At 44.1% G+C, this 71,015-nt stretch overlaps 5 protein-coding genes and 1 long non-coding RNA gene across 8 annotated transcripts; 3 read left to right on the top strand and 3 right to left on the bottom strand.

The window, feature by feature from the left end:
• Positions 1 to 41,130: 41,130 nt before the first annotated feature.
• Positions 41,131 to 42,613, bottom strand: LOC147978951 (uncharacterized). Its single transcript, XM_087514960.1, has 2 exons — positions 42,590 to 42,613; positions 41,131 to 42,495 (listed from the first exon to the last, which is right to left on the bottom strand). Exons 1-2 carry the CDS (start codon positions 42,611 to 42,613, stop codon positions 41,131 to 41,133), a joined length of 1,389 nt encoding a protein of 462 aa, XP_087371086.1.
• A 2,971-nt stretch (positions 42,614 to 45,584) lies between these two features.
• Positions 45,585 to 49,159, top strand: LOC125543298 (uncharacterized). The gene is made up of 2 exons (XM_048706603.2): positions 45,585 to 46,091; positions 48,553 to 49,159. Exons 1-2 carry the CDS (start codon positions 45,706 to 45,708, stop codon positions 49,010 to 49,012), a joined length of 846 nt encoding a protein of 281 aa, XP_048562560.1. The 5' UTR covers positions 45,585 to 45,705; the 3' UTR covers positions 49,013 to 49,159.
• A 1,509-nt stretch (positions 49,160 to 50,668) lies between these two features.
• Positions 50,669 to 58,466, bottom strand: LOC125543297 (uncharacterized). 3 transcript variants are annotated; one of them, XR_015618410.1, is made up of 8 exons: positions 58,097 to 58,466; positions 57,023 to 57,270; positions 56,861 to 56,932; positions 56,637 to 56,743; positions 55,793 to 55,850; positions 53,685 to 53,714; positions 50,944 to 53,594; positions 50,669 to 50,807 (listed from the first exon to the last, which is right to left on the bottom strand). It is a non-coding gene; the product is annotated as an uncharacterized LOC125543297 (long non-coding RNA). The 3 variants fall into 3 exon arrangements; XR_007298368.2 differs by having other exon boundaries at positions 55,793 to 56,743; XR_015618409.1 differs by having other exon boundaries at positions 50,944 to 53,714.
• On the top strand, positions 53,707 to 58,073 carry LOC125543293 (aluminum-activated malate transporter 9). Its single transcript, XM_048706600.2, has 6 exons — positions 53,707 to 54,259; positions 54,415 to 54,555; positions 54,679 to 54,948; positions 55,038 to 55,177; positions 55,273 to 55,419; positions 56,675 to 58,073. The coding sequence occupies exons 1-6, from the start codon at positions 53,965 to 53,967 to the stop codon at positions 57,272 to 57,274; spliced, it is 1,593 nt and encodes a 530-aa protein (XP_048562557.1). The 5' UTR covers positions 53,707 to 53,964; the 3' UTR covers positions 57,275 to 58,073.
• LOC125543296 (GDT1-like protein 1, chloroplastic) lies at positions 58,452 to 62,981 on the top strand. The gene is made up of 12 exons (XM_048706602.2): positions 58,452 to 58,650; positions 58,747 to 59,025; positions 59,142 to 59,195; positions 59,632 to 59,693; positions 59,901 to 59,969; positions 60,105 to 60,156; positions 60,356 to 60,430; positions 60,926 to 61,055; positions 61,138 to 61,208; positions 61,632 to 61,679; positions 62,299 to 62,415; positions 62,568 to 62,981. Exons 1-11 carry the CDS (start codon positions 58,525 to 58,527, stop codon positions 62,371 to 62,373), a joined length of 1,041 nt encoding a protein of 346 aa, XP_048562559.1. The 5' UTR covers positions 58,452 to 58,524; the 3' UTR covers positions 62,374 to 62,415; positions 62,568 to 62,981.
• Positions 62,583 to 64,826, bottom strand: LOC125543295 (uncharacterized). The gene is made up of 6 exons (XM_048706601.2): positions 64,462 to 64,826; positions 64,210 to 64,376; positions 64,010 to 64,115; positions 63,629 to 63,916; positions 63,415 to 63,538; positions 62,583 to 63,309 (listed from the first exon to the last, which is right to left on the bottom strand). The coding sequence occupies exons 1-6, from the start codon at positions 64,729 to 64,731 to the stop codon at positions 63,191 to 63,193; spliced, it is 1,074 nt and encodes a 357-aa protein (XP_048562558.1). The 5' UTR covers positions 64,732 to 64,826; the 3' UTR covers positions 62,583 to 63,190.
• Positions 64,827 to 71,015: the final 6,189 nt, after the last annotated feature.

Genomic DNA, 71,015 nt, shown 5'->3' with positions numbered 1-71,015 from the left:
CGATTACCGAGAAGGTAATGTCGCCACTGCTTCAGTGCATGAATGACAGCAGCAAGCTCGAGGTCGTGAACCGGGTAGTTTTCTTCGTGAGGGCGCAATTGACGAGAGGCATAAGCAATCACTCTGCGCTCTTGCATTAGGACACAGCCTAATCCTTGACGAGAAGCGTCGCAGTAAATGACGAAGTCCTTCTTAGTATCAGGTGGAGCAAGTACGGGGGCAGAAGTCAACTTGTCTTTGAGCGCCTGGAAACTTTCCTGACACTTGTCTGTCCAGTCGAACTTGACACCCTTATGCAACAAATTAGTCAGAGGCCTGGCAATCTTGGAGAAGTTCTCGACGAATCGACGGCAATAGCTGGCGAGGCCGAGAAAACTTCGGACTTGCTTCACATTCTTCGGAGGAGTCCAATCGAGAATAGCCTGAACTCGTTCAGGGTTGACGGCAATACCATCTTTGGAGATGACATGCCCAAGATAGGTTACTTCGGGAAGCCAGAATTCACACTTGGAATACTTAGCATACAGCTGATGTTCTCGAAGCTTCTCTAGCACAAGACGCAGATGTCCAGCATGTTCTTCCTCGTTCTTGGAAAATACAAGGATATCGTCCAAATAAACCACGACAAACTTGTCGAGGTAATCCATGAATATATAATTCATCAGACAAGAGAAGGTGGCGGGAGCATTCGTTAAGCCGAATGACATGACGGTGTACTCATATGACCCATACCGAGTCACGAAGGCGGTTTTTGGGATGTCCTCTTCACGAACACGGATCTGGTGGTAACCCAACCTCAAGTCAAGTTTGGAGAACACTGATGAACCAGCCAGTTGATCGTAAAGATCATTGATCCGAGGAAGAGGGTATTTATTCTGAATGGTAGCTTGGTTTATAGGACGGTAGTCTTGGACCAATCGGTTTGTCCCATCCTTCTTCCTAACAAAGAGAGAAGGTGCTCCCCAAGGAGAGCAACTTGGGCGAATGAAACCTTTGACAAGAGATTTGTCGATTTCCTCCTTAAGCTCAAGGAGTTCATGCGGCGGCATCTTGTAGGGTCGTTTAGCTATAGGGGTAGTGTCGGGTTTCAAGTCGATGATGAATTCGACAGCTCTAGCAGGGGGAATCCCTGGAAGTTCTTCTGGGAATACATCTTGGAATTCACGAACGACGAGAACGTTTTCAATGCCCTCGAGTGGTGCAGCGTTCAACGCATTCAAGGCATAAAGTCGTGCCTCGGCGTTCTGAACTAGACGAGCTTGATAAGCTATTATTTCATCAGAAGGGTGTAGCAAATGGACGACCTTAGTGGCGCAAACTATAGAAGCAGTATGCGCTTTTAACCAATTCATTCCCAGAATGAGATCAATGCTACAGGACTTCAGTACGATGGGAGAGACAAGGAATTCCAGTCCTTCGATTTCTACAGGGACGTCGTTGCAAATCATGGAGGTTCGACATTGGCCCGCAGGGGTGTGTACTAATAGTGAAGCATCCATGTTCTCACATTTAATGTCGTGCAAGCATGCAAAACCTTCTGACATGAATGAATGCGATGCACCTGTATCAAATAAAACGGATGCTGGTACTGAATTTACGAGGAGGGTACCCATCACAGTAGCAGGCTGGTCTTGAGCTTTGCTCAGATCAACGTGGTTGGCATGAACACGACCATAAGACTTGGCATTGTTGCTGCGGAGCTGGTTGCTTCCACGGCCAGTTGCTGGAAGGGCCAGTTGATTCGGGTTCTGGTTGCATTCCCTAGCACGATGCCCTGGTTGCCCACACCTGAAGCACAATCCATTATTAGGAGCGGGAACAGGAGCTTGTGGTGGTGGAGCTGGGAGTCTTGGCCGCCTAGTCGGAGGAGTAGGCAGACGAGGTGCAGCGTAGGTCTGCCTTGGGGTAGGTGCATCCGGCTGGTACAAGCTATTGGGAATCCATATCTTGCGCTTCTGCGAGGACGGGCCCGAAGATGAGCCCGTGTCACGGTTGCGCCTGTGAGAGCTCTGGTATTCCTGCAGACCAGTTTCGACATTGATGGCTTTGTTCACCAGAGTGGCGAAATCAGCAAAATCATGCACTAGAAGTGCGAGTTTGATGTCATCTTGAAGGCCATCCCGGAACTTCTCCTGTCTGCGTGCATCAGTTGCAATGTCCTCTTCAGCATAGCGGGACAAGTCCAGAAACTCCCGCTGATAAGCTTCCACAGTCTTGTTGCCTTGGGTGAGGTTGCGGAACTCACGCTTCTTCCGGTCCATAACTCCCTGAGGAATGAAGCGAGCACGGAAGGCAGCTTGGAAGTCTGGCCAGGTGATGATTGTTCCAGCTGGCAGTGTACGCCTGTGGCTGTCCCACCATTGAGCTGCGGGTCCCTTCAGGAAGAAGGAAGCAAAGGTGACATAGCTGGCAGGGGCTACATCAGCAGACTCCATCTCATAGGTGATGTCACGGAGCCAGTCATCAGCATCCAGAGGCTGAGTTGAGCTGCGGTACACAGTTGGGTTCAGGCGCATGAAATCCTGCAGAGTTACTGGGGTTGGCTGCTGGTTCATATTGGGGCGAGGAAACTGAGCCATCATATTCTCCATGAACTGGCGATTCATCTCAAGCTGTTGGATCATACCAGCCATGTACTCAGGCGGTGGTGGGGCGTTGCCACCACGACCACGACCACCTGGTCTAACCATCCTGCTAATATTTAACAGGGGTAGTTCAGCATTGAGGAATTGTAAAAACAAGAATCATTCATGATGAAACATGCACAACGAAAGCAGCACGATAGATACCACATAGTAGTCGGCATATCTTACAAAAGAGATCATGCATAGAGTTCGTTACACAGTGTTCAGTACATAGACTAAGACATCATAGGCGGCACGCAGGCTCGCGGCGAATGCATCTAACACTAATAAGCAAGTCTACGTCAGTCCCATGCGGTACTGCGGAGGTAGGTGTAGCCCGACAGCTGGCAGTGACGCGAAGGGAAGACCTCCACGCGAGTAGCCTGGGGTCCGCGGATACTCTGGTGCGGAACCCGACGCGCAGGTGGCAGGAGAGGGCCCAATGCAGGAGAGTAGCCTCCCACATCTGGCCAGCCGACGCCCTGGGGCATCACGGTCCTGGCTGGGTAGATAGCAGAACGCGACAGCTCCCCAGATCCGACGAAGGGGTGCAACATCGTCAGAGCACGGTAGAGGTGCTGACGGGTGGTGTACAACTCGTGGCGAAGAGCTCGGTTAGCTCGATCCAGCCCATCAGCATGCAGAACCAGGTTCTGATGGTAGAATGGCTCTCGGGTGACAGTGGAGTAGGCAGCAGTGTAGTAACCCTCCGCACCAACATCGGATGCGATAGCAATGTGCCTGAAGGGGGAGGTGTCCAACTCCTGATACTCTCCACGAAGACGTGTCAGAGCAGCATAAGCAGCATCGTGGACCGCCATATCGATAGTCACTCCAACACCATGAGCAGTGTGCAGCACGGTAGTGGAGTCATACTCCCGAGAGTAGAGGTGGACGATGGCACGGTACTGCTCCTGGTTGAAGTCCCGATACTCCTCATAGACGGTGTACTCAGGGTGCCAGCGATAACCCAGATAGGTCATCATCTCAACCAACACAGCAGGTGACCCTGAGGCACCAATGGCCGTCGTGTGGCGCACGACCTGCCTCGTGGGTTCCATCTGAAAACACAGATGTTTTCACAGGAGTCAAATGACAATGTGGATAATGTTCAAATACAATTCTAAAGAATAACTAGGGCTTATCCAACTTTGGGGTGAATGTCGTAACGGGATCCTAGTGTCAGAGTTAGTAAATTCGTTTAACCCGAGTAGAAGAGAGTTCAGAGTCCCAGAGTAAAGGTCGAGGAGTAAAAGATACTAGTACCACCCGATGGCGACGTGGGCCCGTAAGGCACACAGCCAAGTTAGTAAAAGTTTATACAATGTCTAGACTCGACTTCGGCCAAGGAGTGTGGAAGGGGGATTCCTACAGGCAGTCGGCTCTGATACCAACTTGTGACGCCCCCGATTTGACCGTACACTAATCATGCACGCAAATGTGTACGATCAAGATCAAGGACTCACGGGAAGATATCACAACACAACTCTACAATTAAAATAAGTCATACAAGCATCATATTACAAGCCAGGGGCCTCGAGGGCTCGAATACAAGAGCTCGATCATAGACGAGTCAGCGGAAGCAACAATATCTGAGTACAGACATAAGTTAAACAAGTTTGCCTTAAGAAGGCTAGCACAAACTGGGATACAGATCGAAAGAGGCGCAGGCCTCCTGCCTGGGATCCTCCTAACTACTCCTGGTCGTCGTCAGCGGGCATCACGTAGTAGTAGGCACCTCCGGTGTAGTAGGAGTCGTCGTCGACGGTGGCGTCTGGCTCCTGGGCTCCAACATCTGGTTGCGACAACCAGGAAGAAAGGAAAGGGGGAAAAAGGGGGAGAAAGCAACCGTGAGTACTCATCCAAAGTACTCGCAAGCAAGGAGCTACACTACATATGTATGCATTGGTATCAACTGGAATAAGGCTATTATATGTGGGCTGGACTGCAGAAAGCCGGAATAAGAGGGGGATAGCTAGTCCTTTCGAAGACTACGCTTCTGGCAGCCTCCGTCTTGCAGCATGTAGAAGAGAGTAGACTGAAGTCCTCCAAGCAGCATCGTATAGCATAATCCTAACCGATGATCCTCCCCTCGTCGCCCTGTGAGAGAGCGACCACCGGTTGTATCTGGCACTTGGAAGGGTGTGTTTTATTAAGTATCCGGTTCTAGTTGTCATAAGGTCAAGGTACAACTCCAGGTCGTCCTGTTACCGAAGATCACGGCTATTCGAATAGATTAACTTCCCTGCAGGGGTGCACCACATACCCCAACACGCTCGATCCCATTTGGCCGGACACACTTTCCTGGGTCATGCCCGGCCTCGAAAGATCAACACGTCGCAGCCCCACCTAGACCAACAGAGAGGTCAGCACGCCGGTCTAAACCTAAGCGCCCAGGGGTCTGGGCCCATCGCCCTTAGCACACCTGCACGTTGCGTGGGCGGCCGGAAGCAGACCTAGCCTAGTGGCGTTCCAGTCCAATCCAGCGCGCGCCGCTCCGTCGCTGACGTCAAGAAGGCTTCGGCTGATACCACGACGCCGGGATACCCATAACTACTCCCGCGTAGATGGTTAGTGCGTATAGACCAAATGGCCAGACTCAGATCAAATACCCAGATCTCGTTAAGCGTGTTAAGTATCCGCGAACGCCGACCAGGGCCAGGCCCACCTCTCTCCTAGGTGGTCGGAACCTGCCCTGTCGCTCCGCCTCAAAGATCCACACAGAGGGCCGTTGGGACAAAGGTCCTTTCAGCCCCCAATCCGTGAATCACTCGCGGGTGCTCCACAAGCCGACCCGTCTTTAGTCACCACATGTATCATGTATAAAGCATATAGTATATACCCGTGATCAACTCCCGAGTGATCACGGCCCGATAGTATAGCATGGCAGACGGACAAGGATGTAGGGCCACTGATGAAAATACTAGCATCCTATACTAAGCATTAGGATTGCAGGTAAAGGTAACAACAGTAGTAGCAAGGACAGGCTATGCATCAATATAGGATTAACGGGAAGCAGTAACATGCTACACTACTCTAATGCAAGCAGTATAGAGAAGAGTAGGCGATATCTGGTGATCAAAGGGGGGGGCTTGCCTGGTTGCTCTGGCAAGAGAGAGGGGTCGTCAACTCCGTAGTCGTACGGGGTAGCAGCGGCGTCGGTCTCGGTGTCTAGAGAGAGAAGAGGGGGAAGAAACAATAAATATAATGCAAGCATATGCATAGTGATGCATGACAAGACAAGTTACGGCGTTAGAGGTGCCCTAACGCGGTAGTAGGTGATACCGGTGAAGGGGGATAACATCCGGGAAAGTATCCCCGGTGTTTCGCGTTTTCGGACAGAGGAGCCGGAGGGGGAAAGTTGTGAGTTCGATAGGTTAGAGGGGTGTGGCGGACGAACGGGTTGCGTATCCGGATTCGTCTCGTCGTTCTGAGCAACTTTCATGTTAAAAATATTTTAATTCGAGTTACGGATTAAAAGATATGATTTTCTAAAGATTTTATTAATTTCTGGAATTTAATTAATTAATTATTTAATTCAAAAAAATGAATTTATGACATCAGCATGATGTCATGCTGACATCAGCAGTCAACAGAGTTGACTGGGTCAAACTGACATGTGGGTCCAGTGGGACCCACCTGTCATACACTGTTTAGGTTAATTAGGTTAATTAGTGATTAGGTTAATCTAATTATAAATAATTAACTTAATTAATTCCTTAATTAATTAATTAATTAATTAATTATTTTTATTATTATCATATATTTTTATTTTTATTTTTAATTCTTTTCCTTTTTTTTATTAAAACGTTCTGTGGGGTGGGCCCCCTTTGTCATAGGCCCCTGGGGGGCCGTAACAGGCGTGGTTAGCGGGCGCCCGTGCACCCGAAAGGGGCAAGTGGGGGCGCCGGCGGAGGCCGTAGCCCAGTGCGGCGGGGTGAGGCCGTGGCCTCGGCGAGGCTCGCCGGCCAGCCGCGGCAGGCGGAGGCGTGCGCAGGGAGCGGTGGCGCTGCGGGCCGTCGCAGGGCCGCGCGGTTGGAGCGGCAAGGCGAGGAGCGGCGCAGGAGGGAGCGGAGCAGGGCAAGGCGGCTGGGACACCGGAGCGCTCCGTGAGCGGGCGCGGCCAGCCGGCGGGCAAGGGCGCGGGCGAGGCCACGCACGAGCGGGCGAGCGCGGGGCTGCAGCGGGGTTGTGCCGGGGTGCACGGCTTCCGCAGCGGAGCAGCAGCAGCCGGGCTGCACGGCGGAGGGAGAGCGGCGGCAGGGGGCGGCCAAGGCGAATCCGGCGGGGCGCGCGTGTACGAGGACAGGGGGAGAGGAGGCCGGGGGCCTCACCCCGGATCCGTAGGGACTGGGGCAGCGGGGGTCGAGGTGGTGGCCGGGGACGACGTCGACGGGGAGGAGACGAGGCCGAGGCGGCGGCGTGCGTCGACGGCGTTGGCGACGAGGAGACGAGGACGACGGGGCGGCACCGTGGCGCTGGGGAGGCGGTTAGGCGACGGAGATCCGGGGCGGTGGCGATGGTGAACGGCGGCGGGGCGACGGGGATCGACGGCGGCGTCGGGCCGATGGGATCGGGGGGGGGGGGGTTCGCCCCGATCCAGATCGGGGGAGGGAGCGAGGGGGGGCGAGTGGGGGAGAGTGGGGATCGGGTGAGGGTTAGGGTTCGGGGGGGGGGGTGGACCGGGGTTAAGTGGTGGGGGGTGTGGGCCGGCCTGGTGGGGGGGCCGGCTGGGCCGGTTGGGTTGGCCCAGTTGGGCCACGGCCCAGGGAGAGGGGGGGGGCTTTCTCTCTCTTTTTTTGTATTGTTTTCTGTTTTCTTTTTATTTATTTTCTTTTCTGTTTTTATTTATTTATAAACACTTAGGCATTTTATAAAATGGTGAACCTTACACCATAATTATCTTTGTAATATTTGGCAACCACCGAACATTTTTGTTTTAATTTTTGAAAACTTTTATTGTTTTCTTTTATTTGAATTTTGAACTTGTTTCGGTTCTGAACTATCGAGAGTTTACCACAGTAACCGTGGTGACGTGGCATCATTAGCGGGGAATCACTGTAGCTTAATTATCCGGGCGTTACATTTACTAAAAAATTTAGTCCCACTTTGCTTCGTGAAGAGAGTTTGTACCACCTTAAATATGTTAGTTCTCAAACTTTCACAACCACTTGGTCTTCATTGAACTCTATGTGTAAAATTTGTGGCCGCAATATGAGTCTTCAGCAGTTCCTAAACTGGTGAGGACTCATATTGACAAATCAGATTGTACACAGAAAGATCATTGATGATCAATGTATTTTTTTATGTCTATTTTTACATACTGACACATAGCAGTAGCGCGCTCTTTGTGAAAGGCGCTACTGCTAGGTTGTTTAGCAGTAGCGCCTTTTGCTATAGCGCACTACTACTAAGCCATTCCATCTCCCCCACTCTCCGACCTATCCGATCCACTCACACCCACACTCACTCGATCTCCCCCCCCCCAACCCCCCACGCCGGTCCTCCCCCGTCGCCCCTCCTCCGATCTGCGCCGCCGCCACCTCCTCCTCCTCCTCGTTGGACTCGGTACCAGCCTCCTCCTCCGTCCTCCCTCTAGTTGCTGCGGGTCGGCCCCTCCTCGCTCCGCCTTCCTTCTCCATCCTCCCTCCACTCGCTGCCGGCTGGCCCCTCCTCGCTCCGTCTTCCTCCTCCGTCCTACTCTCTTCTCCCTCCTCGAGTCGCCCCTCCTTCTCCCTCCTCCCTCCTCCATCCACAACCCCTCCTCCCTGCTACATTTTGATTTACTAGGCTAGTTGATTTAGAACATTTTAATTTAGTTGATTTAGTATGTAGTTGATTTACTTGATTTAGAACATCTTGATTTAGTTGATTTAGTAGGCTAGTTGATTTAGTTGATTTAGTAGGCTAGTTGATTTAGTTGATTTAGAACATTTTGATTTAGTTGATTTAGTATGCTAGTTGATTTAGTATGCACCATTTTATTGTTATTTTTCTGTACATGGATAGGTAGATGCTTTTTTTGTAATAAGTTATTTTTTGGCAAAATGTAGGTGCCAATTTAGTTAAATTTGCCACTTGGTTTTTAATCAATTATCTTAGGCAATAGGGGCCAGATGAGATGAAATGTCTTGGTAGTTGGTACCCTTATCTTTCCTGTGAAGTGAATCATTAATTGATAACCCACAAGTATAGGGGATCACAACAGTTTTCGAGGGTAGAGTATTTAACCCAAATTTATTGATTCGACACAAGGGGAGCCAAAGAATTCTCAAGTATTAGCAGCTGGGTTGTCAATTCAACCACACCTGGAAACTTAGTATCTATAGCAAAGTGTTTAGTAGCACAGTAATATGATAGTGGTGGTAACGGCAACAAAAGTAAAGACAGCAAAAGTAATGTTTTTGGTATTTTGTAGTGATTGTAACAGTAACAGTGGGAAAGTAAATAAGCGTAAACCAGTATATGGAAAACTCGTAGGCACTGGATCAGTGATGGATAATTATGCCAGATGCGGTTCATCATGTAACAGTCATAACATAGGGTGACACAGAACTAGCTCCAATTCATCAATGTAATGTAGGCATGTATTCCGTATATAGTCATACGTGCTTATGGAAAAGAACTTGCATGACATCTTTTGTCCTACCCTCCCGTGGCAGCGGGGTCCTATTGGAAACTAAGGGATATTAAGGCCTCCTTTTAATAGAGAACCGGAACAAAGCATTAGCACATAGTGAATACATGAACTCCTCAAACTATGGTCATCACCGGGAGTGGTCCCGATTATTGTTACTTCGGGGTTGCCGGATCATAACACATAGTAGGTGACTATAGACTTGCAAGATAGGATCAAGAACTCACATATATTCATGAAAACATAATAGGTTCAGATCTGAAATCATGGCACTCGGGCCCTAGTGACAAGCATTAAGCATAGCAAAGTCATAGCAACATCAATCTCAGAACATAATGGATACTAGGGATCAAACCCTAACAAAACTAACTCGATTACATGATAAATCTCATCCAACCCATCACCGTCCAGCAAGCCTATGATGCAATTACTCACGCACGACGGTGAGCATCATGAAATTGGTGATGGAGGATAGTTGATGATGATGACGGCGACGAATCCCCCTCTCCGGAGCCCCGAACGGACTCCAGATCAGCCCTCTCGAGAGGTTTTAGGGCTTGGCGGCGGCTCCGTATCGTAAAACGCGATGATTTCTTCTCCCTGGTTGTTTCCTCTCCGTAAGCAAATATATAGAGTTGGAGTTGGCGTCGGAGGGTCAACAGGGGGCCCACGAGGTAGGGGGCGCGCCCTAGGGGGGGGGCGCCCCCCACCCTCATGGAAAGGGTGTGGGCCCCCTGGTCTTCATATTTGGCGAGGATTTTTTATTATTTTTTCTAAGGTATTTCGTGGAGTTTCAGGACTTTCCGAGAATATTTGCTTTCTGCACATAAAACAACACCAAGGTAATTCTGCTGAAAACAGCGTCAGTCCAGGTTAGTTCCATTCAAATCATACAAGTTAGAGTCCAAAATAAGGGCAAAAGTGTTTGGAAAAGTAGATACGATGGAGACATATCAACTCCCCCAAGCTTAAACCCTTGCTTGTCCTCAAGAAATTCAGTTGACAAACTGAAAGGAAGAAAGAAAAACTTTTACAAACTCTGTTTGCTCTTGTTGTTGTAACTATGTCAAGCCAGCATTCAAGTTTTCAGCATAGATCATAACTAACCACATTTGCAATAATCCTCAGGTCTCACAATTACTCGTATCAATAGCATAATCAACTAGCAAGTCATGATAATAAATCTCGGATGACAACACTTTCTCAAAAGAATCATAATATGATATAACAAGATGGTATCTCGCTAGCCCTTTCTGAGACCACAAAACATAAATGCAGAGCACCTTTAAAGATCAAGACTGACTAGGCATTGTAATTCATGGTAAAATAGATCCAATCATAGTCATACCCAACATAGATTAATAGTGATGAATGCAAATGACAATTGTGCTCTCCAGCTAGTGCTCTTTAATAAGAGGGTGATGACTCAACATAAAAATAAATGGATAGGCCCTTCGCAGAGGGAAGCAGGGATTTGTAGAGGTGCCAGAGCTTGGTTTTGAAATAGAGATAAATTGTATTTTGAGCGGTATACTTTCATTGTCAACGTAACAACTAAGATATGGCGATATCTTCCATGCTAAACACATTATAGGCAGTTCCCAAATAGAATGGTAAAGTTTATACTCCCCCTCCACCAACAAGCATCAATCCATGGCTTGCTCGAAACAACGAGTGCCTCCAACATACATCAGGTCCCAGGGGGAGTTTTGTTTGCAATTAATTTTGATTTAGTTTGCATAAAGCATGGGACTGGGCATCCCGTTGACCAGCCATTTTCTCGTGAGTGAGGAGCGGAGTCCACTCCTCTTGAGAATAACCCGCCTAACACGGAAGATAAGGACAGCCTTTGTTGATACATGAGCTATTCGAGCATACAAAATAGAATGTTTATTTGAAGGTTTAGAGTTTGGCACATACAAATTTACTTGGAACGGCAGGTAAATACCGCATATAGGAAGGTATAGTGGACTCATCTGGAATAACTTTGGGGTTTAAGGGATTGGATGCACAAGCAGTATTCCTGCTTAGTACATGTGAAGGCTAGCAAAAGACTGGGAAGCGACCAACTAGAGTGCGACAACAGCCATGTACATGCATTAAAATTAGTAAACATTGGATGCAAGAATGAGTAGGATATAATCCACCATGAACATAAATATCGTGAAGGCTATGTTGATTTTGTTTCAACTACATGCGTGAACATGTGCCAAGTCAAGTCACTTAAATCATTCAAAAGAGGATACCACCCCATCATACCACATCATAATCATCTCAATAGCATGTTCGCATACAAGGTAAATCATTATAACTCATAGCTAATCAAGCATGGCACAAGCAACTATGATCTCTAATTGTCATTGCAAACATGTTTATTCATAATAAGCTGAATCAAGAACGACGGGCTCATCATATTTACAAAAACAAAAGAGGTCGAGTTCATACCAGCTTTTCTCATCTCAGTCAGTCCATCATATATCATCGTAATTGCCTTTCACTTGCACGACCGAACGGTGTGAATAATAATAAAAGTGCACGTGCATTGGACTAAGCTGGAATCTGCGAGCATTCAAGAAACAAGAGAAGACAAGGCAATATGGGCTATGGGTTAAATCAACATTAAAGCATATAAGAGCCACTACAAAAATTTAATTATGGTCTTCTCCTACTGACCCCCAAAGAAAATAAAATAAAATAAAACTATTTACACGGGAAAGCTCCCAACAAGCAAAAGAAGAACGGGAAATATTTTTTTGGGTTTTCCTTTTAATTACTACTACAGCAGGAAAGTAAATTACTACTAATTTTTTTGGTTTTTCTTAAGGTTTACTAAACACACAAGAAGAAAGCAGGAAAAGGAAAATAAACTAGCATGGATATTACAGTGAAAAAGTATGAGCACCGACATCTAGCAATGAGTGTGTGTGCACATAAATGTAATGTCGGTGAGAAATACGTACTCCCCCAAGCTTAGGCTTTTGGCCTAAGTTGGTCTATGGCCACGGCTGGCCTGGTGGATATCCATAATAATAGTTGTTGGGGTCGTACTGTGATGAAGAAGGATAGTTGGGATCATATTGTTGTGCAGCGGTTATCGCCCGCTGAGCTGCAGCGTGGAGTCTGATGGGGAACGTAGTAATTTCAAAAATTTCCTACGTACACGCAAGATCATGGTGATGCATAGCAACGAGAGGGGAGAGTGTGATCTACGTACCCTTGTAGATCGACAACGGAAGGGTTAGCACAACGTGGTTGATGTAATCGTACGTCTTCACGGCCCGACCGATCAAGCACCGAAACTACGGCACCTCCGAGTTCTAGCACACGTTCAGCTCGATGACGATCCCCGGACACCGATCCAGCAAAGTGTCGGGGAAGAGTTCCGTCAGCATGACGGCATGGTGACGATCTTGATGTACTACCGTCGCAGGGCTTCGCCTAAGCACCGCTACAATATTATCGAGGATTATGGTGGAAGAGGCACCGCACACGGCTAAGAATATGATCACGTGGATCAACTTGTGTGTCTAGGGGTTCCCCTTGCCTCCGTATATAAAGGATCAAAGGGGGGGTGCGGCCGGCCAGGAGAGGGCGCGCCAGGAGGAGTCCTACTCCCTCCGGGAGTAGGATTCCCCCCCCCCCTTTCCTAGTTGGAATAGGATTCGGGAGGGGGAAAAAGGAGAGAGAGAAGGAAGGGGGGGCGCCGGCCCCTCTCCTTGTCCTATTCGGACTAGGGGGGAGGGGCGCGCGGCCCAGCCCTGGCCACCTCTCCTCTCTTCCACTAAAGCCCACTAAGGCCCATATACCTCCCGGGGGGTTCCGGTAACCTCCCGGTACTCCGGTAAAATCCCGATTTCACCCGGAACACTTTCGATATCCAAATATAGGCTTCCAATATATCAATATTTATGTCTCGACCATTTCGAGACTCCTCGTCATGTCCGTGATCACATCTGGGACTCCAAACAAACTTTGGTACATCAAAATGCATAAACTCATAATATAACTGTCATCGAAACCTTAAGCGTGCGGACCCTAGGGTTCGAGAACAATGTAGACATGACCGAGACACGTCTCCGGTCAATAACCAATAGCGGAACCTGGATGCTCATATTGGCTCCTACATATTCTACGAAGATCTTTTATCGGTCAGACCGCATAACAACATACGTTGTTCCCTTTGTCATCGGTATGTTACTTGCCCGAGATTCGATCGTTGGTATCTCAATACCTAGTTCAATCTCATTACCGGCAAGTCTCTTTACTCATTCCGTAATACATCATCTCACAACTAACTCATTAGTTGCAATGCTTGCAAGGCTTATGTGATGTGCATTACCGAGAGGGCCCAGAGATACCTCTCCGACAATCGGAGTGACAAATCCTAATCTCAAAATACGCCAACCCAACATGTACCTTTAGAGACACCTGTAGAGCACCTTTATAATCACCCAGTTACGTTGTGACATTTGGTAGCACACAAAGTGTTCCTCTGGCAAACGGGAGTTGCATAATCTCATAGTCATAGGAACATGTATAAGTCATGAAGAAAGCAATAGCAACATACTAAACGATCGGGTGCTAAGCTAATGGAATGGGTCATGTCAATCACATCATTCTCCTAATGATGTGATCCCGTTAATCAAATAACAACTCTTTTGTTTATGGTTAGGAAACATAACCATCTTCGATTAACGAGCTAGTCAAGTAGAGGCATACTAGTGACACTCTGTTTGTCTATGTATTCACACATGTATTATGTTTCCGGTTAATACAATTCTAGCATGAATAATAAACATTTATCATGATATGAGGAAATAAATAATAACTTTATTATTTCCTCTAGGGCATATTTCCTTCAGTCTCCCACTTGCACTAGAGTCAATAATCTAGTTCACATCGCCATGTGATTCAACACTAAGAGTTCACATCACCATGTGATTAACACCCATAGTTCACATCGTCATGTGACCTATACCCAAAGGGTTTACTAGAGTCAATAATCTAGTTCACATCATTTATGTGATTAACACCCAAAGAGTACTAAGGTGTGATCATGTTTTGCTTGTGAGATAATTTTAGTCAACGGGTCTGTCACATACAGATCCGTAAGTATTTTGCGAATTCTATGTCTACAATGCTCTGCACGGAGCTACTCTAGCTAATTTCTCCCACTTTCAATATGTATCTAGATCGAGACTTAGAGTCATCCAGATCTGTGTCAAAACTTGCATCGACATAACTTTTTACGACGAACCTTTTGTCACCTCCATAATCGAGAAATATTTCCTTATTCCACTAAGGATAATTTTGACCAATGTCCAGTGATCTACTCTTAGATCACTATTGTACTCCCTTGCTTAACACAGTGTAGGGTATACAATAGATCTGGTACACATCATGGCATACTTTATAGAACCTATGGCTGAGGCATAGGGAATGACTCTCATTCTCTTTCTATCTTCTGCCGTGGTCGGGCTTTGAGTCTTACTCAATTTCATACCTTGTAACACAGCCAAGAACTCTTTCTTTGACTGTTCCATTTTTGAACTACTTCAAAATATTGTCAAGGTATGTACTCATTGAAAAAACTTATCAAGCGTCTTGATCTATCTCTATAGATTTTGATGCTTAATATGTAAGCAGCTTCACCGAGGTCTTTCCTTGAAAAACTTCTTTAAAAACACTCCTTTATGCTTTGTAGAATAATTCTACATTATTTCTGTAACATCCCAAAATTCTAAATTTTGGAATGTTATAAACAAATAGATAGATTTGATTGATTGTTTGATTGATTGCGTGAAATTGAGTGAAATTCGAATTCTTTTGAAAGTTAAATGAGAGGGAATAAAAGGACTTTCCCAAACTTTCATATTTGCTTTCTGATCTCCATGAATTCAAATGCTTTTCAAACACTAAACCCCGGAGAGAAGATGACATGACTTCTTCCATTTATTTAAATGACAAGGGGTGTTGAAAATGTTTGAATTTCATTTGAAAATATTCCAATTCTGAAACTTTATGCGACTCAATGATTTTCACGAGAGAAGATAAAATGACTTCTTCCAATTATATGAAATATGAGTTGGGAGTTTCAAAGAATTAAATTCAAAGTTCTTTGAATTTATATTATTTTCAATTTGGAATATTAGATCATCATGCATATCTTATTTTCTTGCTTTTTGGTCGATCCTAGAAATTTCACGCAGCTCAAGGACCTTCGGAGAGAGTTCGAGATTTCGTTATTTTCTTATTTGAGAGTTTTCTCGAATTGGAAAAGAGGATCATTTGATTTATTTATTTCATCTTCAATTATTTTTCCGTTATTAAAAAAATATGAGAGAGGGAATAATATGACTTTCCCAAATATAGGAAAAATGAAGATTTAATAAATAGATCAAATTTCGTTTTCCGGTGTTTTTTTGCGTTTTATTTGGATAGGGAAAAATGCGCGTTTTTGAAAATTTTATTTTAGGCCCGGAGAAAAGTTCATTTTGTTCGACTCATTTTTAGGAGTCGGGGAAATTTACTTTATTAGTTTTGGAGTCTGGTAGATTTTGTTTTTCTGTGTTTTCCAAGCGCGGAACCGTTTAAAAAAAACCTGGCCCAAGCCGCCGACCGACCAGCCAAGGCCAAGGCCATCGCCGCACCGCGCGCGTGCCCACGCTACAGGAGCCGCCGCCTTTGTCTTTGGAAGTCCTAGTAGGACTTTTGTCCTACTTCCGTTTATTCCGTTTCTTTTTCTAGATCTTTCCTACTCCTATTCTTATTCCTTGTTCCCTCCTCCAAGCAAACCCCCCCTCCCCAATATAAATACCCCACACCCCCCTCTAAACACATCAAACCAAACCCCCTCTCCTTCCCAAGCCGCGCCTCACCCCGCGCCTCTCACCCGCGCCGCGCCCTGCGTCACCCGCCGCCGCCGCGCCTTGCCTACACCACCCAAGCCCCAAGCCTCCACCGCGCCTCTCACCCTACGCCGCACCTTGCCGCGCCGCCGCCGCCCTGCGTCACCGCCACCGCCGCACCTTGCCGCGCCGCCGCCGCCCTGCGTCGCCGTCGCCGCCCTGCGTCACCGCCACCGCCGCACCTTGCCGCGCCGCCGCCACCCTGCGTCACCGCCGCCGCCGCACCTTGCGTCGCCGCCGCCGCCCTGCGTCGCCGCCGCCATCGCAACTTGCCGCGCCGCCGCCGCCCTACGTCACCGCCGCCGCCTTGTGCACCGCCGCCGCCACCCAACGCCGCCGTCACCGCCGTTCGCCGGAGGTACCGCGCCGCGTCTCTTCTTTCCCTCGGTTCGGTTTTTCCTATAAATCGTTCCGATTCTTTTCTTCTCCACCGATTCGTTTTTCTTTCCGGTTCTTCGCTAAACCGTTCCGGTTTTCTAGATCGGTTTTCGTTTCGGTTTTCTTCTCCGAAACCCTAGATCGGATTCGTTTTCTTTTCCGATTTAGTTGCCTTGGACCGTTCGCCGGACCGTTCGTCCTAACGAACGTGATCACCGGATTCTTCTAGGTTAACGAACGTCCGTTCGTTTAACCGTTCTTCTTTTTCTTCTCGTCAGATTTATTCCGCGATCGTGATCTTAGATCCGGTCTTTGTTCTAGTTTATCTTCTCGCTCGTTTATCGGAATCAGGTGATTCAAGCGCCTGGAGTTTCGTTTCGAAACCGCCGTTCTGTCTAATCAACTTAAACAAGTTTTTGCCCCGGTAAAATTTGACCTAGTTTCAACTTGCTAGAATCGAGTTGTTTTCTTCCGCCGTTTGTTTTCCGTCGTTTGTTCGGTTCGTTCTTTCTTTGCAACCGGAGTTCTTAAGTTGAACTTTCTGGTTCATTCTCTCGTTCGAGTTTTACTTGTGCATTAGATGAGTATTTATTGTGTGGTTACTATTGTTTGCTTACGATAGATTGACCGGAGTGTGACGAGTAGATCTATCACGAGTTTTGAGTGCGAATCATCTTCATCAACATTGCAGGCAAGTTCACACTTTGATCATACCTTTTCTACAACCCAGTTTTATTGCATTAGATCAATCCTCACACATTGCATGATTAGGATCTAATTAAATTGTGGGATGGGAAGTAGATGAGGTAGTACCTATTACCTGTATTATTATGAAACCCTTGGGAGTTACTTCTACGTTTGCTTATTATGCCATGCTATGCTAGTAGACGTGGATTGGGTGAGTGATATCCATGACAGATGTGAGATTGATAATTTTAATGGTTTATCTAAGGTGGCAACCTAACACACATCTGGGTGGATTGAGGCACCTGATGTCTATCAGGACTTGCCTGTTTTTTTTGGACCGCCACCCAGGCTCAAAGGGATCATAAGATCTTTCATGCTAGAAACTTCCGTGTGCAGCCACATGCTACTATGGGCTCTGGCATAGTTGACTAAGTTGTGCGAACTCTTACGGGGTGGACTAGCAGATGTAGGGGATGTAGGTGTACCGGTCTACCCCACAAGTAAGGTGCTAGTGCTTCTGAAAGACTATGTCTCGGTCATCCGTTTCTCAAACACCATGTAGTGCGAGAAAACAAACGGAGGCGATCGAGTCATGTGGGGAAAAGTGCGCAAACCTCTGCAGAGTAACAAACTAATCATGATTAGCCGTGTCCCCGGTTATGGACAACTTGAGTATCTAGTACTTGAATATCGAGTGAATCTCAACATGTTACCTCTAATTAATGTTGTTGGGTTTTAATTATTTTTAATTGGGATTGAGAATGCTGTCAACCATTCTCAATGTTCAACAACCACCATGATAGTAATTAAATTTATTCCTTTGCAGTAGGGAAAAATTGGCTTTACGCAAAAACCTTATAACCATAGAGCTTTTCCACCAGCCAAATATGCATATAGTGATAGCCATTGTTCATCATTCTCTATGGTGTGAATTTGCCAGTACATTCAATGTACTGACCCGTTTCGGGCTGCAACGTCTCATGTTGCAGGTTTCTTACGACGAGTAAGTGTTACGTTAGGGTTACGATTTCTACACTCAACTTTGCCGTTGGTGTTGATGGGAATCCACAACCTTGTTGCTTCCGCTATATTGGATTGAGGTAATAGTATTTACGTTACTTTATACATGTGATTTACCTCTGTTATAAATCCTTCGAGTACTGTGTGTGTCAGCATACTGATCCAGGGATGACACATAAGCACAGAGACTTGATCCATTCGGGTCGGGTCGCTACAATTTCCGATCAACAATATGTCATTCACATATACTTATCAGAAATGCTGTAGTGCTCCCACTCACTTTCTTGTAAATACAGGCTTCACCGCAAGTCTGTATAAAACTATATGCTTTGATCATACTATCAAAGCGTTTATTCCAACTCCGAGAGGCTTACACCAGTCCATAAATGGATCGCTGGATCTTGCACACTTTGTTAGCTCCTTTTGGATCGACAAAACCTTCCGGCTGCATCATATACAACTCTTCTTCCAGAAATCCATTCAGGAATGCAGTTTTGACATCCATTTGCTGGATTTCATAAAATGCGGCAATTGCTAACATGATTCGGACAGACTTAAGCATAGATATGAGTGAGAAACTCTCATCATAGTCAACACCTTGAACTTGTCGAAAACCTTTTTGCGACAATTCTAGCTTTGTGGATAGTAACACTACTATCAGCGTCCGTCTTCCTCTTGAAGATCCATTTAATATCAATGGCTCGCCGATCATTGGGCAAGTCAATCAAAGTCCATACTTTGTTCTCATACATGGATCTCATCTCAGATTTCATGGCCTCAAGCCATTTCGCGGAATCTAGGCTCATCATCGCTTCCTCATAGTTCGCAAGTTCGTCATGGTCTAGTAACATGACTTCCAGAACAGGATTACCGTACCACTTTGGTGCGGATCTCACTCTGGTTTACCTACGAGATTCGGTATTAACTTGATCTGAAGTTACATGATCATCATCATTAGTCTTCCTCACTAATTGGTGTAGTAGTCACAGGAACAGATTTCTTGTGATGAACTACTTTTCAATAAGGGAGAAGGTACAATTACCTTATCAAGTTCTACTTTCCTCCCACTCACTTCTTTCAAGAGAAACTCCTTCTCTAGAAAGGATCCATTCTTAGCAACGCATGTCTTGCCTTCGGATCTGTGATAGAAGGTGTACCCAATAGTCTCCTTTGGGTATCCTATGAAGACATATTTCTCCGATTTGGGTTTGAGCTTATCAGGATGAAACTTTTTCATATAAGCATCACAATCCCAAACTTTAAGAAACGACAAATTTGGTTTCTTGCCAAACCACAGTTTAGATTGTGTCGTCTCAACGGACTTAGATGGTGCCCTTTTAAACGTGAATGCAGCTGTCTTTAATGCATAACCCCAAAACGATAGTGGTAGATCGGTAAGAGACATCATAGATCGCACCATATCTAATAAAGTATGGTTATGATGTTCGGACACACCATTACACTGTGGTGTTCCAGGTGGCGTGAGTAGTGAAACTATTTCACATTGTTTTTAACTGAAGGCCAAACTCGTAACTCAAATATTTTACTTCTGCGATCATATCGTAGAAACTTTTATTTTTGTTACGATGATTCTCCACTTCACTCTGAAATTCTTTGAACTTTTCAAATGTTTCAGACTTGTGTTTCATCAAGTAGATATGCTCATATCTGCTCAAATCATCTGTGAAGATCAGAAAATAATGATACCTGTCGCGAGCCTCAATATTCATCGGACCACATACATCAGTATGTATGACTTCCAACAAATCTGTTGCTCGCTCCATTGTTCCGAAGAACAGAGTCTTAGTCATCTTGCCCATGAGGCATGGTTCGCAAGCATCAACTGATTCATAATCAAGTGATCCCAAAAGCCCATCAGCATGGAGTTTCTTCATGCGCTTTGCACCAATATGACCTAAACGGCAGTGCCACAAATAAGTTGCACTATCATTATTAACTTTGCATCTTTTGGTTTCAATATTATGATTATGTGTATCACTACGATCGAGATCCAACGAACTATTTTCATTGGGTGTGTAACCATATAAGGTTTTATTCATATAAACAGAACAACAATTTATTCTCTTACTTAAATGAATAACCGTATTACAATAAACATGATCAAATCATATTCATGCTCAACGCAAACACCAAATAACACTTATTTAGGTTCAACACTAATCCCGAAATTATAGGGAGTGTGAGATGATGATCATATCAATCTTGGGACCACTTCCAACACACATCGTCACTTCACCCTTAACTAGTCTCTGTTTATTCTGCAACTCCCGTTTCGAGTTACTAATCTTAGTAACTGAACTAGTATCAAATACTGAGGGGTTGCTATAAACACTAGTAAAGTACACATCAATAACATGTATATCAAATATACTTATGTTCACTTTGCCATCATCCTTATCCGCCAATCACTTGGGGTAGTTCCGCTTCTAGTGACCAGTCCCTTTGCAGTAGAAGCACTTAGTCTCAGGCTTAGGACCAGACTTGGGCTTCTTCACTTGAGCAGCAACTTGTTTGCTATTCTTCTTGAAGTTCTCCTTCTTCCCTCTGCCCTTTTCTTGAAACTAGTGGTTTTGTCTACCATCAACACTTGATGTTTTTTTCTCGATTTCTACCTTCGTTAATTTCAGCATTACGAAGAGCTTGGGAATCGTTTCCGTTATCCCTTGCATATTATAGTTCATCACGAAGTTCTACTAACTTGGCGATGGTGACTAGAGAATTCTGTCAATTACTATTTTATCTAGAAGATTAACTCCCACTTGATTCAAGCGATTGTAGTACCCAGACAATCTGAGCACATGCTCACTGCTTGAGCGATTCTCCTCCATCTTTTAGCTATAGAACTTGTTGGAGACTCCATATCTCTCAACTCGGGTATTTGCTTGAAATATTAACTTCAACTCCTAGAACATCTCATATGGTCCATGACGTTCAAAACGTCTTTGATGTCCCGATTCTAAGCCGTTAAGCATGGTGCACTAAACTATCAAGTAGTCATCATATTGAGCTAGCCAAACGTTCATAACGTCTGCATCTGCTCCTGCAATAGGTCTGTCACCTAGCGGTGCATCAAGGACATAATTCTTCTGTGCAGCAATGAGGATAAACCTCAGATCACGGATCCAATCCGCATCATTCCTACTAACATCTTTCAACACAATTTTCTCTAGGAACATATCAAAATAAACACAGGGAAGCAACAACGCGAGCTATTGATCTACAACATGATTTGCAAAATACTACCAGGACTAAGTTCATGATAAATTTAAGTTCAATTTAATCATATTACTTAAGAACTCCCACTTAGATAGACATCCCTCTAATCCTCTAAGTGATCACGTGATCCAAATCAACTAAACCATGTCCGATCATCACGTGAGATGGAGTAGTTTCATTGGTGAACATCACTATGTTGATCATATCTACTATATGATTCACGCTCGACCTTTCGGTCTCCGTGTTCCGAGGCCATATCTGTATATGCTTGGCTCGTCAAGTATAACCTGAGTATTCTGCGTGTGCAACTGTTTTGCACCCGTTGTATTTGAACGTAGAGCCTATCACACCTGATCATCACGTGGTGTCTCAGCACGAAGAACTTTCGCAACGGTGCATACTCAGGGAGAACACTTCTTGATAATTAGTGAGAGATCATCTTAAAATGCTACCGTCAATCAAAGCAAGATAAGATGCATAAAAGATAAACATCACATGCAATCAATATAAGTGATATGGCCATCATCATCTTGTACTTGTGATCTCCATCTTTAAAGCACCATCGTGATCACCATCGTCACCGGCGCGACACCTTGATCACCATCGTAGCATCGTTGTCGTCTCGCCAATCTTATGCTTCCACGACTATCGCTACCGCTTAGTGATAAAGTAAAGCATTACAGCGCAATTGCATTGCATACAATAAAGCGACAACCATATGGCTCCTGCCAGTTGCCGATAACTTGGTCACAAAACATGATCATCTCATACAATAAAACTTAGCATCATGTCTTGACCATATCACATCACAACATGCCCTGCAAAAACAAGTTAGACGTCCTCTACTTTGTTGTTGCAAGTTTTACGTGGCTGCTACGGGCTTAAGCAAGAACCAATCTTACCTACGCATCAAAACCACAACGATAGTTTGTCAAGTTGGTGTTGTTTTAACCTTCGCAAGGACCGGGCGTAGCCACACTCAGTTCAACTAAAGTTGGAGAAACTGTCACCCGCTAGCCACCTTTGTGCAAAGCACGTCGGGAGAACCGGTCTCGCGTAAGCGTACGCGTAATGTCGGTCCGGGCCGCTTCGTCCAACAATACCGCCGAACCAAAGTATGACATGCTGGTAAGCAGTATGACTTATATCGCCCACAACTCACTTGTGTTCTACTCGTGCATATAACATCAACATATAAAACCTAGGCTCGGATGCCACTGATGGGGAACGTAGTAATTTCAAAAATTTCCTACGTACACGCAAGATCATGGTGATGCATAGCAACGAGAGGGGAGAGTGTGATCTACGTACCCTTGTAGATCGACAACGGAAGCGTTAGCACAACGTGGTTGATGTAGTCGTACGTCTTCACGGCCCGACCGATCAAGCACCGAAACTACGGCACCTCCGAGTTCTAGCACACGTTCAGCTCGATGACGATCCCCGGACTCCGATCCAGCAAAGTCTCGGGGAAGAGTTCCGTCAGCACGACGGCGTGGTGACGATCTTGATGTACTACCGTCGCAGGGCTTCGCCTAAGCACCGCTACAATATTATCGAGGATTATGGTGGAAGGGGGCACCGCACACGGCTAAGAATATGATCACGTGGATCAACTTGTGTGTCTAGGGGTGCCCCCTGCCTCCGTATATAAAGGATCAAAGGGGGGGTGCGGCCGGCCAGGAGAGGGCGCGCCAGGAGGAGTCCTACTCCCTCCGGGAGTAGGATTCCCCCCCCCCTTTCCTAGTTGGAATAGGATTCGGGAGGGGGGAAAAGGAGAGAGAGAAGGAAGGGGGGGCACCGGCCCCCTCTCCTTGTCCTATTCGGACTAGGGGGGAGGGGCGCGCGGCCCAGCCCTGGCCACCTCTCCTCTCTTCCACTAAAGCCCACTAAGGCTCATATACCTCCCGGGGGGTTCCGGTAACCTCCCGGTACTCCGGTAAAATCCCGATTTCACCCGGAACACTTCCGATATCCAAATATAGGCTTCCAATATATCAATCTTTATGTCTCGACCATTTCGAGACTCCTCGTCATGTCCGTGATCACATCTGGGACTCCGAACAAACTTCGGTACATCAAAACTCATAAACTCATAATATAACTGTCATCGAAACCTTAAGCGTGCGGACCCTACGGGTTCGAGAACAATGTAGACATGACCGAGACACGTCTCCGGTCAATAACCAATAGCGGAACATGGATGCTCATATTGGCTCCTACATATTCTACGAAGATCTTTTATCGGTCAGACCGCATAACAACATACGTTGTTCCCTTTGTCATCGGTATGTTACTTGCCCGAGATTCAATCATTGGTATCTCAATACCTAGTTCAATCTCGTTACCGGCAAGTCTCTTTACTTGTTCCGTAATACATCATCTCACAACTAACTCATTAGTTGCAATGCTTGCAAGGCTTATGTGATGTGCATTACCGAGAGGGCCCAGAGATACCTCTCCGACAATCGGAGTGACAAATCCTAATCTCAAAATACGCCAACCCAACATGTACCTTTGGATACACCTGTAGAGCGCCTTTATAATCACCCAGTTACGTTGTGACGTTTGGTAGCACATAAAGTGTTCCTCCGGCAAACGGGAGTTGCATAATCTCATAGTCATAGGAACATGTATAAGTCATGAAGAAAGCAATAGCAACATACTAAATGATCGGGTGCTAAGCTAATGGAATGGGTCATGTCAATCACATCATTCTCCTAATGATGTGATCTCGTTAATCAAATAACAACTCTTTTGTTTATGGTTAGGAAACATAACCATCTACGATTAACGAGCTAGTCAAGTAGAGGCATACTAGTGACACTCTGTTTGTCTATGTATTCACACATGTATTATGTTTCCGGTTAATACAATTCTAGCATGAATAATAAACATTTATCATGATATAAGGAAATAAATAATAACTTTATTATTGCCTCTAGGGCATATTTCCTTCAGAGTCGACCTGCCTCCGCTCTCCTCTCGTACTCTTCTGCCTCCTGTCTGGTAATAACATATCTTGCTTTTGTCTGTGAATCAAAGAAGGCAGGAGCAGGGAGAGTAATACGGAAAACACGTCGTTTATCAAAAATTAAGCGATATAAGAGAGGTGATTCAGGCCTCTCGACAAACTGGTGCGAAGCCATAGAGTTATAATCTAAATATGCAGGAGGCAACTCCATATCACCCTCACGAATGTCTATTTCAAGAAAATGAGTTAAGCGGGTTGCATAAATTCCTCCAAAGAAATCTCCATTATGTCTATTATGATGCAACCTACGAGCTACAATGGCTCCCATATGATAAGATCGGTCTCCTAACACAGCACTCCTAAGAATGCTAAGATCAGGGACACACATGTGACATGCTTCATCCTTAGCATTTATGCATCTACCAATGAAAAGAGCAAAATAATGTATAGCAGGAAAGTGAATGCTCCCTATGGTAGCCCGCGTTATGTCTCTGGATTCCCCCACAGTTATACTAGCAAGAAAGTTTCTAAATTCAGATTTAGGGGGATCCCTAATACTGCCCCATAATGGAAGTTTGCACGCAAGAGTGAAATCCTCTAAGTCCATTCTATAAGATTTATCATAAAGATCAAACATGACTGAAGGAGAATTACGCGAAGATGAATACTCAAACCTCCTCACAAATGAACTTGTGAGATCATGATACTGGGGGCATTTGTTGGCCTCAAATTCCTCAAGACCGGCATTGCGCAAATATGCTTTGAATTCTTCTTTAATTCCCGCACGGTCCATAAAATTTTCCGACGGCCACTCGCAAGGCCGTACCGGAGCGTCTCTTGGTGGATCCTTGTCAGCATCGCGCATAGCAATCCTGGGTCCTTGCTTCTTAGAGGAACCACCTTGGAACATCTTCCTAAACATATTGTTTTTCTCTGAAAAATTCTGAAATTTTTAGTAACTTCAAACAAAAGTGAACCAACTTCAATAATATTGATAGTAACTACTCCTACAAGTGCCTAGAGCCTATATCAAGCATTAGAACTACTTGGAACCATATAAATTTGACATGCAAGCTCAAGAACATGGTCACCTATGCAGCACAAATTTGTAAAGAATAGAGCACTAGAACAAAAACTAATTGGACCAATGGAGGAGTCACATACCAAGGAACAATCTCCCCAAGCAGTTTTGCGAGAGGTGCTTTGAGCAAGGAGATCGAAAATCACAGCAAAAGTGGCTGGAACTCGTGCTTGAGTTGGTTTTTCGGGTTTGTGTGAGGCAGAGGAAGAAGATGGGTGCTGATATAAGTGGAGGAGGGCCATCGTGGGCCCACGAGGCAGGGGGCGCGCCTTGGAGGGGGGGGGCGCCCACCACCCTCGTGGCCAGGTGGCAGCTCCTCCCGTGGTAATTTTTGCACAGTAAATCCTCAAATATTCCCGAAAAAATCATATTAAATTGGCATGGCATTCTGAAGACTTTTATTTTCGGCATATTTTTATATTGCACAGATAAGACAGGAAACAGACAGAGAAATACTATTTTTACTTTATTTCTACTAATTAACAGAAAATATAAAGAGGGTACAGAAGGTTGTGCTTCTAGTTTCATCCATCTCATGCTCATCAAAAAGAATCCACTAACAAGGTTGATCAAGTCTTGTTAACAAACTCATTTCGATAATCATGAAACCGGAGAAATTTCGAGTAACACTAAGTTACCTCAACGGGGATATGCACATCCCCTATAATAAGTATATCATATTTCTTTTTGACCGTAGGAAGAGGAAATTCAAAACCTCCAATTATAATCGATGGAATTTTTCCAATGGAGTTGATACTATGAACTTGAGGTTGTTTCCTCGGAAAGTGTACTGTATGCTCATTACCATTAACATGAAAAGTGACATTGCCTTTGTTGCAATCAATAACAGCCCCTGCGGTATTAAGAAAAGGTCTTCCAAGAATAATAGACATACTATCATCCTCGGGAATATCAAGAATAACAAAGTCCGTTAACATAGTAACGTTTGCAACCACAACAGGCACATCCTCACAAATACCGACAGGTATAGCAGTTGATTTATCAGCCATTTGCAAAGATATTTCAGTAGGTGTCAGCTTATTCAAGTCAAGTCTATGATATAAAGAGAGAGGCATAACACTAACACCGGCTCCAAGATCACATAAAGCAGTTTTAATATAATTTCTTTTAATGGAGCAAGTTATAGTGGGTACTCCGGGATCTCCAAGTTTCTTTGGTATTCCACCCTTAAAAGTATAATTAGCAAGCATGGTGGAAATTTCAGCTTCCGGTATCTTTCTTTTATTAGTAACGATATCTTTCATATATTTAGCATAAGGATTTGTTTTGAGCACATCAGTCAATCGCATACGTAAAAAGATAGGCCTAATCATTTCAGCAAAGCGCTCAAAATCCTCATCATCCTTTTTCTTGGATGGTTTAGGAGGAAAATGCATGGGTTTCTGAACCCAAGGTTCCCTTTCTTTACCATGTTTCCTAGCAACAAAGTCTCTTTTATCATAACGTTGATTCTTTGATTATGGGTTATCAAGATCAACAGCATGTTCAATTTCTACATCATTATCATTACTAGGTTGAGCATCATCATGAACATCATCATTAATATTTTTACTAGGTTCATGTTCATTACCAGATTGTGTTTCAGCATCAGACATAGAAATATCATTTGGATTATTAGGTGGTTCAGCAATAGGTTCACTAGAAGTTTGCACAGTTCTATCATTTTTCTTCTTCTTCTTTTTAGAAGAACTAGGAACATCAATATTATTTCTCTGAGAATCTTGCTCGATTCTCTTAGGGTGACCTTCAGGATACAAAGGTTCCTGAGTCATTCTACTAGTAGCCACTCTAACAACATAATCATTTTTCTTATTATTCATTTCATGGAACAATTCTTTTTGAGCTTTAAGTACTTGTTCTACTTGAGTGGTAACCATAGAAGCATGTTTGCTAAAGAGTTTAAGTTCACTTCTAATATTAGCCATATAATCACCCAAGTATTTAATTATATCGGAATCATATTTCAATTGTCTACCAAAATAAGCATTGAAATTTTCTTGTTTGACAATAAAATTATCAAACTCATCAAAGCATTGCCTAGCAGACTTATAGTGAGGGATATCACCTTCATCAAATCTATAGAGAGAATTTACCTTTACTACCTGTGTTGGGATATCGGGAGGTTCTTCAGTAAATAAATAATTAAGATCATATGTTTCTTCAACAGGCGGTATATTAAGACCATGTATTTCTTCAATAGGAGGTAAATTCTTAACGTCTTCGGCTTTATACCTTTTTCTTTCATAGATTTCTTTGCCTCTTGCATATCTTCGGGACTGAGAAATAGAACACCTCTCTTCTTCGGAGTTGGTTTAGGGATATGATCATTAATTGGAGCAGGAGCTGGCTCAAGAGGTGCCCAATTATTTTCATTTGTCAACATATTATTCAATAGAATTTCAGCTTCATCCGGTGTTCTTTCCCTGAAAAGAGAACCAGCACAACTATCCAGGTAATCTCTGGAAGCATCGGTTAGTCCATTATAAAAGATATCAAGTATTTCAGGTTTCTTAAGAGGATGATCAGGCAAAGCATTAAGTAACTTGAGAAGCCTCCCCCAAGCTTGTGGGAGACTCTCTTCTTTAATTTTCCCTCAAAGCAGCTTGTTTCTTATGAGCAGGGAAATATTTAGCAGAGAAGTAATAAATCATATCCTGGGGACTACGCACACAACCAGGATCAAGAGAATTAAACCATATCTTAGCATCACCCTTTAATGAGAACGGAAATATTTTGAGTATATAGAGGTAACGTGATCTCTCAATATTAGTGAACAGGGCAGCTATGTCATTTAACTTAGTAAGATGTGCCACAACAGTTTCAGAGTCATAGCCATAAAACGGATCAGATTCAACCAAAGTAATTATATCATGATCAACAGAGAATTCATAATCTTTATCAGGAACACATATAGGTGAAGTAGCAAAAGCAGGATCGGGTTTCATTTTATCTCTAAGTGATTCTTTGTTCCATTTAATTAATAACCTTTTAAGCTCATATCTATCTTTGCAGGCTAAAATAGCTAAAGAAGAATCTTTATCAAAAAGATAACCTTCAGGAATAACAGGCATATTTTCATCATCACTATCATCATCGTATTTAGTTTCATCAATTTCTCTTTCTCTAGCCCTAGCAATTTGTTCTTCAAGAAATTCACTAAGGGGCACAGCAGTATCAGGCATAGAAGCAGTTTCATCATAAGTATCATGCATAGTAGAAGTGGCATCATCAATAACATGCGACATATCAAAACGAATAGCAGAAGCAGGTGTAGGTGTCGCTAACTTACTCATAACAGAAGGTGAATCAAGTGCAGAGCTAGATGGCAGTTCCTTACCTCCCCTCTTAGTTGAGGGATAGATCTTGGTTTTTGGATCTCTCAAGTTCTTCATAGTGTCCAGCAGATATAAATCCCAAGTGACTCAAAGAATAGAGCTATGCTCCCCGGCAACAGCGCCAGAAAAAGGTCTTGATAACCCACAAGTATAGGGGATCGCAACAGTTTTCGAGGGTAGAGTATTTAACCCAAATTTATTGATTCGACAAAAGGGGAGCCAAAGAATTCTCAAGTATTAGCAGCTGAGTTGTCAATTCAACCACACCTGGAAACTTAGTATCTGCAGCAAAGTGTTTAGTAGCACAGTAATATGATAGTGGTGGTAACGGCAACAAAAGTAAAGACAGCAAAAGTAATATTTTTGGTATTTTGTAGTGATTGTAACAGTAACAACAGGAAAGTAAATAAGCGTAAACCAGTATATGGAAAACTCGTAGGCACCGGATCAGTGATGGATAATTATGCCAGATGCGGTTCATCATGTAACAGTCATAACATAGGGTGACACAGAACTAGCTCCAATTCATCACTGTAATGTAGGCATGTATTCCGTATATAGTCATACGTGCTTATGGAAAAGAACTTGCATGACATCTTTTGTCCTACCCTCCCGTGGCAGCGGGGTCCTATTGGAAACTAAGGGATATTAAGGCCTCCTTTTAATAGAGAACCGGAACAAAAGCATTAGCACATAGTGAATACATGAACTCCTCAAACTATGGTCATCACCGGGAGTGGTCCCGATTATTGTCACTTCAGGGTTGCCGGATCATAACACATAGTAGGTGACTATAGACTTGCAAGATAGGATCAAGAACTCACATATATTCATGAAAACATAATAGGTTCAGATCTGAAATCATGGCACTCGGGCCCTAGTGACAAGCATTAAGCATAGCAAAGTCATAGCAACATCAATCTCAGAACATAATGGATACTAGGGATCAAACCCTAACAAAACTAACTCGATTACATGATAAATCTCATCCAACCCATCACCGTCCAGCAAGCCTATGATGCAATTACTCACGCACGGCGGTGAGCATCATGAAATTGGTGATGGAGGATGGTTGATGATGACGACGGCGACGAATCCCCCTCTCCGGAGCCCCGAACGGACTCCAGATCAGCCCTCCCGAGAGGTTTTAGGGCTTGGCGGCGGCTCCGTATCGTAAAACGCGATGATTTCTTCTCCCTGGTTTTTCCTCTCCGAAAGCAAATATATAGAGTTGGAGTTGGCGTCGGAGGGTCAACAGGGGGCCCATGAGGTAGGGGGCGCGCCCTAGGGGGGGCACCCCCCACCCTCATGGAAAGGGTGTGGGCCACCTGGTCTTCATATTTGGCGAGGATTTTTTATTATTTTTTCTAAGGTATTCCGTGGAGTTTCAGGACTTTCCGAGAATATTTGCTTTCTGCACATAAAACAACACCAAGGTAATTCTGCTGAAAACAGCGTCAGTCCAGGTTAGTTCCATTCAAATCATATAAGTTAGAGTCCAAAACAAGGGCAAAAGTGTTTGGAAAAGTAGATACGACGGAGACGTATCATTAATCCTTTGCTCATATTGCTTTAGGAAAATGGCGCCACCACCACCACTATGTCGACTGTGCAAGTCAAGGTGCACCAGCAGCCTTGCAACTGGCAAGCTGTTCGACATCTACCTCCAACCGAGTTTTCGTCATGCGGCAGTAAGAAATTAGATGAAATGTAACAACTATTTTATTTTTAGTGTTGGCATTACTGCATTGTGTCATTTTGCTTTTTTTACACAGATCGTCCCATGCAATGTGAGGTTGAATTTCAACAAGCTGACAGGAGACACTGTGACATTTGAGGCTCCTGGGGGGGCGTACACTGTGGAGGTCGAGAAAGGATGCAATATGTCGCAGATTGGAGGAGATGGATGGGCCCGTTTCCTTGCCCACATGCGTCTTACTGGTGGTGAGTTGATCAGCTTCTCCTTCAGAGCAGAAAGACCCAAGCTGGCTGTCATTTATCTCAACCTGGTGGAAGATGACGAAGATGATGAAGATAATGAGGACCCACTCGATGAAGATGATGAGAACCCACTTCATGAAGCCATCATAACTCAAAGAATGAGGCTGAGCGAGAAGGAGGTGTGCAACCTATGGGACATAATTCCGCCACGTGGTGACTTTGTCGGGGTGCCATTCGTGACCCGCCTGACAAGTACCATGGTCGATCGGCATGAAATGGTATGTGTAGAGTCCAATGATGGTCGATCTTCCTGTAGTAATTTGATGATATATATATGTTTTATTGTTATACTTACAAATGCAAATTATTCGATGATATGCTTAGTGAATCCGATGATATGCTTAGTGTAGAGTCCAATGATATGCTTTTGTGGAATCTAGTCGATGATATGCTTTAGTGTAGAGTCTGATCACATGCTCTTATTAGTGTAGAATCCAATGAACTATTAATAGTGTAGATAATCCATATATACTTATTAGTAGAATTCATGATTAGTTAGTAGAAATGCTAGTATTGTGTCTTTTGATATAGAAATCTAGACTTAATAGAAATATATTTCCAAGAGTATGTGCGAGACAATTTATTAATTGATATGTTTTTCTTATTCAGAAATTGCCAAAGAACCTATCTGTGAGTTGTGGTATCGAGCCTGATGAAGAAGGCTCAGCTGGAGTACGCCTTACCGCAACGGGCTCCGTCGCCACCTGTACTTACCACATGGACACAGATTGTCGCACACACTTAAACTCAGTTGGGTGGAAGAGATTCCTCGTTGGCAAGAATCTTCGTGTTGGACAGGCCATCCTAATTACTATCAGGAACACCAACCACCCAGGCTTGAGGATGATGATGATCGTCGATATCATCTATAACTACATGTGTGTGTGTGTGGCTATATCATCTAGAACTACATATGATGATCGTCATCGATATCATGTAGAACTACATATGATGATCGTCGTCGATATTATCTAGAACTACATATGATGATCGTCGTCGATATCACCTTGTACTGCTTGAGGATGCATGTTGAGTATATATGAAATTATTATCTAGTACTCCCTCGTTTCCAAATTACTCGTCGTGGTTTTAGTTCAAATAGTACTACCTAGTACCTATAATGCTTTACGAAATTGATATCTAGTAGTACCTAGTATCTGGAAAATTGTTGTTTATTGAAGCTGAAACGGGGTAGAAAGCCGGGGGGGATGATGAAATATATAGCAGTAGCGCGGGGCAAGGAAATCGCTACAGCTAATTAATAGTAGCGCATTCCAAAAACGCGCTGCTGATACAGTCCAGAGTAGTAGTGCGTGTACGGACCGCGCTACTACTAACAGTTAGCTGTAGCGCCTTATTGGTAGCGCGGCTGCCCGCGCTGCTAATAGCCCCAAAACCCGCGCTACTACTAGGGTTTTCCCTAGTAGTGCCAGAGTGGCGATGGCTAGATTCTCGTTGGACAGCTGCATGTCGCCATGGATGACCCGAGCACGAGCTGGCCTCCCTTCCACCTCGATCGCTTGAGTGCCAGGGAGTAGGAAAGGCGTCGGATCGAATGGAAAATTCGCCATTGCCGAAGACCTCGCCGGAGCAGAACTGGTGGGACGGAGCGATGAGGAAACCCTGGTTGGACAGAGTGATTGATGAGACTGAGGAGGGCGGAGAGAAAGAATTGGGAAATGAGCGTCAGCAGAGTCCCGAGCAGAGGGCAGTAAATTTTCAGCAGGGCTGGCATTACGGGAAGACGGAACGATAGAGTCGCTGACCACTGGGTCCCGCATACCACTATTACCGGCTTCCAGATTATTCACCAGAATAGGTGGATTCATCGTGTCAGAAGAGGAAGGCGGAACGGCGATTTCGGGCCGGAATCTACAGTTGACTGCAATATGCCCCCATCTCTTGCAGGCCTTACAGCGGATTCTGTTCTGGCATTTGGGCCTGGAGTGACCCGTCATGAGGCAACGAACACAGAAAAGGCCCGCTGCATTATTGGCCAAAAGGCCCAAAGATTCAAAACGCATTGATCCCGCCCTACCCAGCGCAGTGTTATTGGGCGAAGTTAAAACTGAATTTAATGGGCCCCTTGATTGCTGCATGACTTGATCATGAGAATTAGGCGTGGTTTGCGAAGAAAAGAATTGGGGCTATTGAACAACTTGAACATATGATCGACGAGATTTAGTATTGGACACCACGGTCCACTCCTTAGAGGCCGCATCATGATAACGTCGGTAAAGATGTTTGAGATCATCATCCCCCTCTCCCCAAAGAAGAAAATTCATAGAGTAAAGATCGGTGGACAAGTTGCCGCCTCGAATGATTTCGAAACCCACTTCCGGAGAAGGGACACAGAACTTATATGACCAATTGCGCAGATGAGATACCTTAAAAAGATTGGCAGAACCATCGAAGCAGGCTTGAATGATGAGGCCCACCGATTCTGGATTAAGCTTGATCAACGAACGCTTGAATTCCACCACGAGGAAGAACTTTGTTGATCCTGGCAATACTTGGGCGTTGACACCAGCATTGCATTGCTTCTTGATGTATTCCTCGAAAGCTTTTCCAAGGGAGAAGTTGAGATCTGAGAGAACCATTTGCAGATGTGGCCGACGGGATCAAAGCGATCACCGGCGGGAAATGGCCGCCGTGGTCGGAGTGACCCCCGGCGCAGAAGTTTTGGTGGCCGCCGGGGCCGGAGTGACCACCGGCGGAGGGGCGGAGCGTAGGCTAGGCGGGGCAGGGGAGCTAGGCGGAGCTGTTGGCTAGGCCTCTGTACTATAGCATTCATGCACATAGCACATCTCGTGCTACCTGAATTAATAATTAAGCGCTCCCCACCGGCCGTTCTGGAGGTTTTCGCGAGTAAAGCGATTGTAAATTTGCAGAGGCCCTGCGACGAAATGAAAAATAGGCCCCCAAATGGAAGAAAAAAACATTTACTAAAGCATACCCATGTATAACTATAAAACATCAACATATATCATAGCATCATTCGTGTTCAGGGTTCATTTGCTATATTTAAAGTTTTTAAGTGCATTTCTAGGCGTTTCATGGATATAATTCGATTTGACTCCCGACTCGCGTCTAAGAGTTTGGCCCGACTCCCGACTCCTCCCGTGTCGCCCCTGCGCGGCGACCGGGGGGAACCCTAGCGTCGCCGCGTCCTCGTCCCTCCCCCGACCTCTCCTTCTCGCCGCCGCCGGGTAAAGCCCGGTCGGCGTTGGCGGCGGCGGGATCTCTTCTCCCACAACTCGCTGGATCTGGCGCGGGCGGATCGCTGCGGTTTTTGGCGGCGCGCTGGAGGCGGGGCGCGCTGGCGCGGGCTTGGGGGCGACGACAGGGCTCACGCTCGCGGTTTTCCCTGGTGTGTGTGGGAGTCCGCTCGGGGCGCGCGACGGCGGCCCTCGGCAAGCGGTGGCGGGCGCTGGGCTCTCGGCGGCGCTCCGGCGTGTGCAAGCGGCGGCTCTGTCTCTGACCCGGACGGCGCGGGGGATGGCGGCGGCCCGGCGTGGCCGGCGATCTGGATGCGGTGGTGCCGGCGGCTCGTTGATCTGCCGGTGCTCCAGGGTTCTGCCTGTGGTGCTGGTGGTGACGGCGGCCCGTGCACGAGAGTTGGATCCCTTCGAACTGATCTGGGTGAAAACTTGCCTTCGGCATTTGCTAAGGCCGACGGTGGCGGCGCTATCTGCGTCGTTCCCTTCTTAAAGGCATCACCGTGAAGAAGTTCAAGGCCACTCTCTGCTACCTCCAGAGGAAATCCTGGATCGGATGATCGGATGACGGCGGCGCTCTGGTGTCGTTCCTCCCTTGGGGGCGTCATTCTTGGAGGTACACACGTGATCTCGGGGCCAGATGGTGGATTCTTTGATGGAGCGGTGATTCATCCTACACACTGATGGCGACGGATCTTAACAGTGTGGCGCAATGCAGATTCGGAGTTCGCTGTGGGAGGATGGACTCGCGCAGGAGGACGACGCTGTCGGGCGTCGTGGTGGCGTCGATGGCAGAGAAACCTGGCATGGTACATGCAACAGTACAACTCTGAAGATGGATTGGTGGCAGGTGGCCGCGGCGGCCTCATACCCAGCAGGCATCCTGATTGAGGAGTGCGCCAGACTGGTAGGTGCCCCATACCCGGCAGGCGTCCTGGTTGGGACCTCAGGTCTTAGATGTTTAAATTTGGCTGCGATGTCTGTTTGGTATTAGGTCCAGACTATCTGCGCCCCTTCATCAATTGGATAGGTGTAGCGACAGTTGTTGCTTAGATGGTGGATTTAGTCTTGCTGTTGTATGGCTTTATAAGGTCTTGTGAAAATAATTAATAAAGTGGTCGTATGCATCGCCCAGATGCAGAGGCCGCGGGTCATCCTCTTTTTCTAAAAAAATTGTACCGCGGGTACATGAAACAGTGCACAAAAATGGTTTGAAAAACATATTTAGGCTCTTGAGTATATTTGTACGACTTATGTAAGAAATAAAAAAAAACAAATATCTCTATCTCGAGAGTCAACCACAAACATGGAATTCATTCATTTTTGCAATTCTACAAAATGTAAATGAAGTCTAAAAAACATGAAACTTGAAATAGTGTCATGATAACACCTCAGTATTGTACTTAAAAATTGAGATGGTTCAAGAAAGTTTTCATGTCAACTGCTTAAAAACTGAACCATCTCCCAAGAAGAATCATGGTTTCGAGAGTGAATGCGATAGGTATGAAGGCGAATTAACATTTTCTTCATTGTTTGACCTTATAATTTTTTACACACTCAACATACACCGTATAATCCTTCATGTTAAAATTTGGCACTTTTCAAAGCTCGTATGCTATATCTAAGTCATTAAGTGCATTTATAGGCATTTAATGGATACAATTCAAATTTGAACTACGACTAGAGGCTAACGCGCGCTTTGTCGCGCCGTTCTTCACTCATGAAATTATCCTTTATAGCTATAGATTATTATGATCAGTTGTTTTGCTTTGATTTTATCTGTATTGTCGTTGTGTTTTAATTTTTTACTGCTGGTGTTTTTTTCTCGTGTCGTGTTGGGTTCCTGTTGGAGTTTTTTTTTCAAGAGAAAAGAGGAGTTATTTGATGCTGTAAATTCTTTGCACATTTTGGCCTTGGTATTAGTCCCGTGGTGATTGTTTGAGCCTCTTAGGCGTTCTTATTTCATGCTAAACTAATGTAATTGCTACTGTGGCGCTCACATAGGTCAGCACACACGACGCTCTTACTCACTCAGCTTGGCTCCCTACTCCTCTCGCTCGTTTAGTATTTTTTCGCTCACCCTACTACAAGCTGAGAAAAATCACCTATCTTGTTTTATTTGAGAAGGTTAGTTAAACTAAATGATGTTTAAGGAACTTTAAATATATTATGAATTTTGAAAACCATAACTTTTAGAAGCATTCATGAATTTAAAATATATCCATCATTTAAAAAAAATTCACAAATAAAAAGGTTTCAAATTTGAAAAATGTTCACAAACTTCAAATAATCATGAATTTTAAAAATATCCATAAATTTAATCAATATTAACGACTCTCAAGAATTTTAAAATATGTTTATATTTTTTGAAGTACACAAATTTTAGTAAGTGCTCATAAAAACATGAAAAAATAAACAATAAAAAGGGAAGAAGAAATAAAACTAAACAACACACTTACGTATGGGGCCCTAATGATCCCCACAACCCTCGAAGCATTAGAACGCTTCAATTCGAGGGAGCTTAGTAACTCTATAGATTACATGAAACAGTACACAAAATGATTTTAAGAAAATCATATCTAGGGTCTTGAGTATATTTTTATGAATTCTACAAGAAATTAAAATAAATTTCAAAGATCTCTATGGCAAGAGTCAACCACAAACATGGATTTCATTGATTTTAAATTCGAGAAAATATAAATGAAGTCTGAAAAACATGAAACTTGGCATGGTGTCATGATATGCCCTCACTATATTGCAGTAAAAAATTTAGAAGGTTTCGCGGAATTTGTCATGTACACTACTTATAAACCAAACCATCTCCGAGGAAGAATCGTGGTTTCAAGAGTGAATGTGATATGTTTGAAGGCAAATTGACATTCCCTTCATCGTTTTACCTTAAAGAAAGTCTACACTTAACATACATTTAAGAATCCTCCTTGTTAAAATTTGGCACTTTTCAAAGCTCATTTGCTATGTTTAAGTCATTAAGCGCATTTCTAGTCATTGAATAGATACAATTCAAATTTGAATTGCGACTACATGATACAATGCACAAAAATGGTCAAAAACATATTTTGGGTCTTGAGTATATTTGTATGACTCATATAAGAAATGAAAAGAAATTTCAAAGATCTCTATGGCAAGAGTCAGCAATAAACATGGAGTTTGTTTTCTTTTTAATTCTAAAATGTAAATGGGGTTTGAAAAGCATGAACTTGGCGTGGTGTGGTAAAATTTTGAGAGTGTTTAAGAAAAGTTGTCATGTACACTGCTTAGAAAATGAACCATCTCAGAGGAAGGATTGTGGTTTCGAGAGGGAATGAGTCAATTTTTTAAGGAGAATTGGCATTTCCTTCATTTGACCTTGATTTTTTTCCTACACTCAACATATAGAATCATTCGTGTTCAAAGTTGGCACTCTGTAGGGTTCATTTGCTATATTTAAGTTATTAATTCTATTTCTAGGCATTTAATAGATATAATTCAAATTTGAACTACAAGTACATGAAGCGATGCACAAAAATGGTCCAAAAATATCATATTTAGGGTCTTATGTATATTTGTATTTCTTATCCAAGTAATGAAGAAGAAATTTCAAAGATATCTATGACAAGAGTCAACCAGAAACATTGTGTTTATTGTTTTTTAATTCTAAAAAATATATGTAAAGTCTGCAAAGCATGGAAAATACACTAAGGCAAAAATTAAAAATTTGAAACATAATGTAGTATGTTCCACAAATATAATTTTGGGATCATGTTAGGTAATGTTTTTTGAAGGCGCTACATAACTGTTCATCTCATGTTTTTAGAGGACTAACATGAAACAAACAAAATATTAATGTATTTTTTGAAGTTCATATGTTTGCAAAACTTACATGTATTTCAGAACAATATAAACTAGTCCCTCCATTTCTAAAGTTAAGCCTTTTTAGATATTTCAATATGGACTACGTATGGATGTATATAGACGTATTTTAAAGTGTAGATTCACTTATTTTGCTCCGTATATATTCCGTTTAAAATCTCTAAAAAGGCTTGTAGTTATGAACGAAGGGAGTAGTAACTATCTCCACATGTTAGAGAAGATATTGAAAAAGTACATGTATTTCAAAGAAAAAAACATAGACATGCATTGAGCAGGATGAGCCTACCTCCTAACGCCGAATATCTCCCCTGCCAAGGTTCCACCCTAGTTGCGACCTTATCCACTAGTGGGTCAAAGTCCACGATCGTAAGCTCCCTATTTGCTGCAACAGGGAGACCAAGATACACAATAGGGAGACTAAGATACACAAGATGGAAATATTAGATTCAATGTTAACTGGCTTGGTCAATCGTCAGAGGCTCATCAGAGTAACTGAAAAATCTACCGCACCACCCAAGAATAGTATGCAAGGTGGGACGAGGATCCCCTGACGTAGCCCATCCTGCCATTGAGACACTTACACATGGGTCCTACCAAGTGCGGGGCCCACCTGTCAGCGACCGAAAGGCAGTGAAAGGCAGGGTTAGCTACGTCAGAGGATTTGTGTCCTGCAAGGTGGGGGTCACGACTGTATCACTTGATGATCGGGTCGATGTACTGGAAGCAGGTATAGTCAACGTCGTCCAAGATGGTGCTTCTAATCCAAGCATGACGTACTGGTCGTGCCTCCAAGGTATCCATACGTACGGAAATGAAAATCCAACAATGTAGGGCAGTTCTAACAGCCCCTGCACAACATCAGGAAACAAAAGGACGTTGGAGAGGTGGATGCAAAAGGACGCTACCAGATTGGATGATGCGGCCAGCCATGCCCCCACCTCAATTGTATGGGCAACCCCCTTTAGGGTTTCGTGTGATCATCCCCTCTCTAGGGTTTGATGCGACCAACCCACTTTCCCACTAATGGGCCTTAGACCCATACGGCTGAGGAGGGGGCATGTTGTATGTGATCTCTTTGCCAAATTGATTTTATACCCCTAGTTGTGTCACCCTCGGCAGGTTTGCCCCTAGTTTTTGAAAACCCTCGTTCTTGCCCAACTCACTTTGGTTTTCTTATGCTTTTGCCCTTCCGGCACGGCTCCGTCCAGTCAGCGCCGTTTGACCGCTACCGGCGCTAGATTTTGGACATTTTTGCCCCTGTGAATGCTAACTTCAGTACCCCTTCGTCCTCACCCAGCTCTCACGAAAAATAGAGGAAAGGAAGGCGCGACCAGATTGGAGGGGGGCGGGACGCAGGAGAAGAATGAGCCGGTGCGCATGGCGAGCTCGGGCTCATCCAGCTTCTCGCCGGCGACCGGAGAGGTAAGCAATGTGGTGGGGTCGTGCTTCTCCACCCTACCCGACATTTTGGGGTTCAAAGCTAGGGTTTGTGACATTTTGGGGGAAATTTGACTTTTTTTAGGTCGATGGGGTCGGGATTGTGCAGCATTCATCAGAGTTTTATCTTCCCGACGAGTCTTACTTCGGCTTGGAGTTTCTGTCGAAGCATCGATGCCCTGGTCATGGCCTTGTTCCTGCCCGCTGTGTATCATGGGGTGGTGCAAGCAGTGGTCGTCATTTTTTAGGTTGCCCATTGGATGTAAGTTCATGTCAAATTGATCCAGATTTTTTTTGCTCTCTAATTTTTACTTTTCTAATTATGAATCTTGATTTACAATTAGTTATCAGATGAGTGTGACTGGGTGGTTTGGGTTGACCCAGCTCCTCCATTGCGTGTTGGACTAGCTTTTGAAGACTTGCACGTTGAGGTTGAAGGCAGTTGGATCAAGTGCCACCATTTGAAGAAGGAAAACATTGAGCTGGCAAGGAAGAACAAGGCTTTGAAGAAGAAGCTTAGAGAGAGAGATGCGATGTTACTGTTGTGGGCACTGTTGCTTGTGGGAATTAGTATGATAGTTGCACTACTATGGTAGTTCTCGAAGAAATTATGCAGTTGTTCGATGTCAGCTATAGTAGTTTGGTATTCCAAGATGTTGTTGTTGTCAAATGTGGTCTTAAACTTGTCAAATGTGGTTTGGTGAATGAATTTGATCTTGCCAGCTAAATTTGATCTTGTCAGCTCAATTTGATCGTAAACTTGTGAAATGACAGATGAATGGCACAAGTTCAACAACAACTTGAGATCATATAACATTGTGCATCACATATGAATATCACAAGTTCGACAACCTTAAGATTAGACCATATTGTGCATAACAACACCATAACACACAGTAGACATAACAGGTGCATCTCAGAAGTTTAGCAACATCACACAATACACATAACAATACATAAAAGGTGTAAAAACACCATCTAGTTGATAACAGCATCTAGAACTTCAGCTTTTTGCTCCTGGTGTTTCTGGCTGGGTTTGGAGCTTCCCTTGCCTTGCTTCTAGTGTTTCTGGCTGGGTTGGGGCCAGTTGGTGGAGCTTGGTTTTGTGCTGGTTCTTTTGATGCAGGAGGAACAACCTTGCTGTCAACACTGCTTCCAGTAGCTGAGAATGTAGTTGTTGGTTGTACATCTCCACCTCTCTTCTCTTCACACACCTTGGAGAAGCTCCTCTATGTGCTGCTTTTTTATAGTTTTTCCTAGGGCTAAACAATTGCAAACATGTTACAAATTGTAATGTATGCATGAACAGAAATGGATGTGAGAATTGCACATACCTTACTACACTTGCTTGTGTAGATGCTTCATGAGATGGTTCCCTTGGTGGTCGCATTTCATGCTGGACTACATCAGGTATTGGCTGATCCTCATCTTGCACTTGTGCTATTGCTGGCTCATCTGCTGTTGGATGATCATCTGCATTTTGTGCACCCCAATGCTCTTCTTCTCCAAAAGCTGGATCAACAGATCGTGTGCATCCCTTGGCTTGGTGTCCACATCTACCACACATTTTGCACTTCTTCTTCCTTGTCCCAAGGCCATTTCCTTCACTGCTTGCTCCAATCCTCTGTTTTCTTGGCCTGCCTGGTGCTTGCTTCTGAACAGGAGCACATAACTTGAATTCAGGATCTACAATGTCCCACTGCTACTTGCCTTCCAAAGCTGGTAGGTTTTCAGCATAAGTGGCTCTGAACATCTCAACAGAGTAGTACTTATGGACATACTTATCAATTGCACTAGCATCACCCCTTAGAGAAGTGATGAAGAAAAGTGCATGGATGCATGGCTTACTAGTGACCTGCCATTGCCTGCAACTGCAAGTCCAGTTCTCTAGGTCCACATGATACCTCCATTCCCTCTTCTCTCTGTCAGTTGCAGGTACCTCAGTCTCTGTTGGGCTTCTCCTAACAATGCTCATCTCCAAACCTTTAGTTTTCTCCATTAATGCCTTCATTACTGCTAGTATGATGTTGTGCCCAATGAAATGGTCAATGCAAATTCTTTTTCTTAGGTCAAACTTCTCCATAATGTACTGCCTACTCTTGTCAAGCAGGTCAACTAGGTGTAGGCCCTTGTATTTCTTGATTCTAGAGTTGAATGATTCAGCTAGATCAACCTTGCTCAACTCAGTGAAATCTGCTCTAGCCCAGATTTTGGTGTGGTGCTCCTCAAGATACTCCTTCACTTTGAGCTTGCTTTTCAACTGGTTCAGATGATAATTGTGCTTTTTGATGCTGTAAGTTAGTGAGCAAGGCCACAGATTGTCATCATAAAATTTCCCTTTGAATTTCTTACCAAAATTTTGAGACAAATGTCTCATGCACTCTCTGTGCTCAACTCCAGGATAAACATCATCAACAACACTCTCCAGTCCTTTGCAAGCATCAGTATGGATAGCTAATCCTTCAGGATGTCCTATAACTTTCTTCAAATTATTAAAAAACCATGTCCAACTCTCAGTGGACTCCACTTCAAGAACACCATATGCAACAGGAAATAACCAATTGTGTGCATCTAGGGCACATGCTGCTACAAGTTGGCCCCTAAACCTACCATGCAATGCAGTTGCATCTACAGCCAAGTATGGCCTGCACCCCTCTAGAAACCCCTTTTGACAAGCTTTGAAACAGACAAAAACCCTTCTAAAACACTCTTTGTAGAATTTCTTTCCTTTTAACTTGTACTCCACTGTGTGATGGTCAATGTCAACAACACTGCCTGGTGATGCCCTCTCTACTTCTGCTTTGAAAGCAAAAAGTAATTGAAAACTGTCACTATACTTACCATATATCTTGTCAAGTGCCATTTCCTTACCATAGTAGCATCTGCTGTAAGGCACCTCAAGACCATACTTCTCTAACAACCTACCATGAATTTCCTTTGTGCCAATCCCTGGATTTTTTCTGATCCAAGCCATAGAAGCATCTGCAATCCACCTTCTTTTTGCAGCTCTCAATATCTGAGATCTGCTCACACTAGGACATGTGTGAGGGTGGGGGTTCACTTTGATCTGAAAATAAAACAAGGACGCCTGTCAGTACAACATTAGTAAAACAAAAAGTCACAATTTTAAAACAAATAGTAGTAAACTAAATAGCTAGTACCTGAAACAAAGTGATCCTCCTCATCACAGATGCATGCAGCCTCCACTTACACCTGTCATAGGCACATTTAACAGTGAACCTACTCTGGTCACTCTTCAGTGTGATGTACTCAGTTTCAGACTTGATTGAGAATGTTCCAACTGCATTTCTGCAATCAACTGCCCCAGGAAAGACCACACCTTCCTCAATGCTTGGGTTATCTCTATCATACATCATGACAGGTCTGTCCTCATCTACATCCGCAAAAGCTCACATGTCATGATCCTCTTGCCTTTCATCTTCATCAGTATCTGAAAATCCTGTAGGTATGTAGTCTTCATTTGCTGCATGTTCCTCATTATTTTGTTGTACATAACCTGGATAAAGCTTCTCATCCTCCTCATCAGACAAAATAGGTGCATCAAGCAGTGCTTCCTCCACAACTGGATCAGGTTGATCTTCTTGTTTCTCAGTGAAAGTTGGAGCAGTTGGGGTGGTACTAGCACTTGCTGCACTAGTGCCAGGAGCACTAGGAGTACTGCTAGCTCCTGGCCTAGATGCACATGGTCTACCACTTCTTCTACCTCTGGTCCCACCAGCAGTTGTCCTAGATGCAGGTGTTTTCTCACACCTTTCTCCTCTCTTTATCTGAATTACTGTAATTTCCAAATTGCATGACCTTGTCTTTGCATTTCTTGCAAACATCAAACCTAACTCATTATCACACTGTAAAGGGTTCCAACTCTCCTGTGAATTGTCCCAATATCTTATTTCAACAGGATCAAACAATCCCCATGGATACTTTGCACAAATATTAGCCCTAAAATTATTAAATGAACTACTACTGCTGTCCGCAACTAATGGAAATGTGAAGCTGCTTTCTTTTCCTCTGGTACCAGCAGAGACTATGACTGTGGTCTCCATTCTAACAGACAGAAAGAATGCAACATCTGGATCCATCCTACAATAATGAACACAACATCTACCATGACTAAATCTTCTCTGAATCAAGCCTACGATACTAAGGAAAAGCAGATCTGAGACTTACCCCGTCGGGATCTCCCGTGCAGATGCGGTGCCCTTGCCCTTGTCGCCCTGACTGCTACCACAACCGCCTTCAACGCTCCCCTTAACCGATGGCGAGCTTTTGTCGCCGTCGACGACACCACTGCCGCCGTGGCCGTGCGCGCAACCATCGCCCTCCCGCGCCGATGCGATTCCCTTCTTGTGGCGGCAGCCGCCGCCGCATAGGGTTTCTCCATTCTCCCCCATCGCCTGGAGATGGATGTGCTGGTGCTGCAGACGACGTTCTGGTGGTGGTGCCCCTAGGGTTTCTGGATCTGGTGTTGAGGCATCGACGAACTAGGGTTTGGACAGGGAGAGAGAGTGACGGGAGGAATGGGGAACGAAAGAGTGAGGTGGGGAACAAGCGAGTGAGCACGGGGGGCAAGCCGTGTCCTAAATCTAGCGCTGGTAGCGGTCAAACGACGCTGACTGGACGGAACCGTGACGGGGGGCAAAAGTACAAAGAAACCAAAGTGAGTTGGGCAAGAACGAGGGTTTTCAGAAACTAGGGGCAAACCTGCCGAGGGGGACACAACTAAAGGCACCAAATTAATTATCCCTTATATATGTCAAGCTCAAGGCGAGGTTATCATCCTTGTTTCCAGGTCAACCCCCTTCTCTTTGTCATGTATAGCACTCCACAAAATGATTAACACCTTAATCATAAACATGCCCATGTGTTTCCAAAAAAACTAAACACTTAGAGGGCCTAAGAAACACCACCCCCATCACCGGAGGGGCAAATCCCATCTTGACCAGTCAACGATTTACCACATGCTTTCCAGTAAATCCGAATTCCACCTTTATAATAACCTAATTTCAAAGGAAGGACGGCTTCATCCTAATCGCCTCGCGAGAGGGTACTGCAAATTAACCATAGCTTGTTTCATAACATTTGCATATTCACGTAGACACACAGAATGGTCAAAGTTGTTTATGATCAGAGATCGCGAAGCGAGTATTCGCAAAACATGTTGTTTTCAGTTGGAGGATAATATTCTGAGAGAGACAAAACCGGACCTGTAGCCTGCTGTTCATCATCAGAAATGCCCGCAGACAGAGACACCGATATGAAAACCTTTGCCTGATGCCTCGGGACTCCTCGTCTGCGCTTGCCCCTTTAGCACCAAAGAGGAAACGAGGACGTTGCGCGCGCTGACGCCCGCCTGGTTCCAGTCATCATGGCTTGCGTCACAGAAACCTCGCGAGGTGTCTCTTGTCTTGATCTCTCTGTCCTCGCGAGACAGTCTGGTGAGGCCGCTCATGAGAAGGTCTTGCGTCGTCCACCTCGCGAGGCTTGGCCTCTCGCGAGGGTCTTGAGTGTTTGTTGAAAAAAAGGGCCGTATGGGGCCGCTGGTGGAGCCACGCTGCGGGTCGCAGGCAGGCAAGTTTGGGAACCCCCGTTCCCAGAACGCCGACACCCATCTTGACGAGTCTATGATTTACCACATGCTTTCCGGTAAATCTGAATTCCACCTTTATAATAACCTAATTTCAAAGCAAGGAAGACTTCATCCTAATCGCCTCGCGAGAGGATACTGCAAATTAACCATAGCTTGTTTCATAACATTTGCACATTCACGTAGACGCACAAAATGGTCAAAGTTGTTTATGATCAGAGATCGCGAAGCGAGTATTCATAAAACATGTTGTTTTCAGTTGGAGGATAATATTCTGAGAGAGACAAAACCGGACCTGTAGCCTGTTGTTTATCATCAGAAATGCCCGCAGACAGAGACACCGGCAGCAAGCAGATGCACAAGCCGTCCCCGACTCGGCAGATATTTTTGCAAGAAGAAAAAAAGAAAGAGACTCGGGAGATATTCGGCTACGCGTCGTCCTCAGAATAGAGACACGCAGCGGGCGAAACGAGCGCGCCATCCGACGCCACGCTCGCCGCCGCGGAATATCCAAAACCGAACTGGAAACGGACCCAACAAATACCCAAGTCAAATGAAATGACCCTTCTCTCCTCCGCTCCGCTCCGCCCCTCTCTCACGCAGTTCACACACTCCTCTCTCTCTCCTCATCCCACCAAAACCTAAGCAGAGGAGCTCCGAATCCAGGCTCGCATGGCCAACCTCCTGCACCTCCCGGACCTCGCGGCGGCCCGGCCGCCCGCGCACGGCGTCGTGCGGAGGAGGGGGGCGAGGGTCGTGGCGGCGGCCAGGGCCGGGGGCCGCGTGAAGCAGGAGGAGGCCGGGACGGGGACGGGGCGGGGGCGGGTGATCAGGGTCACGGACCCCGTGCGGGACGGGAGGCTGCCGGTGCCGGCCCCGCCGCCGCTCTTCTCCGTGCCGATGACGCCGGCCTCGGAGTCGCCGGCGGCGACCACGCGCCGGGACGACGACGAGGAGGAGCGGCGCAGGTACTACCTCAACCTGGGCTACGCCATCCGCACGCTCAGGGAGGAGATACCCGACGTCTTCTACAAGGAGCCCAGCTTCGATATCTACAGGTCCGTGCCCATGTTTCATTGCCTCTCTCTGTCTTCACCTTGAGATCCTTTCAGAAACTTTTATTTAAAAAAAATACAAAAACAAAGGATCAACTGTTAGGTGGAACCCTGGTGAATTTGGGGTAAAATTGGTTAGTGCTTCTAATTGATTGATTAGCATCGCTGTCTATTTGTGGCTACTTCATAAGGGATTGGTCTGTGACACACTGGCATCAGCTTCTAATTGGAACGTGCTAAATGCATATTTCGCTGCAGATATGTCTCTGGGTTAAGTAGTTGCGCCGATGCAGTACTTATTTGATTGCCATTGAGCGATGTTGATGGCTAGATTGTCTCACAATACCGCATCTCTTCTAGCTTGAAAGTATAGTCTAGCTTAGTCTTTCGGTACTCTTCACACCTATCTAGTGTTGGATGTTTTTCGAGTTGGGATGGATGACCTGGGCAGCGCAGCTACTATTGGGCTATCAAGCATCAGAAGAACCACATTTCAGAAACCATCTAATGAAGCTTAGGTTTTATCTCTATATAAAGTTAATTAGGATATGGTTTGTCTTGTGGATGTGAGTAGGATCTCTTACTTGTAGAGCTACCCAATGCATTCCTCAAGAGATTCAGAGATTCATGTTTAAGGCAGTAGCATCGGTCCTCTAGTGTTGATTCTGAGTGGACAGTGGTACAATGAACTGAAATGTGGACTGGAGAGCAGAGTATATGTGTGACAGGCTTGACCCAGTGGTGGGAGGCTCTTGTACTAGATTTGCAATGTGATGGCATCCATCTTTTCTTCTTTCTTATGCACACGGTTAGCCTCTACATGCTATCTGTTTCTTTTTTCTTCTGTTGCAGAGTCTTGTTTTGTTTCTTTATCGGGAACTAGTAAGTTAATTAGTGTAATAGAAACACATCCTAGCTTGTAAAAGAACCAGTGGTGCATGGTGAGGGAGGAAGAGATGACCGGGCTGATCAAGTTTTAAAGTAGGTTCTTGTTTGTGTCGATCATCATCGATCTATGGTGATAGCTTAGCGCTGTAGTTGCCCTTTTGGCAATTTTCTTTGTTTTGCTCTGCATTTTATAGAGGGTTCCTGCATCCATTTTCCCTATCTTCTGTTGTTGGGAGCTTTTATCCTCGTAACACAAAGACAGTCAGTTCTCCTGCTTGTTCTCCTTAAAAATACAATCTAATTCTGGTTAGTATGTGTTTTCTGGTTCGGTTGGGGTGTAATGATGTCTCTGTCTTGTTAGCATACTGTGGCCATCTTGTTTAATAATTATCAATTAATGCAAGCAATATGACATTTGCTTAAGCTTATCTTATCCATTTAGCGTGTTGTCTAATCTACGATGCAGACTGGGAGTGGGACCAAACATTTATAAACATGACCCAACATCAGTTGCTTACATAAGTGTTTCTTGCATTAACCCTATCAGTATGTCAGTTGTCCATTAGAGTTTATATTTTATTATTGCGATCATGAGGTTATCCCCTGCAATAGTGCAAAAGAGCCGTTGCTAAGAGTATCTTTTGCATGTGGGACTCGGGTGTTAAGATTAGAAGGGGTGAGGCTAGCTAAATTATTTGAGGAACCGGTTCTAGTTTGAGGACCGAGTCTAAGCAAATAAAAGAATTGAATGGGCGCAATGTCAGTTTGCAAACTCTCACAAGATAAATATGCTAGTGTTCAGAAAAAGGTAGAGCTGATTGTCTTTCTGCTAGCTAGTGGGTCCTACAGCCGGGTCTAAGACATTGTAGCAAATTTTGCTCTGCTAGACTCTCTATGGGTGGCAGACTTCATCTCAACAAAATCTCAGCACATTGCCCATGCCCTAACCATTTAAATTACATCCAAATCATACAGTAGTTTTCTTGCGTCTTTAAGATGTCTTCGAATATTCACTGAGCTTAGTGGCTGTTTGGTTTGAGACTAAGTTTGCCTAAGGTTGCCACGCACAACGTTAAGCAAGTTTGACCAACTTAGTTGGGCGTTTGGTTCCAGCCACATCTTGGGAAAAATGCTTTTTGCCAGACTAGGGCCCCAAACTTAGTGTGGCAAGATTCCCTTAGGCTTGCCAATTTGTGGCTCCAACTTTATTGAACTAACCTTAGGCAAGTTTGGCAAAAACTTGTGGCAAAGTGTGGCATTGCTAGGCCTAGAACCAAATTAGACCCTAAGAGAAACAGAAAAATACAATATTTTGTATCTGAATTACGAGGTTACTATTAAACCTGCATGTTTAATTGCTCGATCTTGGCTCTGTTCGAACTTTAGCATGTATTTCTAATGCTTTGCAGTTGCTCCCATGAGTTGAGTAACTTGAGCCTGCATCTGTCTTCCATTCTAATTAACTTATTATGTTATGCAGAGTACATTGCACGAAGGTTGCATTTTCTTGTACAGATTTGTACTGTTGAGTCTTATCATTGGTCTTTTCCTAATTCTGTTTGTTGCTATTTGCCAGAGATGATATCGTCTTCAGAAACCCTTTCAATAAATTTGAGGGCATTGACAATTACAGAAGTCTATTCTGGGGATTGCGCTTTACTGGACGGATCTTCTTCAAAGCATTATGGGTTGATATAGTTAGTATATGGCAGCCTGCCGAGAATCTTATTATGATTCGCTGGATTGCCCACGGCATTCCTAGAGTCCCATGGGATGGCCATGCCCGCTTTGACGGTGCCTCCGTTTACAAACTCGACAGGAATGGGAAGATCTATGAGCATAAGGTACATAACATTGCTACGACCCCACCAACAAAGTACAAGGTCCTGTCTGTACAAGAGCTAGTCAGATCACTTAGCTGTCCGTCCACTCCAAAACCGACATATTTCGAGGCTTCATCTCAATCTTTGAGCACGGCGTCGCTTTATTCGAGGTTGGCATGGATCAGACGCCTAGCAAATCTCAGAGGAGGATAGGGTGGGTCTTAGCACGATACTTACAAAATCTACCTTTTTGTTGTATTGTAGTTACCAATCACTGATGAGTAGTACTGAATCATAACTGTTGTATATATGTACATAGACAAATTTATACAGAATAAATTTGTTCTTGGTTGAGCTGTATGGACTGCAGTGCTGCATATGTTTGTGAGCAAGCTGATTTGGGGGCGTGCCTGCTCCGGTTCCCTGAAGTCGCCGATCTGGACATTGCAACGGTCTCCAAAACAGCAAGTCTGACTACTAGTTTTATTGCAGTATTATATCTATAAATCCAGGCTAAAATTATATATGTTGTGAACCATATGAAGTCCAGCATTATTATGTCTATAAATCCAGACTAAAGTTATATATTGTGAACCAAATGAAGTCCAGCATTCTTTGTGTCCATTTTGTCATGTTATAAATACTCAGAACATAATGGTTGAGTAAATCAACTCGAAAGAACAAAGGTGCAGCGTTCCCTTGTCTAAGATCTCACAAAATAATGTGCTAAATTCATCTAGCACGACGCCAATAGCTGCACCAGCCATGTCTAAGACCTTCTACACTATCACGCGCACACAGCAGAAGGTTAATCAGCAAAAGCATGACGAGCAACAGCAAAGATGTACGCTAAGTTTAGGAGTTTTTCCTTTTGAACCGAGTTTAGGAGTTTGTTAAATGTTAACCGTTGCGCTAAGCGGTGACACCATGTTCAAAATCCATGTATCAGGACTACTGCACATAATTTTAAGATAACAAAACATGATGTTCTATGGTACGGACTTGTAACACATCCACATTCTTTCGGACAGTCACATTATTACGCGGGACACAAGTTCAGATTCTACCTTCAACCATGAAATAAGACATCAAGCCCTCAAACTTCCAAGTTTAGCACAAGTAACCACCGATCCTGTAAGAACTGGATGGATAGGGCAGAATCAGGATGAGGACAGTAGATATTCATGGCCATCAGTCGATTTGATCATTAACAAATACTTTTATAAGCACAAACAGTGTTTTGCATCGGTATCTTCAAAACCATGCATACTTTTTGACACCAATAGTGATAATAATAAATGAACCTAATATTTTTCATTTGCTTCATCATGAGGCCCACGGCAGTAGGTCCGTAGTACTCCCTCCATCCCAAAATAAGTGTCTCAACTTTGTACTAACTTTAGAAGTATATAATAAGTTCGGGACAAATGATTTGAGATGTCTAGCACCAAGCAAAGCGGTCTAAAAAATTCAGCTTGATTAGAAAATAAGAAAGATTATGCATTTTATATGAGCTTACCCAGCTTCAAAACTGAAAGCAACATGTTACTGGCCCAAAATGCTCAAGCCTAACCGGATAAGCGAAAATAGTCACACCGAATAATTCAACCAGAACAGGAAACACACATTTGATATGAAACTTGGGCCGTGTCCACTCCCTCTTGCATGCCACTGGACAAAATAAATCGGGTCCTCACAAAACCTTCACGTCTCTCATACCCCCTCTTGCATTCCTACTGTCGACGCTGGAGGAATAATGCTTTCATTCTCGATAAGAATATGATCTTCCAATAATTTGCAGTAAGACGCAGGGCAGGCAATTCCTGGGTAACCTTCAGTTCCAGTAGCCATCAACCCCACAAGTTGCCCTGCAAGTAAACAAAAAATCCAAACGGGCAATTCCACGGGCGCGGCGGCAAGTTCCGGCGCTAGTTGTGGAATAAATCAGGCCAAGTCTCCGTCAATGCTATCATGCTCGTGGACCACACAAGCATCAGCTAGGTGCTACCTGTATATGCAGAAGCAACAATGATGCAGACTGTCAGGGGAAGACACAGGCAGGACCAGGAATGGAACAATCTTGCACGGTGATGTTTTTCATCAACAGGCATACAGGAACAGTGTGAGCTCTGAATGACACCTACCCTAGCTAAAGTTCCTCAGTAAAGACCTCATGTTATTCGCTTAGATATTGTCCGTGCCTTTGATTCGATATCGAACAACACAATTAGTGCATTATACACCTCCCGACTTCCTTCCAAATCCGTAAAGGCCATCTGCCGACCAAAGTAAAACTGGAAACTGCATAAATGTCTGCAAAGATGGAACACCATGTACAACCTTTGTCCTTCTGTATTAACACTTAGAATCCTCTGGTCAAATACACACAATTTCGACTAGAAAATGTCTAAAGTGTCAACATTGAACAATGACTGAAAATTATTTCGGCACTATAGTTTTACCTTATACTCCCTCCGTTCCTGAATATTTGTCTTTCTAGAGATTTCAACAACTACATACGGAGCAAAATGAGTGAATCTACACTCTAAAATATGTCTATATACATCCGTATGTGATAGTCCATTTGAAATCTCTAAAAAGACAAATATATAGGAACAGAGGGAGTATGAACTAATATATAGTTATAGAAGTAGTAAGTAAGAGTACTGTCTTGGAGGTCGCAAGAAATCACTAGTGTCATTTATGTCCTTCTGAGGGCTCTGTTACTAAACCAGCATAAATTTGTGCAACAGATGTTTTTTTTAGAAAAGGAGGATTGCCTCCGGCCTATGCATCACAAAGATGCATGCGGCCATATTGTGCAACAAGTGTTAGGAGGTGACAACCATGTGGTAATGGTGACTAGAGGCAGTGGAGTAAGCGGCAAGGCAGTAATATTGGTCACAGGAATAGTTGGCAAGTTTTGCTGCTCCTCTATTATTGTAGCAATATTGGCTTTGGTGATTAATCAAGTTCTTTGATAAACCTATTTTTGGGATTGACAGAAAGGATATGAATCTTGGTCAATAATTGTTTGAACACATATTTAGCCTGCATTCGTAACAGAAGCAAATATGAAATTGAGCTGTACAAAACTGCGTCATTTAAATATACAGCTTCCATAACAGAAATAAAAACCAATAAATTGCAAATATTTTGTAACAATAATGCAGGTAAAACATTTCAATACAAGTTAGCCTCTACTGTGAGTAGTAGGTAAAAATTAAATGCCAAAACCAGCTCAATCTAGTACCCCGCAAATAGGAAACCAGAAGTGATTATAACCATTTGTAGAAGTAAAATCAATGATACTGTTAAAGTATATACTACAATAAACAGCAATCCATTTACATTTTGTTTATTCGTGCAGCATTCCCTAATTTCAAGTATCATTCTTTTGGTTGCAGAAAAGTATAAGGGCATCTACAATTCATGGTAAATATGATACTTTTTCAACGTACAGAAATCATGGCATATGGTTAAAAGTAAAGCAGTGCTAAATTTAAAGAAATTAATCGCAAATTATTCCTGGTGATGCTTTTGGAAGGAATAGGATGTCACACCATTATCTAACGTGTCTATAGACAGTTGGCCAGTGAAGATTCCGCGATCCATCATTAATCCGTTCACGTTAGGCTCACTGATGGCATCACTCCATGCAAACTCTAAACCCGACATCGTTCCATACGCGGACAGGCCATGAGGAATCTGATGCCATGCAGCATGAGATCACAAGCTTTGCAGAATCTGTCTCTTCTTGTTTTCTGGTGCTGAAATGCTCAGGTTTCGTAATCCTGCCAAAAGACAGGTACAAAAAGAATCAAACCATACCTGAGCATCCGTGCGTGCGCACACAGATCTTTGCATTATACAAGAGTGATTAAATCATAGAACATAAATTTGATCATCATCATAGCCTAGTCAAGCATGGGACATGACATATACACTTTCTGTTGCAGATTAAAGATTACAGTGGCTGTTAAAAAATAGGCAAAATTTTAGCAAATGGCACACGGATCAGGAAAGATCATCTGATTACCGACATAAGACCTATTTATTGGCCTAATAACTTTGGTCTCTACCAAGCAATGTTTTCTTAGAGTAGCAGAGTACAATCAACAAAATAAAGAAGTTTTAAATAGAGTGCTATAGCGGAGGGGCATCATGCTAAACGGCATCCTGTACAATTTTGTGGCGCTATAGCGCCAATTTAATTTATTTTCAGGCTGCCGCTATTTGCCATAGCTCGCTATTTAAAACTTTGAAAATACCTAGCCCTATCCTTGTAACATGCAGTCTTTGCTGCCCTGTATCTTGCAAGCTAGCAAGAATGCTGGAGACAGATGACAAGTTTGAACTTTGGAAGGAACATTCTAATTTATCATATATGTTCAAACATGTTTTTTCTTGGTGAAAACTTCATCTCTTTGGTCGCAAAGAAATTTGCTATATAAGCTGATGAGTATGCAGTATTTATCAAACAGCAAGAACCATACTAGTAAGCAAAACTAGCAGAAATCCTTCAACTTCTGGGTTTTCCCTGTTGTCCATGAACCAGTAAAGATTTTTCTGATCACACCAAAAGTTCATTCTTGAGAGTCGAGATTTTGGTCTCATGGATCTAAGCAGGAGATTGCTTCATGTATGCATTTAGAATATATGCATGTGGTGGAGAGTCTAAAACCATTCTATTGATGATATTTCGTGGTAGTATCCATCCAAAATAAAGACGACATGCCTCTATTAAGGATCTGCTCCAAACATGTTCACTCTCAGACAACGTGAAGCTGCAAACCTGGCAAACAATAGACCATAAACTACAAATCAGTACCGGAAAGATGGCATTATTTCAGATGATAGATTCCAATTCTCTATCAATACCTACATTATTGAGTGAGAGCATCTCGAAAATCACCTGCATTAATATTTCCATCAGTTATTTCAGAAGCTATATTCTCCTAATGTGACACTATGGTGGCTACACCACCTCTTTATCTACTTGCACTTTAACCTCCCAATGGGCTATATATACCCTCTGTCCATCCATAAGACTCTACACTTCAACAGCTCAACTCAAGCACAAATACAGCAGCCACATTGGCATTATCTGAGGTTCTCCGTGCAGTCCCTAGAGCTACTGTGTAAAGGACATCCTCAGTTGGAGAATGAATGGCAAGAAGGGTAGTATAAGGATAGATATTTGCCAGCCATCAAAAAGCGTGGAGCAAGAAAGTGTAAAGAAGCAGATCAGTGAGAAAGGCCAGTCCCCAAGTAAAAGGCTATGTGATGTCTGGGACTTCGCTAGGCAGGACACAAACAGGGTTACCTTTGCACTCAAAGTTGGCCTTGCTTGCCTCCTTGTGTCACTTCTCATACTCTTTCGTGCGCCCTATGACATCTTTGGGACTAACATCATATGGTCCATCCTCACTGTTGCTATTATGTTCGAGTACACTATCGGTAAGTAACATCAGTGTCATGAGTAGCTAGTTAAAACAGCTGCTTGAAACATTATGAACACTATTTGGATATACTATGTTAGTTTACATGAGCATTGATGTCAAATATGCAAAAATATTATGAATGGAAATCCTAATAGTTTAAGCTATCTGTAGGTGCAACATTCAATCGTGGATTCAATCGAGCTCTTGGAAGTGTACTTGCTGGAGTATTTGCGATAGTCATTATTCAAGTGGCTGTGTCTTGTGGCCACACTGCAGAACCATACATCATTGGTTTCAGCATCTTTCTTGTTGGTACGTCTTAGAGCTAAGCAGTATTGAACAGATATTAACCTTTTTTTTCCAAGTTAGAACTTCTATTTACAGTACTTGGTTTCAGTTTTCAACATTTTTACTGTGCAATAATGTGATATGCAGGAGCTGCAACATCCTTTATGAAGTTATGGCCATCACTAATTCCATACGAGTATGGTTTCCGAGTTATCCTATTCACCTACTGCTTGATCATTGCATCGGGATACCGTATGGGAAACCCCATCAGGACTGCAATGGATAGACTCTACTCAATTGCAATTGGAGCCCTCATAGCTGTTCTTGTGAATGTCACCATTTACCCAATCTGGGCAGGGGAACAACTACACATGGAGTTAGTTGCCAATTTCAGTTCTCTGGCAGACTCGTTAGAAGGTCTTGCTCTAGTCCTCAAGCTAAGTTTTTTGAAGTCAAATCACAAATGAGGTTATATAACACAATCCTTCTACTTTCTGTTGCTACAGAGTGCGTCAAAAAGTATCTAAGTGGCGACGTTTCCGAACATCCTGATTTCTCAACGACAGTCATGGATGACTTCCCTGATGAACCAGCATTCAGGAAGTGCCGAGCTATGTTAAATTCATCAGCAAAACTTGACTCGCTGGTAAGTAGCAAACCTTAGTTTTGTATAATTGAATTATTATTACTCAGGATCATACCAGATAACACTTCACTGGTGATATGGTGAATATTGTCCAGGCGAACTCTGCTAAGTGGGAGCCACCACATGGGAGATTCAAACACTTCTTCTACCCATGGGCAGAATATGTGAAAGTTGGCAATGTTCTTCAGTACTGTGCCTATGAGGTGATGGCTTTACATGGCTGCCTGCACTCAGAGATTCAGGTATCATAGTGATACTCCTGGCTTCAGAAGTATATGTGCTGTACATACTCTGATCCTTCTTCTGCCTAGCTACAGACCCATAACTGCAGCAGCTATTTCCAAAAATATGTACTCCCTCCGATCCATATTAATTGATGCTGGTCTAGTACAAACTTGTACTAACTTTGTACTAAACCAACGTCAATTAATTTGGATCGGAGGGAGTAGTATTTTTAACAAACTGGTTGATGCACACATAATAATACATAGAATATTATAGAAGAGTTATACATAAGAGAAACATGATACTTTGATGCATATGTGAACTATCTGAACTGTCCTAGGAAATAAATGCCAATATTGTGCTCCTTGATTTGAGAATAGAATTTGATACCTTCATTGGGTCCTTTACGTGCAGGCTACTGGTTCTTTGTCCTAGTTAGTTCCTTGTCCTGGTAGTGGAAAACACCATATTCTTATTCCATGATACAATACAACATAATATACTACATAAGAAGGAATAATTATACTTCACCAAGGGACCAGAAAGGAGGGTAGTTAAAATCTGAGGGATGTTGTGAGAAAATTTGTCTTTTGAAGGACACCGTCTGTAGTAAATGTTCGGCACACCATTGTCATAGGTCATATGGATCAAATTTGTCACTCTGCTTAAACACTAGCTTAAGATTCTTCATAGTTCACTACCAGGAAGGAACTTTCTACTGGTTTCTTGCTTATGCAAGAGAAAAACCTGAGGAGCAACATAATCAGTTGACCATATTAATCAAATGCCAAATATACCTTGGCTGGTAAGAGTAGCATTGAAAGTACCTGACTGTCAACTTTACTTATGAGAACTATAGCATACTCATTCTGTGAATGGTATAGGTATATGCAAATTATGCCTATTTAGAAGTGCATATTCATTCAAGAGATGCTGTAAGATTGCAAGTTAACCAAGTAATTGACACCACAGGTCAAGAGTATGATCACAACAAACATGGATCATCTTATCTAAAACAACGCAGAAAAGAATTAGTTGAAAGGTGCACCTTTCCTCACGATGTACTACTGTACTGGGTTGATTTAATTTTCATGTTTGTATACTTCCTAGAAAATTATATACTACCTCCGTTCCAAAATAAGTGTCGTGGTCTTAGTACAAAGTTGAACTAAAACCACGACACTTATTTTGGAATGGAGGGAGTATTTAATAAGATAATCAGGAACCACTTTACCATAATTTGCATATAAATATAGTCATTGCATTCTGCAGGCACCATACAACCTAAGATGTGCTTTCCGCTCTGAGATCTTAGATGCCACAAACCAAGCTGCAGAGTTGCTGCACAGTTTGGCAAAGGATGTAAACAACATGAAGTCGAGCCTTCAAACAAGCCTACTCAAGCATGTGCATGTCTCAACTGAGCGTCTGCAACAATCAATTGACCTGCAGTCCTACCTCTTTACTGTAAATGATGAAGCCAACTCTGCCAAGCCACAGTTGAAAACCTCCTGGGCTGTCACTTTCAACCTCAACAGCAAACAAAATGATGACCCAGAAAGTAAGATGGCTGAAAACATAGCAACACAAGTAGCTGGGCCACTGCAACCTGAATCCTACCATGAGATGATGAAAAGGCAGCAGAGGAGGCTGCATTCATGGCCTTCTCGGGAGGTGGATGATTTTGAAGATGATGAAAATGACGTTTCTGATATGATTCCGAGGATGCGTGCACTTGAAAGTACCACAGCGCTGTCGCTTGCGACTTTCGCATCGCTACTGATTGAATTCGTTGCTAGGCTTGATCATTTGGTTGAAGCTGTTGAGAAGCTCTCCCAGATGGCCAGGTTCAAGCAGCAGACTGGAACCTAACCATTGAATGCCACAAACAAATTAATGATTAGCAAACCTACAGGTTATAGAACAAAGTGTTTACTCATCTACCACAGTACCTATTGACCCAAAAGTGTTTTTACTCTTTCATATGCTAGAAAGGGGAAAGGTGTGTTTAGTTACTATTGCTCGTCAGTGGATCTAGCAAATGTAATAGAGAATACACTCGTAATCTATTCTCATTAAATGACACTCCAGTACTTGATTAATATTATATGAATAGTCAGCATCATTTATTTCTCTGTAGTCATTAGTAGTGAAATGAAGTGGGGCTTTAACATACATACATCTGACAGTGGTCAGAATTACGCTGCCGATCAACCAAATTGTATGGAATGAGCTTTTCACACTTCTTCTCTGTTAAAACTTAATTTCCTCTTGCTGATTGAGCTTATCATCACCAACTCACCAAGTGCATTTGCCTTTCAGCTAAACACAGTCGAAGCAAATTCGACACGCTATCAGACTGCATAAATAATGTTAGGAATTAGCTCTGCTCGCTGTTCATCCTACATAGTGCGTACTATCAAATCCAGAACACTAAAGAACAGTGCATAGCATCGGCGTGCAAAAGCAACCTCCATCATCCTATCTACCCAGCGGCACCAATAAGCCCGGAGGACACAGCCAGGGTCGTCCAATCCAAGCAAAGACAGATAACGGTAGCTACATCCTTCCTTGACCAGTCATTCAGTCAAGCAAACCTTTTCGCCGTGGTGCACGGAAGAAAACGCACGCCAGTACAAACCAAACTAAGCAAACTACAATTAGGAGAATCGACACGAGCATAGAGTCGAGCACCTGGTGTGCACTGCATTCCGGCCATGGCGGCGGGCGGGAGAGCACGAGTTCCCTCGGTCACAGGGAGCTAGCGCGAGCACGGGATCGATCGACGGACTAAAGCAACGATAGGACCGTCTGCGGCGGCGGATGCTCACGCTCTCGTCGACTCCGGCGAGCTCGTGGCAAAACTGACGATCGCCGAAGACGCTGCTGCTCCGGACGTGCCGCCGCCGCCGCCGCTTGTTGCCAAGCGAACCTTTGAACATGGGCTGGCCCAAAACAGTGGGCCAGGCTGCATGTGAGCCTACCTACCAACAACCCGTTCGAACTCTATCCACTCCCAACGGCCGAGAGCAAGCGGCTGGCAACCGCTCAGTCCGTCCCGCCCCGACCCCGCCCCCGCCCCCGCCCCCGCCCCCGCAGGTCGCAGCCACCGCCGCGGCGCCATGGCCTCCGTCACCTCCTGCTCTTCCACCGTCTTCACCTCCTCCTCCTCCATACCCTACCGAACAAGGACGCCTCTTCCATCTCTCCGCCCGCCGCCGCGTCTCGCCAGCCTTCCCGGGCGACCGGTACAGTGCACCTGAACCTCATCCCTAAACGGAGGAAAGAGATAGATAGCTCCCCGCCGTACCGGAACACCTGACGTGAAATCGCCTCCGATGCAGGTGCTGAGGTGCCCAGCTAAGCGCGACCCGGGCGAGGCGCCGCCGCTGCTTGGAGCTCCTGTGGTTTGTGACGAGAGAGAGGCACCGGAGCCGGCAGGTACGGACAGTGGCGGGCTCGCGCCGTCCGATCCGAAATGGGGGCTCGCGTTCGCGGCGGCGGCGGGGGTGCTCATGATCCAGGGGTCGCAGCAGGCGCTGGCCGGCACGCAGTTCATGGGCCTGCAGCCGCCGGCGGACCTGCTGGGGGATCTCGGGGACATCAGTACAGGTTTTGCTTCAGTTAGGAGAACTGCCTCTGCCCTTTCAAATTTGATGCTTCGTCAGTTCCTTTTATTTCTTTCCGTCAAGAAGTGCATGTCGCGTACATTTCTGATGCTCCAAAATTCCAATTTCAGGCTTTTCTGCTGATTTTCTTTTCTGAGCTAGGAGACAGGACGTTTTTCATTGCGGTGAGTATATCCATGCACACACAGTTAGATTATTTTGCCATGGTTAGAATCTTTAGAGGCTTCAAGACTTCGTACACAATGCTTGCCTGCATTTTCTATTCCGCAAACTACACGTTGAAACCGGCAGACGGAACTAAATTTTGCATGCATACATCCAGTTCAAAATCCGGTTGGATCAAACCGTAAAACCAACTATGAACATTGAACACCCCTACCACTAGTAGTGCATTCTACTCCCTCCGTCCCATAATATAAGAGCGCTTTTGACACTAATGTAGTGTCAAAAGCGCTCTTATATTATGGGACGGAGGAAGTGATTCACAAGTTATGTGGCTTCCTATTTACTTCTCACTCTGTGCTATACAAGTAATTTGATACCAATGTGTATACAAAAATGAGTCATTGATAAGTGCTGCAGTTTCATGTGTTTCAATAGGCACTTTTAGCAGCTAGAAATTCTGGAGGAGTCATTTTTCTTGGCACATTTGGAGCACTTGCGTAAGTACTACAAATATATTTTTCATGCTTTTCTCTATACGCTACGATGCTTCTCCTATACTGTTACTTGCTTATCTGCTTCTAGCTATAGATTTTAAGTTATACAGGAATATAAGTTTTTCCATAGTCAGTAAATTATGAAGTTCCGCTTTTTTACTTCAACATATCAGACTTATAAACAAGGTTGTTCTTCTTGGGTATAAACAGGGTAATGACAGTTATATCTGTAGTTCTTGGTCGAGCATTTCACTACGTTGATGGCGTCCTTCCATTCAGGTGATTGTACTTGTTGTTGAAGTTTTAAAGAGGACTTTCTATCTGCCACCCTTAGTTGACGACCTTCTGTTTGCTGCTCTTAGTGAAGAACCTTCTAACTGCTGTTTTTATCTGATGTGCCTCTTGCATATGCAGTTTTGGCGGTACAGATTTCCCAATTGATGACATTCTTGCTGTGTGTCTCTTGGTAAGCAAAAAAACCTCATATTATTGTTACATTTACAAATATACAATGTGTTGAAATCATGACCTATGACATACTCAAATATGTACTTAGAAATCAGTTGTTCTGTAAACAAGTTTAAGTGTGTGCAGGGTTATTACTATTGCATTACTTTTTGAGGTTTAAAAACATTGTCATGCCTGACAAGCTTAATTGGATTTAGGTATACTATGGAGTTACTACATTACTTGATGCGGCTTCAGGTGATGGAGAAAAGATGAATGAGGAGCAAGAGGAGGTAGAACTTCAAAATTTAAATTCTTAGGTTTAGTCTACCATATCCTTAAATTTCAGGTCACAATATTCATGACATGGATCTTAGAGAAAAACACATTCATACCTTTTAATCAACTAAGACTTAACTGATGAATATACTGCTCTTCCAACTTTATATTTGATGTCTTGCTTTATGCATAATATACTTAAGATAATAATATGCATAATAATCCAATCTTCTTGGCCTTCTATCGTGTGCTTATATTGTAAACCTTTTAAGAAGTACATCAATATTATCTATTACATGATAAAGGGCATAGTCTTCAAAAGAAGTATGCAAAAAGGCCACACATACAAGATCACTGACATTAAGGAATATACTGCAATAGTTATAGTTACATATCTAACCGATAGCCTTTGCAGTTGCTTGGTGCACTTGATGATATTCTTGTGCTTGGCCCTCTTTCTGTCTGATAGTGAAACTGCTTTATAACACTATTATACTGAACAATGGCAGGCTGAGATAGCAGTTTCGAAGTTTTCTGGAAATGGCGCAGGATTAGTGTCTGTCGCCAGTACTCTTGCTAGCACATTTGTTTTGGTTTTTGTTGCTGAATGGGGTGATAAATCATTTTTCTCAACAATTGGTATAGTTCTTGCCATTCCATACAAGTGTGAGATTCTATTTTCACAGCCAACATTGACTCTTGTTTCCTTGTTCTTTCACAGCACTTGCTGCGGCTTCATCCCCTCCGGGTGTCATTGCAGGATCGCTTGCTGGTCATGGTGTTGCAACATTGGTAAGAAACAACATTACTTGACAAAAATGGTCCTAATTTGCATAAACATTCTCGTGATAAGTTATTTGTAGTCAGCATACTAAAGCACTATAACATTGCAATTGATGGAATGCTGGAATCTTTAGGGCTTTGGTCATTTATCTGAGTCCTACTTGTTCTGTTGTTGTGCCAGCCTTGTGTTTTGCAACTGCCTTCTCTTGTTGATCAGTTTTTGCATGTGCTTGTTAACTTAACACCTTCAGTGTATTATCGGGATGCAATGTTTATTTAAGTTCTTCTAAGGAACTTCTTTTAGTTAAAATCTACCCTGTTTATTGAACATAAACACTATGAGCAGCAACTACGTACATGCCAGTTATTCTATTGCTCATTTTGCCTCTGGTTCTTAGGGAGATTGGCATTAACCTATTTCTTCTCTCGCAGATTGCAGTTCTTGGTGGTTCTTTGCTGGGGACATTCCTATCTGAAAAGGTAAATCAGTACTACCAAGGGAACCTGATTTATCATGTGATTAGTTTTTTTTTACGACTAACATCCCTAGCAAGCGGCATTGTTGTTGTTATTTAGAAGAAACTACCGGGGAGGCCAAGCCTCGAACCCGGGTGGGCTGGGTGAGCACGTTCGCCTCTAGCCAACTGAGTGATGCTCAGTTATCTGTGTAATGAATTTGACCTAGTGGTTTCACCCCCATGTTTAAATTGCTACAGATTTGTGGTGTCGATTACATTTGTTTGTCACTCGATCAACCCCTTAACATATAATTTGCTAATATAATATCAACTGATTCTTCTACCTAAACAAACCGTTCAATTTCATCAACTAATGAACTAATGGAAAAGCGTAGGCCATCAGGAAAAGGCGCTGTAAGTGAAATCTACTCATACTTAAACACAGGCTGTTACAGAAAAATAACAGAATATCTTGTCACCTCCATTTTATCATGGTGAATAATGTCGACTTTAGGGACTTCTTTTCAGCTGTTGAGACAAATACTTCATGTGTAACTGTCAAATTTGTAGAAAACCTGAGAAATTTAAGGTAACTTCTTGCACAGTTTATGTCCAACAATTCTGTCTCCATTCTCGTGCAGATTATAGCATACATCGGAGGGAGCCTTTTTTTAGCATTTGCCGCTGTGACACTAGTTGAAATCGCGACTTCATGACTTGAGAGGGGACCCAAGATTCGCCGACATGGTACATAACAGGTGTGCGTCAGATACATCATTTACTTGCAAAATGCCGCTACAGATAAAATACCATCCTCTAAGAAAACATTGTTTTTGTACAGCAGTTTAGAAATTTCTCATGTGTAATAACAGTGGTACACTGATATGCTGAAAGTCTTGATTATCCACAGGAAATTTACTGTTGATATGGGAACACCATAACATGCATTGGATGATTTGTTGTTGCTGACGAGAATTTCTGCCTCCTTTTCCACGGCATCCCTTTATCAGCATGATTGGTACTGAGACTCAGAGCATGTGGAAACCTCAAGTCCAAAGAGCACTTTTTTTTACCTGTAGATGTCATTTGGTATTGGACCTGGGACAAAGAGCTGTAGATGGCATGTAGCCTTTTTTCTTACCCTTACCTTTTACCAAAACATTGTTCAGGGAAAGCACCACTGATTTGTTCAACAGTCAAAGCACCGTGTAGTCATTACAGAAAGTCTATGGCGCTGTGCTGAACTGTTTCAGTCTAGCACAGCATTGTACTACAGCATTTGGCCTTCCTACAGTGCAAAGGTGATAATTGTTGCGAGGAGTCATACAGTGAATAATCGTCATATGAACAGAAGCAGCCTGTTGCAGATCTCAGTTTGGCAAAAATGATCATGCTCAATTATATACTATTATGTGACAACATCCAAAAGTCTGAACCAATCTTTTGAATTACAATCATAATACTACGGTAGCAATTAGGGACACTGGCCAATTTCTCAGCGGCGAGGACTAAGCTAATCTAGTTATTAGAAGTTCACAGCATAGGAAGAGCTACTCGAACGGCATCTCTGTTCTTAGGATTCCCCATGTAAATGGTCATCGTCTCCTCGTCGAGATCAGCCAAGACGGTGCATAGAGTATACAGCGTTGGGCCTGAAAAGTAGTCACCGGTGAAACAACAGGTCATGTTTTTGTAGCAAACTCCCTAGTTTTTTCGGTGCCCAACATACATGAAAAATGGCATGCGCTAAGATAAACCTGCCATGAAGATCGGGTACTTGTCGTCGGCCGTGTCTCCGAGCACCGCGAGCGCCTCCTCCTTGGAGTCCATCGCGCACTGCGCCGCTCTCCTCTCCCTGCTCATGGAGTTCTCGTCCTGCACCTGCGTAAATATCCATCCACGCGACACGTGGAAGCTTACTCATCGCTCACTGAGGTGAAGAGCTTGTTGAGCTGTACTGATCATGTCTACCTGCTCCACTTGGAGATGGCGGTACATGTTCGCGTGGAAGGAGGGAGCCGCGCAGGCCTCCTGGACGGCGAACCGGTTCCGGGAGGCGGTCTCGATGGTGACGATCCGCCGGGCTCCGACGTCCATCAGGTTGTAGCAGTGCCCGACCGACACGCCCGGCGAGCACACCCTGTGCATCGCGTCGTCGAGGTCTCTCGCCTCCAGCAGGTCCCGCGACACGAAGTTCACGGCGATGGCCCCCGCGGCGACCTCGCCCATCGCCGGCGGAACCGAGTCGAGCGTGAAGGCCTGAACATGTCGAAATTCAGCAGGGATCGTGCGTTCGTGACAGTCCAGTCGCGTACGTCTGGCTGATCTGATGGGGACGTACAGTACACGTACCACTCCGTTGCTGTTGAACCCGAAGGCGCAGGTGGGGAGCTCGCCGGCGTAGGTGTAGGCGGTGAAGGAGGATGCGCCGTCCGGCGACGTCGCCTTCACCACGTAGCTGAGGCGGAGAGGGCAGGAATGCAGGAAGGATCAGCTGTGCGACGATCGATCGGACACGGAGAACGAGCAAGGCGACTAGTAGGAGTACGTACGTGTGGCCGAGCAGCGCGACGTTGGCGTCTTCGTTGTGCGCCGCGAACGCCGTCGACTCGCTCACCATCAGGATGTCGGAGCAGTCGTCGTCCTCCTCCTCTCTCCGTTCGTGGTCCTTCTTTGGGATGAACGGACGAATCTCCTTCCTCAAGTTGACCAGAATCACCTGCTCAGCACACACATTCAGTAATGCTGAACAATCCCACGTTGCAGACGGCCGGGATGGAAGTTAATGAGAAGGAGAATTTTACGTGCAGGAGCGGGACGCCGCTGCCGTCCGCCATGCCCACCAGCTCATCCCAGTACCGGGGGTACCTCTCCCTGTTGGCGGCCTGGAGCGCGGCGAGGAGCGGCTTGCCCGCCGCCGTGGACGCGAACGGCAGCAGCTGCTCCTGCAGGAAGAGGTCCACTTGCATCCTGCTCCTGATCGTGTCGCGGAAACGCTGGCCCACGGCGAGGCCCAGCTGATATCCGTCGGTGCAACGGCCGGCGTCGAAGACCTCCAGCTCGCCGGCGTCCATGCGCGATCCAGCGTGGGAGCTTCCGCGACAGAAGGTATGCGTCCAAGAGGATGTTGCTTTTGCTGCTGCCTTATCTTCAAATAGCTGGTTTTTTTTAGAAACTCAAATCGCTGTGGGGTGATTTCCTTCTGCCATGCCTGCGCCTAAATTTGGCCCATCAAGATATAGCATACTTCATCCGTTTCAAAATAGATAACTTAACTTTATATTAACTTTTTTTAATAATTTAAATTACTTATCACATGTGTCACATGGTCAACTTTGTACTAACTTTATGCTAAAGTTAGTACAAAGTTGGGTCATCTATTTTAAAACAGAAAAAGTACCTTTCATATCAGGATATTCGCGCGGGAGCTATATCTCGCATTCAGCGAGGGGAGCAACTAGTTAACGAGCGCCCCTCCGGAAGCCTCGCAACGATCAGCGCCACTTGGCGTGCTCTCAGCCATTCGCCACGTGTCACGCTCTGGACGCTCCCTTCGGATTTTGTTTTTTTAATTTTTCCACACGCGTTTTCGGCTTTTTAAACGGTTTTCCCGGGTTTTTTCGACGTTTTGGTTTTCCTCCGGTCTTTCTTAGCTTTTCGATAAAAAAATTTTCGAATTTTTTTGCGCGAAAAGCGCGTTTTCTTTTTTTTCTTTCGCAAAAGTCACGGTTTTTCTTCCGCGAGAGGAACGGTTGTGCTTTATCGAGAGTCACGGCCGTGCCTTTCGGAAACGAAAAAAAACGCGTTTTCTGTTTTTTTCTTTTGCTAGAATCACGGTTTTCCTTCCGCGAGAGACACGGTTGTGCTTTTGCGAGAGTCACGGCCGTGCCTCTCGGAAAGGGAAAAACAAAACGTGTTTTCTGTTTTTTTTCTTTCGTGAGAGTCACGGTTTTGCTTCCGTGAGAGGCATGATTGTGCTTACGCGAAAGTCACGGCCGTGCCTTCTCGGAAAGGGAAAAAAATACGCGTTTTCTATTTGTTTTTTCTTTCATGAGAGTCACGGTTTTGCTTCCGCGAGAGGCACGGTTGTGGTTTCGCGAGAGTCACGGTGGTGCCTCTCGAAAACGAAAAAAACGCGTTTTTTGTTTTTTTTCCTTCCACGAGAGTCACGGTTTTGCTTCCACGAGAGACACGGCGTGAGAGACACGGGCGTGCCTCTTTCGGAAAGGAAAAAAAACCATACTCCCAGTTCGATTTTTTCGCCAGGTTTTTTTCGTCCGTTTTTTTTTCGTGAAAAAAAGTTCGTCAAAATCTATCAACATGGGATCTAGTTTTGAAGATCTCAACGCGAGGAATCCAATGGTGAAAACGGTTCAAGATTTGGAAGCACGGTTTAAGAGCTAAAACGTTTTGAATAAACGGATCTACAAAAAAAAAAACTCTCAGATTGCGACAAGTGGCGTGCTGCATGTGCGCCACTTGACGTGACCTGAGAAAGTGAAGTGTTCTTTGCAACGAATACTCCTTAATTAGTGATTTCGTTCAGCGAGATATATGGATCTCTCACTGAAGCGTCTCGAGTAATTGGGCCAGCCCACTAGCGATATCTAGGTTACTTCGTCGCACCGATGCCACTGAGCCAAAGATCGAGTTCATGTTGAATAACCTGGGCCCAACCTACTACAATGAAAAAAGCTTGGTTTTTAGACTGGTTTTCTGTTTTCTTCTCTTTTTTCATCAGGTTTTCTTCGTTTCGTTTTCCCTGTTTATACAGAATTTTTATTTTCTTTCTTCTTTCTTCATTTTTATTCGCTTTCCTCATTTTCTTTTGTTTTTTGTTTGGTTTTGTTACATCTTCTCTCTTTTTCTGTTTTATCCCTTTTTGTTTTTCTTTGTTTCTTTCATTGATATTATCGGATTTTGCATTTCCTTTTTTCTTTGGGTTATTTTGTTTCTTTCCCGCTTTTCATTTTTTGGGTTTCTTTGTTCCTTTTGGTTTTTGTTATACACTTTTTTGTATACGTCAACCACATTTTTTAACGTTTAACACTTTTCCAATAAAAATTTAATATTTTTTAATACATGGTCAATATTTTTTCTATACACATTTTAAACATTTTTCAAATGCTGATTAACATTTCTTGAACACAAGATTAATGTTTCTTGAATACATGGTCAACACTTTTGCTATAAACACTTTTAAACATTTTAAAATAATTGATTAGAATTTTCTAACACATGGTCAACATTTTTTCTAAGAATGTTTAATATTTTTTAAATGTTTAATTAACATTTTTTAAATGCAATATTTAACATTCTTTGAACATATCGTCAACATTTTTTAAAACACATTTAACATTTCAACTGCTTGATTAACATTTAAAAAAAATACTTGTTCAACATTTTTCTAACTGTTCAGTTAACATTTTAATATACGTGATCACATTTTTTCATCTTTTTTATACATGATGAACAGTTTTTCTATACACATTTATTTTTTTTCAAATGTTTGATAAACATTTTTCAAGTACTAGTTCAATATTTTTCCATCATATTGTAAATACATGGTCAATATTTTTCTATACACATTTTATCATTTTCCAAATGCTTGATTAACATTTTGCAAACACTTTTTGAATATTTTTTACAAATTCTTGATTACCATTTTAAAATACATCATACACATTTTTTGTATACGTAATAAACATTTTCTCTATACATATTTAACATTTTTTGAATGCTTGTAAACATTTTCAAAAATATTATGTCGATTTTTTTGTAATATATTTAGTTAGAATATGGGGGCTGCTACGCGTAGGCCGGCGGAAAAAGATCCGCCGCCTCGCGAGCAGTCGGATCTAACACAGATCTAGCAAGGTGAACTTCTTTTCTCTAGTTTACAACAAAGACCTTGTTGCAGAAACATTTGTAACAGAGATTGTATTGCGGAATTTTTTTGCAACAGAGGTGGTGTTGCGGATTTTTTTGCAACAGAGGTCGTGTTGCAGATTTTTTTGCAACAAAGGTATTGTTGTGGATTTTTTTGCAACAAAGGTCTTGGTGCGATTTTTTTGCAAAAACGGTCTTGTTGCACATTTGTTTTTCGCAACGACAATGATGTTGCGGAAGTGGACGGTGCCTTGCATCGTCAGTGTCGAGCGGAGATCGTCTTCATCACCCGGTAGCAGCAGGAGCGGGCTTTGTCGATCGATAAGAGGGAGGAGGAGAGAGGGTGGGTGGTGGTGGAAGGCGGCCGACAACCGCGACGGCGGAGCACGTGCTAGCCGGTGTCAGCGGCGGCGCATCGGGGGTGCTTGCCATGGCGCGACTGGATGAAGGAGAGAAGAGGGAGGAGGAGGAGGAGAGAGGGTTAGTGGTGGTGAAGGCGACCGATGACCGCGATGGCGGAGCGCGTGCTCGCCGGCGTCAGTGCGGGTGCAGCGGGAGTGCTCGGCGGTGGCGCGGCTGGCAGCGCCTGGTCTGGATGAAGGTGAGAAGAGGGAGGAGGAGAGAGAGTGGATGGTGGTGGAGGCGGCCGACAACCGCGATGGGGGAGCACGTGCTCGCCGATGTCAGTAGTGGCACAGCGGGGCTGCTTCGCGGTGGCGCGACGCGGGTGCTCGCCAGCGTCAGCGGTGGCGTATCGAGGTTGCTTTGGAGGAGCATGGGTGGTGGTTGTTTTCGAGGGGATCTAGATTCAAATCCCGCAACACACCAGTTTTTGCGGTGGAAGAAATCGCAACAACCACTCAGTTGCAAAACTAGTCAGGTAATACGTTACTTCTAGCCATCTCATTAAAATCTGATACAACATCTACGAAGATGGCGATTGCATGCGTCGTGTTCCGTCGGGTGATCCCAATCATTTTCCTCACAATATTTGGAAGTATAAGCAAAAGTGAAAAAAACAAAAAACAAAAACTAAAACATGATTTTCTTTTTTAGAAAACGAGGTTGTTGTTCTGATGCGCCTGGGCCGGCCTAACTCGAGACTTACTGAAGGCACCCATGTTGTTGGGAGCTCCTAGTCAGCGCCTTAGGCGCGAGAGCAACTAACTAAAGAGCGTTCATTCCCAGCCTTCCCAAGGGTCACTTCGAGATGGGCTGAGAGTGCGCCACGCTCTCAGCTGCCGTCACGTGTCGTACTCTGGATGCTTCCTCTCAATTTGATTTTTTTACTTTTCCGCATGTGTTTTTGGATTTTAGATGGGGTTTTCAACTTTTCAGTTTTTTACAGGTCTTCCTTTTTTGGAATAAAAAAATGATTTTTTATGCGAAATAACACGTTTTCTTTTTTATTTTTATTTTCACGAGAGACACGGTTTTATTTCCGCGAGAGGTATGACCGTGCCTCCCGGAAATAGAAAAATATGTGTTTTCTCTTTTTTTCGCAAGAGCCACAGTTTTGCTTTCGCGAGAGGCATGGTTTTGCTTTCGCGAGAGGCACGGCCGTGTGGTACGTCTCCAACGTATCTATAATTTTTTATTGTTCCATGCTGTTATATTATCATTCTTGAATGTTTTACAATCATTTTGTAGCAACTTTATATCATTTTTAGGGACTAATTTATTGACATAGTGCCCAATGCCAGTTGTTGTTTTTTCTTGTTTTTTATGCAGAAAATCAATACCAAATGAAGTCCAAACGCAGCGAAATTTTTTGGAGAATTTTTGTGGGCCAGAAGACCAAGATGGGCCAAAGTACCCGGGGTGCTCCGAGGGGAGCACAACCCATCAAGGCGCGCCCAGGAGCCCAGGCGCGCCCTGGTGGGTTGTGCCCACCTCGGTGGCCTCCCGCACCGCCTCTTCGCCCTATAAATCCCCAAATATTTCAAAAACACCAAGGGAGTCGATGAAACACAAACCAGCCACCGAAAGTTCTAGAACCACGAGATCCAATCTAGACATCATCACAGAGGGGTTCATCATCCTCGTTGGTGCTTCTTCGATGATGCGTGAGTAGTTCATCATAGAACTACGGGTCCGTAGTCAGTAGCTAGATGGCGTCCTCTCTCTCTTTTGATTCTCAATACAATGGTCTCTTGGAGATCTATTTGATATAACTCTTTTTGCGGTGTGTTTGTTGGGATTCGATGAACTTTGAGTTTATGATCAGCATTATATATCCATGGAAGCTATTTGAGTTTTTACCTCTTATATGCATGATTATTTATAACCTTGTATTTCTTCTTCAAATCTTTGATTTAGTTAGGCCAACTAGATCGATTTTTTCTTGCCATGGGAAGAGGTGCTTTGTGATGGGTTCAATCGTGCGGTGTTTCTTTCCTAGTGACAGAAGGGGCAGCAAGACACGCATGTATCATTGCTATTAAGGATAGCTAGGTGGGGGCTATTCCTACATGAATAGATCTCGTCTACATCATGTCATCGTTCTTATTGCATAGCGGTCGATGTGTGGAGTAATAGTAGTAGATGCAGGCAGGAGTCGGTCTACTAATCTTGGACGTGATGCCTATATATTGACCATTTCTTGGATATCTTCATAACTATTCGATTTTCTATCAATTGCCCAACAGTAATTGTTTACCCACCGTGTGGTTCTCCTACTACATAGTCATTTTGACTCGTATTCCTCTTCAATACCATCTAACAGGCTGTCTAATTTACAGTCCTGCTGGGAATACTTTGCGGCCAACTCTACTTGGCCGTATACCAAGCTTACAGGGATCTCCTTCCCATCGGGCCCTATAGGACCGACCTCGGCCATGCGGTTGGGGTCAGCCTTTGCGTACCGCGTCTTCACCATGGCCCAGGCCTCCCTAGCGCCTTGACAACAGGCTGATATCTTCCACAATCGGAAACGCCGCTGTGCTCCTTTTAGCTTCTCTGCAATCTCTCCAAGACCTTCGGGCATGGAGACGGATGGCCACAGGGCCTGGGCGACGCCTCGCATCGCCTGCCGAACTCGATCGAGCAGTTGCGAGAGCTCGGGAAGAAGGTCACCCGTAGAACCGGGCATCTCCTCTGCAGGACGACCTGTCAGCACACCTACAGACATTGCTCTGTTAGTCGACTTCCCCGCCGGACTTTCTTTCAAAAGGTTCGTTCAAGCACTTACTAAATATGCCGCGCCGAAGCCGCTGATTCTCCTTCACGGAGTCTGACAGCTGGGCACGAACATCTTTCAGCTCGACGCCCAGCTTGGTGTTGGCATCTCGGAGATCCTTCTTCTCCCCCATCACCTTTAACAGCACCCTCTCACCAGCCTTTAGCTGGCGTAGGAGGTGTTGCCTTTCCGGATCTAATCCGGCGCCATCTGCAATTTCATTTGTCAGATTCGCACCAAAGCCGTGCTTCGCAAAATACTTATCTTTTGAAGTGTATATTACCAGAGGGG

The sequence above is a fragment of the Triticum urartu genome, chromosome 3A, assembly GCF_056163025.1.
Source record: "Triticum urartu cultivar PI428250 chromosome 3A, HENAU_Tu73, whole genome shotgun sequence".
Classification (NCBI taxonomy): domain Eukaryota; kingdom Viridiplantae; phylum Streptophyta; class Magnoliopsida; order Poales; family Poaceae; genus Triticum; species Triticum urartu.
This window is presented reverse-complemented; position numbering and strand designations above follow the sequence as displayed.

Coding starts and splice junctions, on each gene's coding strand:
- LOC147978951 (XM_087514960.1), bottom strand. CDS start 42,613: ATGAGGAGGATCACTTTGTTTCAG. Junction 42,496..42,589: donor GGAGGATCACTTTGTTTCAG/GTACTAGCTATT, acceptor TTTTATTTTCAG/ATCAAAGTGAACCCCCACCC.
- LOC125543298 (XM_048706603.2), top strand. CDS start 45,706: ATGGCCAACCTCCTGCACCTCCCGGACCTCGCGGCGGCCCGGCCGCCC. Junction 46,092..48,552: donor CCCAGCTTCGATATCTACAG/GTCCGTGCCCAT, acceptor GCTATTTGCCAG/AGATGATATCGTCTTCAGAA.
- LOC125543293 (XM_048706600.2), top strand. CDS start 53,965: ATGAATGGCAAGAAGGGTAGTATAAGGATAGATATTTGCCAGCCATCA. Junction 55,178..55,272: donor CAGCAAAACTTGACTCGCTG/GTAAGTAGCAAA, acceptor AATATTGTCCAG/GCGAACTCTGCTAAGTGGGA. Junction 55,420..56,674: donor GCCTGCACTCAGAGATTCAG/GTATCATAGTGA, acceptor TGCATTCTGCAG/GCACCATACAACCTAAGATG.
- LOC125543296 (XM_048706602.2), top strand. CDS start 58,525: ATGGCCTCCGTCACCTCCTGCTCTTCCACCGTCTTCACCTCCTCCTCC. Junction 60,157..60,355: donor TTCTTGCTGTGTGTCTCTTG/GTAAGCAAAAAA, acceptor AATTGGATTTAG/GTATACTATGGAGTTACTAC. Junction 61,209..61,631: donor GTCATGGTGTTGCAACATTG/GTAAGAAACAAC, acceptor CTTCTCTCGCAG/ATTGCAGTTCTTGGTGGTTC.
- LOC125543295 (XM_048706601.2), bottom strand. CDS start 64,731: ATGGACGCCGGCGAGCTGGAGGTCTTCGACGCCGGCCGTTGCACCGAC. Junction 63,539..63,628: donor GCCATCTCCAAGTGGAGCAG/GTAGACATGATC, acceptor ATATTTACGCAG/GTGCAGGACGAGAACTCCAT. Junction 63,310..63,414: donor GTACCCGATCTTCATGGCAG/GTTTATCTTAGC, acceptor ACTACTTTTCAG/GCCCAACGCTGTATACTCTA.